We start from the raw sequence: 72,089 nt of genomic DNA, 5'->3' as shown, positions 1-72,089 counted from the left end.
ATGCTTGCTTCTATGAGTAATGAGTTACAAAAGCAGCATGAAAATATGCAAAGTGCAAGTGAGATCCTCCTTCACATACAAGAGTTGTATGGTCAGCATAGTAGGAATGCTAGATATGAGATATCTAGGCAGCTATTTCGAATGAGGATTTCTGAGGGACAGAATGTTGGGGATCATGTCCACAAGATGATTCGACTTATAGAGCAGCTAGAACATCTTGACTTTAACATGGATTTCTAACTGTAGATGAATTTGATCCTTCAGTCCCTACCTAAGTCATTTGGGAATTTTGTGACAAATTTCCATATGACTAAGTAGGAATACACCTTGGCTAGTTTACTTAACATGCTTTTTATTACTTAAAAGAATATGTCAGGCAATAAAGGAAAGGAGGTAGCTTTGATTGTATCTTCTTCTACTGGAAAGTCCAACAAGAAGAAGGACAGTAAGAAAAAGAAACCTCAAGTTCCAGGACCTTCCAAGAAGATAGCCAAACAGAAAGGGAAGACCAAAGCTGATGAAGGCAAAGGAAAGTGTTTCCACTGCCAGAAGGATGGGCACTGAAAAAGGAACTGCCTAGAGTATCTTGCTTCTCTGAAGGACAAGAAGGATACACCTTCAGAAGGTATGTCTATATCTTGTTATTTAGATACTGATAATGCTTATAGTTCATCTACAGATTGGGTTTTAGATACTGGTGCCAGTTCTCATATTTCTTATGATATCCAGGAACTAGCAAATAGTAGCAGCTTGCATGCTAGAAATGTTAGACTCCAGATTGGCGATGGCTCAACTGTTGAAGCTTTAGCCATAGGATCTAAATCTTTTTATATGTGTATACATGTTTTGTGTTTAAATAATATTTTGTATGTACCTGATGCTTTTAATAACATCATTTCAATATCTAGTTTAACTAGAAATGGTTATGAATTTTAATTCACAGATGATGTTTATAATATTTATTTTGGAAATAAATATGTTGGCTCAGGTTATATGCATAATGGTCTTTATTATTTGGATAATAATGATAAACACAAATTGAATGCAAGCAATCTAAATGAATGTAATGCCATGATGAAAATCAAAGTTCAAAACATCTTTGGCACTTAAGATTAGGTCATGTTGCAGCAGATATGATTGCAAAACTAGAGAAAATGAGGATTTTATCCTTATTGGGTTTTGAACCTACTCCAACTTGTGAATCCTACCTTCAAGAAAAAATGACTAGATCACCCTTTGTTGGATAAGGGCTAAGAGCTGTAAATATTTTGGAGCTAATTCATAGTGATGTATATGGTCCATTTAAGGAAATGGCTAGAGGCAATTTTCATTACTTTATTACATTTACTGATGATAAATCAAAGTTTGGGTATTTGTATTTGATGAAATACAAACATGAATCGTTTGAAAAGTTCAAATAATTTAAATCTGAAGAGAAAATCACACAGGAAAAAGTATTAAAACTCTTCGATCAGATCGTGGAGGTGAATACTTAAGTACTGAATTTGATGAATACTTGAAAGAGCATGGCATTGTTTTCTAGTTGATTGCTCCAAGAATGCCACAACTGAATGGTGTATCTGAAATGAAAAATCGTATCCTATTAGATATGGTACGCAGTATGATGAGCTATACTGATATGCCAATCTCCTTTTGGGGATTTGCATTAGAATTAGCTTTGCATATTCTGAATAGGATTCCATCAAAATCAGTTTCTTCCACACCTTATGAGATATGGAATGGAAGAAAATCGAGTCTTAAGCATGTTAAGATTTGTGGTTGTCCAGCTTATATCAAAAAGCTGAACACTGATAAATTAGAAACCAGATCAGAAAAAGAAAGTTTTGGATATTAATTTTATTTGCCTACATCACAAAAGGTTGTGGTAAGCAGAGATGTCATATTTCTTGAACAACAATTTATTCAAGAAGGAGGCAGAGGAAGGCAAATAGAGTTAGAATTAGAGAATTTTGACCAACCAACAGATCAAATGGATATAGATCTATCTAGTCAACCTACACCTATTAATGAAACATTTACAGTAATTCCTCGCAGATCGACCAGGATATCTCACCCATCAGTGAGATATGGTTTTCTTCATGAAGATGAACAAGAGTTATTTACTCATGAAGAAGTAGATCATGGAGATGAAGATGAACAAGAGTTGTTTACTCATGAAGAAGTAGATCATGGAGATGATCCTCTTACCTATGAAGAAGCTATATCAGATATAGACTCTTCAAAATGGATTGAAGCTATGAAATCTGAAATTGATTCAATGCATAAGAATCAAGTTTGGGACCTTGTTGACCCACCTGAAGGTATTGTACCAATAGGGAAGAAATGGGTTTTCAAGAAGAAAATTAGTTCTGATGGAAAGGTAGAGACCTATAAAGCAAGGCTAGTAGCGAAAGGGTTTCGCCAAAGGTAAGGAATCGACTATAAGGAGACTTTCTCGCCTATTGTCATGCTTAAATCAATTAGGATTTTATTAGCAATAGCTGCATACTATGATTATGACATTTGGTAGATGGATGTCAAAATAGTTTTTCTTAATGGATACATTGAAGAAAACATTTTCATGGAACAACTTTGGAGTTTTGAATCCCAAGATAGTTCCAAGGTGTGCAAGCTAAAGCGATCCATTTATGGGTTAAAACAAGCTTCGAGGAGTTGGAACATTTATTTTGATAAAGCCATTAAGTTATTTGGTTTTATAAAAAATGAGGATGAAACATGTGTATATAAGAAGGTTAGTGATAATGCTATTACTTTCCTTGTCTTATATGTGGATGACATTCTGTTGATAGGTAATGACATAGGTATGTTGACAATTGTCAAGGTATGGTTGTCAAATACATTCTCCATGAAAGACTTAGGAGAGGCAACCTATATTCTTGGAATTCGCATCTATAGAGATAGAGCGAAAAGAATAATTGATTTATCCCAAAGTCTATACTTGGAAAAGGTGTTAAAGAGGTTTAACATGCTTGATTCCAAGAGAGGATTGTTACCAGTGAGACATGATATCCACCTTTCTAAAGAGATGTCTCCAAAGATACCTGAAGAAAGAGATAAAATGGCCAGGATTCCATATGCTTCAGCTATTGGAAGTTTAATGTATGCAATGATGTGTACTAGGCCGGATATCGCACATGCTGTTAGTTTGACTAGCAGGTTTCAATCAAATCTAGGTTTGGAACACTAGATAGCTGTCAAGAATATCCTTAAGTACTTGAGAAGAACTAAGGATTTATTCTTGATTTATGAAGGTGGTGACTTGCAATTGGATGATTATACTGATTCTGATTTCCAATCAGATATCAATTAGAGAAAGTCTACCTCTGGATTTGTGTTCATTTGTAATGGAGGTACAGTTAGTTGGATGAATTCCAAACAGAGTATGACTTCTGATTCTACTATAGAGGCCAAGTATATTGCTACATCAGATGCTGCAAAAGAGGCTATTTGGATAAAGAAGTTTGTGACAGAACTCCGATCTCACTAGAAATCCAAACACATAGAAAGGCGCTACCACATTATCGGAGAGATAGTTGGGTGAGGCAATGTAGCCATATAGAAAATAGCATCAGCTGAAAATTCAGCTAACCCATTCATGAAGCCTATATCACAAGCTCAGTTAGACTGACATCTTGAGAAGATGAGTCTAAGATATTGTAATGAATGGCTCTAGTGCTAGTGGGAGATTGTTAGTACTATGCCCTAGAGCATATCATTTTGTATGTATCTTGTACATATTTTATTAATAAAAGGCAATTTCACTTTTTCGTTTACATAATATATTTATGTGTAATATAAAAGGTCCATTGATATTTTATTAAAAATTCTATTCTTAAGTTGTTAAGAATATGAGTGACAGTATTTCTAGCACAAAGTATCATAAATTGATTCACAAACGAGGATACTTCACACAGGACATGACTTATCCAGAAAGATTGTAATCATATTTGTTCCCAAGGTATTCATATGAGATATAAATAAGATAGAATAGTGAGTCTCATGCCATATAACAAACATGATAGGCACTTATACATGATAAGTAGGGCGAACCAGTAATGCATATGATAAGCACATGGAGTTTACTCTTGTCAATGCATTATCATATATCATATCAGTGCATATAATCTTTAGACCTGAGAGAACACAATTATCTTATATATAGGTAGTTTGAGTTTGATACTGCTTTCATACTTGTATTCTATATGGGTATATAAGCATGTGTTGGCTCCTACTAGTTATATATGGAGATAGGTGTTGATCAAGATGGAATCTATCACCGTAAGTAAATAGGAATAAAATCCTATGTTCATTTAATTGTTCTTGATGTTTCAAGTCCCTAGCCAGGATAGACAGATTTAGTCAGAAAAGAGTTTCTGACAAGAAAATCTAATTAATCAAGAACTGGAATTAAAAGAGAATATAATATTCATAGCAAATAGGGTTTGACATTAACCATGACTCCAGCTCGAATTGGAATTTTGTAATAGAGAGATTCTGGTGCATGGTAACATATGATTATAGGTTCATTTAAGGTATTCCTTGTTACTGATTGGGTGGCCATGGCACGCTATGCTAGGTGTCAACCATGGTCTATGAGATGCCTAAAATGATTTAGAGAAATCATTTATGGTAAGAAAGAATTCTGATGATATTAAGAGTTAATATTATATCTCATTGCCAATTAATGATGAGCCTAGTGAGTCACACACATACACAAGATAATCGCTAAGTAAAATATAATTTAATTGATTAATTAAAGAGTTTAATTGATTAATTAAATAGGTTTGGTTTGCAATGAGATTGCAAAGTCCCTAGCATAGCTTAAAACCAAATCTAGGTTATTGGATGTATAGTAAAAGTTAAATTTATATTTAAAGAGTTAAAATATGAATTTAATTGTGATAAATTAATTAATAGATATTAATTAATTTATATTTAATATAAATTGATTAGAAGAGGAGAAATAATGATTTTGGGTTGAGAACTCAAAATTACAATATAAGGGTAATTTGGTCATTTCACATTGTGACATGTGACACCATTAGTGAGCCTAGTGAGTCACACACATATACAAGATAATCGCTAACTAAAATGTGATTTAATTGATTAATTAAAGATTTTAATTAATTAATTAATTAGGCTTGGTTTGCAATGAGATTGCAAAGTCCCTAGCATGTCTTGAAACCAAATTTAGGTTGTTGGATGTATAGTATAAATTAAATTTATATTTAAAGAGTTAAAATATGAATTTAATTGTGAGAAATTAATTAATAGAGATTAATTAATTTATATTTGATATAAATTGATTAGACTTTTACGTAGCAGTCCATTTGCAGAAATTTGCGCATCTTGGTCAATCGTCGAATTTCCGCGAATTGAGGATACCTACACGAAGCCCACAACACGGGGGTTAGTACATAAATTTTTCAGAATTTTCTAAGCTCATTTAATGCTCGGAAAAACACTACGAAGTTCCGTGGGACCCACCGAAAAACGGTATCGGAAAAATTCGAAATTTATGTCGCCGCGAAGCTCTCGAAGAGTGAAGCGCTCTGGTACTCTCGGTTTTCTCGTGGGATTCGCGGTTTGCGAGAAATCTAGCCCGAAAGTCAAAATGGGCTAAAACTTCCCGGGCAAAAATTGGATAAACCGCTCGATGGATTTCGGTGTTCTTGGTGTTTATGGAAAGCTCTCGACGAGTAGATGATTTTAGACACAAGACCCGGTCCGATTGGTGGCCGGATCGACCGGATTTTGGCCGGAAAGTCGAAACATTGCGCGCGTGAGGGAGGGGAGTTCGCGCTCGTTTTTCGGCCGTTTGGGGAGGCAGCCGGTCGGGGGAAGGAGGTGGGACGGCGCACCGGTGAGCTGGGGTGGCGGGGGAGGTGCGGCGCAGCAAGGGGAGGAGGGAGGAGAGAGAAAAGAGAGAGAGAAGGGGAGGAGGTCGGACGCGCGCTGGAGGAAGAAAAAGGGGAGGGAGCTGGTCCGATTCGATTGGTCCGATCCAGTCCTGTTCGATTCAGCCGGTTCGATTCGAAATACAAAATTTTGAATTTTTACTCTGCCTCTGGACCGAAAACGAGGTCCAAAAATTCCGAAAAATTTCCAGAAAACTCAGAAAAATTCGTAGACTCCAAATATATTTTTAGTTTTGCCACGTGGTCTTTAAATTAATTTTTTTAAAAATCATCAAAGTTTATATTTTCGAAAAATTGAACCCGATTTTTAAAATCTGAAAAATCTCAAATAATTTCTTAAAATTTAAATAAAATTAAAATACCAAAAATACTCATAAAATAATAAAATCTAAAATTTTTGGGTGTTACATTCTTCCCCCCTTACAAAAAATTCGTCCTCGAATTTTTTACACAAGGCAGAATAAAGCACATGATTATACATTGAACAGATAAGGGTACTTGCTACGCATGTCCCGTTCTGACTCCCAGGTGCACTCTTCCACTGACTGGCTCCTCCACAAGACCTTAACCATAGGGATCTGTTTGGATCTTCGCTGTCTCACTTGGTAGTCCACTATGGCTACAGGTTGCTCCTCAAATGTCAAGTTCTCTTTTAGCTCTATTACATCTGGTTGTAGTACATGAGAAGGATCTGGAATGTATTTCCTGAGCATGGAGATGTGAAATACGGGATGAACGTGAGAAAGGTTGGGTGGTAGCTCCAACCGGTAGGCAACTGCTCCAACTCTATCCGTAACCTCAAAAGGTCCAATATATCGAGGTGCCAACTTGCCCTTCTTTCCAAATCTCATGACTCCCTTCATTGGAGAAACCTTTAGGAATACATAGTCGCCTACTGCAAACTCCACATCCCTCATGCAGGGTCCGCATAACTCTTACGCCTCTTGAAAGCTGTTTTCAATAGTTCCCTGATTAAGGGAACCATCTGTGAAGTGTACTGCACTAGGTCTACATCATGCACCTTCGCTTCTCCCATTTCCGTCCAACACAGAGGAGACCTGCACTTTCTTCCATATAGTGCCTCATAGGGTGCCATCCCTATGCTGGAATGGTAACTGTTGTTGTAGGCAAACTCCACCAAAGCTAGCTGATCATCCCATTGACCTCCAAAATCCAAAACACTCATGCGAAGCATGTCTTCCAGTGTTTGGATTGTCCTTTCGACCGTCCCGTCTCGAGGGTGGAAGGTCATCGAAGTTCAAGCGTGTGCCAAGTGCCTCCTGCAACTTTCTCCAAAACCGAGAAGTGAATCAGGCCCTCGCCGATATTATGGAAGCTGGAACTCCATGCAATCTGACTATTTCTCGAATGTAGAGTCGGGGGTACTGTGCCACAGAATATGTAGTCTTCACAGGCAAGAAGTGAGCTGATTTGGTTAGACGGTCCACAATTACCCATATCGAATCATATCCTCGCGTAGTACGAGGCAACCCAGTCACAAAATCCATAATGATCATTTCCCAACTTCCATTTTGGGATAGGGAGCTCTTGCAGCTTCCCTGACGATCTCAAGTGTTCAAACTTCACCTTCTGATAAGTCAAGCACTTGGACACAAAGTCTGCTATGTCTCTCTTCATGCCATTCCACCAGTAGCTATCTTTCACATCATGGTACATTTTGGTGGAACCTGGGTGGACATTGTACAGTGTATAGTGTGCCTCTTGCATGATTTCATTCCTGAGGTTGTCCACATCGGGCACACATATCCTAGAACCTTGCACTAGGGCGCCATCATTGGCAAATCCAAACTCACCACCTTCACCCTGCTGTACTCTTTCTATGATCTTCATCAATTGTTAGTCTTTGTGCTGGGAAACTCTAACTCTGTCTCTTAAGTCTGGCCTCACTAAAAAATGAGCCAGCAATACCCCCTCATCTGAAAGATCTAGGATTAAACCTTGATCCATCAACTCATGTATTTCCTGAATCAATGGTCTCTTCTCTGCTGAAATGTGTGCTAAACTGCCAGAAAATTTTTTGCTCAAAGCATCTGCTACTACATTGGCTTTCCCAGGGTGGTACTGGATGGTGCAATCATAGTCTTTCAGAAGCTCCATCCATCTCCTCTGTCTCAAGTTTAAGTCTCTCTGTTGTAAGATGTACTTCAAACTCTTATGGTCGGTGTATATCTCGCACACTTCACCATACAGGTAGTGTCTCCAGATTTTTAGTGCAAAGATTACAGCTGCCATTTCCAAATCATGGGTGGGGTAGTTCTGCTCATGCCTCTTCAACTGTCTTGAAGCATAAGCCACTACATTTCCATTCTGCATCAAAACACACCCTAAGCCAACTCTGGAGGCGTCACAATACACGGTGTATCCTTCACCACTCTTAGGTAGTGTCAACACAGGGGCAGTGGTTAGACACTCCTTAAGCTTTTGGAAACTCTCCTCACAGTCATCTGTCCAAATGAATGGAACATTCTTCCGGGTAAACTTAGTTAGGAGAGCTGCTATCCTGAAAAAATCCTGTACAAAACGCCTATAGTAGCCAGCTAGACCCAGAAAACTTCGCACCTCAGTGACTGTTGTAGGCCTAAGCCAATCAGTTACAGCTTTAATTTTCTTAGCATCCACTTGAATACCTTCTCTTGAAACCACGTGTCCCAAGAATGAGATGCTTTCTAGCCAAAATTCACATTTCAAAAATTTGGCATATAGCTGGTGCTCCCTCAAAGTCTGCAACACCATCCTCAAGTGCCACACGTGTTCTTCCTCGGTCTGAGAGTATACCAAAATGTCATCTATGAATACGATGACAAAACGGTCCAAAAATGGCTTGAACACCCGGTTCATCAAGTCCATGAAGGCTGCTGATGCATTAGTGAGTCCAAAAGACATCACCAAGAACTCATAATGACCATATCTTGTCCTGAATGCCGTTTTGGACACGTCCTCATTCCTGATTCTCAACTGATGGTAGCCTGATCGCAGGTCTATCTTGGAAAAGAATTTAGCCCCTTGGAGCTGATCAAACAGATCGTCGATCCGAGGAAGTGGATACTTGTTCTTCACAGTCACCTTATTCAGCTGTCTATAGTCAATGCACAACCTCAATGACCCATCCTTCTTTCTCACAAATAGAACAGGAGCACCCCAGGGTGAAGTGCTCAGACGTATGAAACCTTTGTCCAACAGCTCCTGTAGTTGCTCTTTTAACTCTTTCAATTCTGCTGGGGCCATCCTATAAGGTGGCATTGATATGGGGTTTGTACCCGGAACAATATCAATGCAGAACTCTATTCCCCTTTCTGGTGGCAACCCTGGAAGCTCTTCAGGGAAGACATCCATGAATTCTCTGACAACAGGAACATTTTCCATGTTGACACCTTCTACAGATGTATCTCTCACCAATGCCAAATACCCTTGGCATCCACGCCTCAACATTTTTCTAGCACTAATTGCTAACACCAAATTATATGGAGCCACGCTCCTGTCACCATCAAAGCTAAATTCTTCCACACCAGGTATGTGGAACTACACCTTTTTGTTCCTGCAGTCTAAGGTGGCATAATGAGTTGCCAACCAGTCCATTCCCAAAATTACATCAAAATCCATTACTGGTAGAGGAACCAAGTCTGCTGAGAGGATCTTTCCATCCACTACCACTGGGCTACCCAGAAAAACCATATCTACATCTATGTTGTCACTAAGTGGGGTAGCTACCGACAAAGGACATTCTAAGGTTGTAGGGTTTCTACCCAACCTCATGGCAAACACAGGGGAGACAAATGAGTGCGTAGCACCCGGATCTATCAAAACACGAGCCTCATAGGAACAGACCAGAAGAATACCTGCCACAACTGCATTTGAAGCTTGAGCATCCTGGTGGGTCAGGGTGAAAACCCGAGCTTGACCCCTACCCTGAGTGGCAGAACCCTGATACTGACTTCTACCTCCTGATCTGCCTCCAAATCCACGTCCCCCTTGTCCTCGGCCCTGTTGGCCACTAAACTGACTGCCTGCCATGCTGGAAGCACCCGGATACAACTGGCGAGGAACATTTGCAACAGAACCCTGTGACCCCATCTGTGGCTCACTGAACACGGGGCATTCCCTAGCAAAGTGACCTGGTTGGCCACACCTGAAGCATACTCCTGAACCCATCAAACAAGGTCCTGAATGTCCTCTTCCACACTGTGCACAAGGTGCCAAAGAGGATCCTGAACCAGACCCAGAACTACTGTACCCTGAACTGTGACCACTGCTGGATCCGTATCCAGGTCTGAACCCTCGAGGTTTGTGTCTAAAACCACTCTTCTTGTTCCTACTTTTTCCTCTGTAATTACTCTGGCCACCACTGTCTGGAGTACCCATTTGGGGAACACCGGTAGAACCCTCTGCTCTGTTTTTCTTTGCTCTTCCGCTGTCATCCACAGCATAGCTAATCTCGATCTGTCTAGCTCGATCAACCACCACATCAAAAGACTGATCAGACATCATGGCCAGGTTCGCATACCTCCTGTCAAGCCCTTTTAGGAATCTCTTCACCTTCATAGTTTCTGTAGCTCTTTGTAGGGGCATATCGCTCAATTCCAAAATTGCAGAGCATATTCATCTACAGACCTGCCATTCTGTCTTAAGGCCTCAAAGGCCCACTGTTTCTGATCTCTAAAGCTTTCTGGCACAAACCGATTGATGAACAGTTCCACAAACTGAGTCCACGACAAACCCTCCATCCGAGGTAACACTTAGTCATTCACCCTTGTCTAGGCATAGGCCCCATGACATGCTGTATACACTCTATTAGTCTTCTATCAGTCAACTGCAATTTTGTTCCTGCCTGTCTGCAGGAATCCAAAAATCAATATGCATCGTTTGACACATCATAAGTACCAGGCACCAATTTCTTGAAATTTATGATCTGTTTGTAAGGTTCTCCTCTTGGTGCGGTGGACTGCTGCTGCTGTGGAGGGTGGACCATATACTGCACCATCATATCGATGGTCCTCTGCAAACCAGTTAGAGTAGCTGCCATGGGGTCCATGGGACCCTGTGCCATGAAAGACTGATCCTGAACTGTTGGCAGCTGCTCTTCTACTTGAGCAGCTCTAGGCCTCCTACCCCGCCTCCTCGGGGCAGGCACCTCATCCTGTGCTGACACCTCGTCAGGCAAATCTTGTTCGGGTGCAGTGGCAGCTCTCCTGCTTCTACGCATTTTTCCTGAAATTCAGCAGCATTAGCCCACAAAATTCAAAATTACTCATTACAAAACTCTATAGACTCATATTTACACACAATATATGAAGCAGAAACTAGAAGCAAAGATGACAATACAAGACGAATGTGGACCCTATTTTCCGCATGTGACTCCTAGTAGACTCTTCCCAACACTTAGACAATTTTTCCCTATGAATCTGGAGCCTAAGCTCTGATACCACATTTGTCACGACCCAACCTATGGGCCGGACCGGCACTAGGACCTGGGCCAGCCTAAAGCCCTCGAGGCCCGTAGTAAGCCTAACTATTCATTAATCCAACTCTAAGGCCCATTTGGGCCCAATATCAAGAAATCAACCGGACGGAGTCCGGCCATAAAGTGGACCTTTCAACGGGGAGTTTTTGGCTCACCCGACCTGTAAACAAAATATATCATCAATTGGGGAGCTCAGCTCACCCTCCACATACTCATCAGCATAAAAATAAATGGGAGCTCGGCTCCCTCACCCAATCCATCAAACAGGCATATCATTATATGTTTACAGGTCCAACATGATAATAATATTACAGACCAAAATCAAATAAATACTTCTAACACATGCGAAAATTCTAGGAGTTAATAAAATTACACAAACATTGATAAACAACCTGCGAGGAAAGGAAGCAGGTTAACCTCAAAAATATCCTCCTGTGGCCTGGAAAAATATTGAACAGGAGTGAGCGTTCGACTCAGAGAGTAAAATATCAATTTTAACCATAATCTCTATAACTATCTAAAACTAATGCATCCTGCAGAGTGAAATGCAACATCAACAACATTTTCACATCATAACATCAAAAAGGTAATTTGGAGCACTCACACACCCTATAGTATTAATCATAATATATGGGAGCTGATCCCCTATACAGGTCTCTTAAATCCAACCTGGTGCCAGCGAAGAACTCAAGCCGGACTTTCGCTTAATAAACCAAATCGGGGGTCCCAGCGAAGAACTCAAGCCGTGACTACCTGTCCTATCCATAGTCCACACCACATCACACGCACGCCAACGCACGCACACTGCTCCAAATTACCACAACAACATCCATGGCACTTTAACAGTTATCAATGCAACATAAATCGTGCCTAGAGTTTAACTACATAAATATATGCATATAAGTGATGCATGGGCATGCTTGAACATATAATAATAGTAAAATTACAATTAAAATTAATATTTTACTCACAGACTTGACAACGGTCACTGTGGCGGCTGGGCGGAGGAAGAAGGCTGTCCCGGCTCACCTGACAATTACATTACAATTTTTAATATAAATGACTCAATACAATCAAGAAAAGACCAAATACGTCCTAAGTCGTGCCGAAAATCCGGCAGAGTCTCCCCTATACCTAGGACCTACCCAACCTGCAAAAGGGCTCAAAACACACTTCTATATTCACAATCCATATATCCACAACTCAATCACATCACACAGCCCCTCCTGGGCCCATCAAATCAATCATTCATCACAATATGTAAAATTTCAATTTAGTCCTTATAATTGATCATTTTTGCAAAAATTGCCCAAACAAGCTCTAAAAATTCTAAAACTTTGCCCCGCGGTCCTTAGCAATATTACTAGGCTATTGCAAAAAGAATCATAATTTTCTGAGCTACCACGAATATTTTATGGATTTTTAACCCTATTTAAGCACTAGAAAATTACGAAAAGCAAGGTTCGGGTTTACCTTTGCCGATTCCGACTTCGGGAACGCGCTCGGGATGTCTGACAATGGGGGGGTAGCCAAAACCTCGGTCCAATTCGGAGACTTTTCTGGTAACGGGTCTGTCTAGCCTGAAATTTGCAGACCTGGTCAACTATCGAATTTTCGCGAATTAAGGATACCTACACGAAGCCCACAACACGGGGGTTAGTACATAAATTTTTCAGAATTTTCTAAGCTCATTTAATGCTCGGAAAAATACTGCGAAGTTCCGTGGGACCCACCGAAAAACGGTGTCGGAAAAATTTGAAATTTATGTCGCCGCGAAGCTCTGGACGAGTGGAGCGCTCTGGTACTCTCGGTTTTCTTCGTGGGATTCACGGTTTACGAGAAATCTAGCCCGAAAGTCAAAATGGGCTAAAACTTCCCGAGCAAAAATTGGACAAACCGCTCAATGGATTTCGGCGTTCTTGGTGTCTATGGAAAGCTCTTGACGAGTAGATGATTTTAGACACAAGACCCAGTCCGATTGGTGGCCGGATCGGCCGGATTTTGGTCGGGAAGTCGAAACATCTCGCGCGCGAGGGAGGGGAGTTCGCGTGCTTTTTTCGGTCGTTTGGGGCGGCGGCCAGCAGAGGGAAGGAGGTGGGACGGCGCGCCGGTGAGCTGGGGTGGCGGGAGAGGTGGCGGCGCGACAAGGGGAGGAGGGAGGAGAGAGAAAAGAGAGAGAGAAGGGGAGGAGGTCGGACGCGCGCGGGAGGAAGAAAAAGGGGAGGAAGCCGGTCCGATTTGACCGGTCCGATCCGGTCCAGTTCAATTTGGCCGGTTCAATTCGAAATACAAAATTTTGAATTTTTACTCTGCCTCGGAACCGAAAACGAGGTCCAAAAATTCCGAAAAAATTCCAGAAAACTCAGAAAAATTTGTAGACTCCAAATATATTTTTAGTTTTGCCACGTGGTCTTTAAATTAATTTTTTTTTAAAATCATCAAAGTTTATATTTTCGGAAAATCGAACCCGATTTTTAAAATCCGAAAAATCTCAAATAATTTCTTAAAATTTAAATAAAATTAAAATACCAAAAATACTCATAAAATAATAAAATTTAAAATTTTGGGGTGTTACACTTTGACACTTGGCTTAATGTGATTAAGTCAATTAAAAATAAGATACAATGTGGTGCTGACATGTGGCAAAGGGTTTAAGTGACTTAATGATCTAATTATAAAAGGGAAAAGAAAGAAGAATAAAATATAACACTCTCTTGTCTAAAGGTGGCGGCACACCTCTCTCCCCTCTCCTCTTCATTTTTTCTCATCAATTCAAGGGGAATTGCTCAAATTCCTTTGAATTAAAATTGCTAGAAATTATTTCTAGTGTCCTATACACACATATAACCTCTCTAAAGGCAAAAACCCAAATTATAAATGCTTAGCAAGACTTGAGAAGCTGATTTGGGGGCTGCCCATTGGTGATCTTGGTGTGGACAAGCTAGAGGGATGACACTTGGGGTCCTAGGTGCTTCCTAAAGGTGCCAATTGCATCCATAGTGCATCAAAGAGGTTAGTGTTCAAACTCCTCTTTTAAACTAGGGTTTAATTGAATTAATTTGTTAATTCATAATCTTAAATGGCAAACATAGATACTAATACATATTAAAAGTGTTTTAATATGCAATTGAACATTGAAATTAATTAGGCACATAAGCAATATGGCATGATGCATGTAACCCTAGAAGAAAATTTTTAAACTCAATGCTCCAATGAAATAATAACTATGCTTCCGCTCCTTCTTCTGGTGAATTCAAAAGTTCCACGGATAAAGAAATAGGGGTAAAAGTGTATGTGTATATGTTTATATATGTGTGTATGTGTGTGTGTTTGAGATGTTCAAAATGCTTTTAAAAATGGAAATGTTTTAAAGGTTTCATCCCTAAAAGTTTTCAAGTGTTTCTTTTAAGCAGAAGGAACTTTGGCAGTTGAAGGATGGACTTTTGACATTCGAAGTCCTTTTTATAGTTCAAATGCCCATTTGGACAGAACGAACTTCTGCAACCGAAAGCATGGCTTTCGGCAGCCGAAAGTCCCTCGACTATCAAGGGTATAAAAGGGACCAAGGCTTGTGTTTCTTTCCAAAACACTTGGGTTTTCTCTTTTCCTCTCTCTCTTAACTGCTGGAGCATTCAAGGAGCTCTTGAAGAGATTTTCTTAGGCTTTTTAAGATCTAGAGGTGGATTCTTCTATTTAGAAGTTTAGTAGATTCAAGCTTTGGGGCCTTGATTTTCTCACATTTAAGCTCCAAGAAAAGAGGTAACATTCTTTTCTTCTTGATCAAATAGGTAGATTTAAGAAAGTTGATGAGAGATTAGGTTTTTATAATTTTAATTTCATGAAAAGTTATTTTCAAGAAGAATTTTGGGAAGTTTATGCATGTTAGGGTTAGAGTTTTGCAATTTAATGTTAAAATTGCATGTTTTGTTGTCAAGTTAGTTATGTTTAAGTGTTATGGGCCTTAAATAGCTAGTTCCCCTTGACGAATTTGAAGAAATCCATAAATATGCTACATTAGATTTGGGAAAAACCTAGGATTTGAGTTTTTAATTAATGTTTATGGGTATTAAGTGTGATTTCAAGTTGTTTTAGGCCTTAGAAACTTGTTTATATGGTTGGGTTGAGTTTTGGAACTTTGGAGTGAGTTTGGGTATTGATGGGAGAATGATTCTGCAGGTATTTGACTTGGGAATTCTGGAAATTTCTAGGTTCAGCTGCTGGAAACCAATGATTCAACAGTCAAAGTATGTAGTTTCTCGGAAAATCTGGAATATTTCTGGGTTTGGTAGTCGAAGTCCTAGACTTTGACAGCTATAGTAGCTACTACTCAAAATGGGCACCCGATGTTCTAAGGTTTTGCAGCCAAAGCCCAAGACTCCAACAACCAAAGCCTATGATTCTGCCTACTTTATTTCTCCTTCAATTTTAAGGTTCCAAAACCTAATTTTATGGTTCCTAAGGGCCTAGAATAAGATGTTTATTATGTATATAGAGTTTTAAAGCCTTGTATAACTCTCTAAGTTCCAATTTTTAGGATTAAGCTTGAGGGACTCAAGAAGTTAATGATTCGAGGAAAGCTACCGTTCGAGTTAGGTGGCTGATAGGCTACAAGAGGTGAGTAATTCTAACTTTAATAAATGTAAACTTTTTAAATTTGATTTATGATCATCCTTATGAATCATGTCATATTTATTTAGGATGTATGTATGTAGAGCACAAAGATATTACATAATTGCATAATTGTTGTTGGTGCATTGATGGATGATGGATGACTCACTGACTACCCCCATGTTTATGACTATTTTATGTTATGTATGTTATGCATCCATAAGAAAATACCATAGAGAGATCTTGATGATGCCCTTTTAGGGGAGATCTCGTTGATGCCCCAGGTGCATGACACATGCCATGTTTTAAGTGAAAGTCCTGAGAAGCCTTTGTATGAGATAAGCACATTGGATTTGGTGAGTTACTAGTAACAAGTTCATCCTATGTGAATTATTTATAATATGAAAACCCATTTGGATAATGCATTGCATATGTATGAAATGAATGATAAAATAAATACTGGTTATTTTACTCACTGAGCTTGTTTAAGCTTATCCTTTTCTCCTGACTCTCAGATGTAGGGTTGTAGGATTAGAAGAGTTCTTTGAAGAGAGGTCATCAGAGATAGTTTTAGCACTTTCTTTATGTATGATGTATCAGCAGATAGATATGTAAAATGTGAATGGATAATACTATACTGGTAATTGTAAAAAATTAGAGTTATATAGTATTTTCAGTATGATGATGTAATATTTATGAACCACTTTTATGTTAAAGATGTTGATGTATGAATGAAAAGACTAAAGTATAATGGTTTGTTATATGTTTAAGTATTGATAGTACAAATGTTAAAGATATGTTTATAGGTTTTAAGCTTGCTACGGGTTCCCGTGGCCTTAAGCTGACCCAATCTCTAAGGCCAGAAAAAACCCCTAGTTTGGGTCATTATAGTATACCTCAGAACAATTTAATTTGTTTTGTGAAGAAGCTAGAGTTAAACATCTGCTTATTGCTCCTTACACTCCATAGCAAAATGGAGTTAGTGAGAGGAGAAATAGGTCCATCATAGCGATGATTAGGTGTATGGTGTATGAGAAGGATCTACCTAAGAGGTTTTGGGCTAAGGCAGCAAATACTGCTCTATATTTGCAGAATAGGCTTCCAACTAAAGTAATAAAGGAAATGACTCCTTTTGAAAGCTTAGTATGGTTTTAAACCCTCTTTACTGCATTTCAGGATTTTTGGATGCTTGTGTTTTACCTTTGTGCCACAGGTTAAGCATGATAAGCTAAATAAAAAGGCAAATCTAGGAATTTTTATTAGATATAGCTGTGCATCCAAAGCTTATAGGGTATTTAATCCTCAAACAGAAAAAAATTATCATTAACAAGGATGTTCACTTCATGGAATATGAAAAAAGGAGTTGGAAAGGTACAAATAAGCCTCAGAGTGCCAACCAACAACTAGATCTTAGAGATTAGGTGAATGATCAACTTATTAAAGGAACCAGATTGCTTTCTAATATTTAGTAGAGATGCAACATTGCTGTTCATGAACCTGCTAGATTTGAAAAAGTAGAAAAGGATCTAAAATGGATAATTGCAATGCAGGAGAAGATTGCAATGATTGAAAAGAACAAAGCCTAGAAGCTTGTTAATAAACCACCCACAGAAAGGTCATTGGAGTTAAGTGGGTGCACAAAACTAAGCTCAATGTAGATGGCTTAATCAATAAGCATAAAGATAGACTTGTGGTGAAGGGATATGCTTAAATCTTCGGTGTGGATTACTTAGATACATTTGCACCAGTTGCCAGGCTTGACACTACTTGCCATTTTAGCACAAAAAAGGAGGAAAGTTTATCAACTTATGTAAAATTTGCATTTTTTAATATTTTTCTATAGGAGGAGATTTATGTACTGAGGTTTTGTTGTTAAAGGGCCAGAAAGCAAAGTTTGTCAATTTGAAAAGGCTCTATAAGGCTTAAAACAAGCCCCAAGAGCCTGGTACAGCAAAATTGATGCTCATCTGTTGAAATTAGGCTTTTAGAATAGTCTATCTGAATCAACACTTTATGTCAAGTATTCTAGTGTTGATATACTTATCATTTCCTTATATGTTGATGATCTTTTGGTGATAGGGAGTAATGCTGCAATGATTGAATAATTCAAACAGGAAATGATGAAGTTCTTTGAAATGACTGATCTTGGTTTGATGTCTTATTTCCTTGGCTTGGAGATCAAGCGGAAGGAGAATGAAGCATTCATCTCTCAAAACAAATATGTTAAGGAAATTCTCAAGAAGTTTGAAATGGAAAATTGTAAAGTTGTAAACACACCTATGAATTGAAAGGAGAAGCTATGCAAAGAAGATGGAAGTGGAAAGGTGGATGAAGCATTTTATAGAAGTCTGATTGGCTGTTTAATGTATCTTACTGCTACAAGGCCTGATATTTTATATGCAATAAGTGTTCTCTCTCGATTCATACATTGTGTAAGTGAATTGCATTTGAGAGCAGCATGTCAAAGGAATTGTCAGCTATGGAGTTTTGTGCAAAAGAATTCAAGATTTCAAATTATTTAGATTCTTTAACAATGATTGGGAAGGATCTTTAGATGACATAAAGAGTACCTTAGGGTATTGTTTTAGTTTTGGTTCAGGAGTCTTCTCATGGTGGTCAAAGAAGTAGGAGACAATAGCTCAGTCAACTGCTGAAGCTGAGTTTATTGATACAACAGTAGCTGTGAACTAGGCCATTTGGTTTAGAAGATCTTGTGTGATCTATGTAGAGCAAGTAGAAGGCACAAGAATTTTAGTGGACAATCAAGCAGTAATTTCCATCTCCAACAATCTTGTCTTTCACGGAAAGATCAAGCATTTCAATGTCAAATTGTTTTGCTTAAGGGAAGTGCAAAAGAATGGTGATGTGAGTTTGCTTTATTACAAGACTGAAGATCAAGCTACTGACATATTTACTAAACCACTTCCTACCAGCAAATTCGAGTTTTGAGGGGAAAACTTGGTATCTGCAGTCCTTGATGCAAGGAGGAGGTTGTTAGTAGTATGCATCAGGTACAACAGAATTGGTTGCTGATTAAGTTTGCTGATGTGGCCTTAATTGTAGGATTGAGGTGCAACTCTTGTTCATTTGTTAAGTTGTTAAATGTGGTGCATTTTAAGGATTAGAAGTGCCATATGAAGGCTACAAGTACTACTGAAGAAATGTTCTAGTTTCCTATTTTTCAAGAAGTCTGTTACTAGCCATTAGAAGTGAATTTCTGTTTATGTTATTCATGGTCATGTTTATCTTATTTTCAGGAGATTTCTATGTATTTCAGTTATGCTTGAGTTGTATTTAAACACTTTCAATAATAAAAAAAAAATACAAATTTTTGCGGTCTATCTTCCTTTGTTTTTCAAGCTATTTTAATTCTTATAAATTGTCAAAGCAGCTTTCATCACTACAGAAAAAAGGATGCACAATGAAGCATGTATATTTATATATTTCAAGCATTTTAAATTTATTGCTAATATGTTGAGGTAATTTTAGATTACTACTACCTTTTTATTAGCCAAAAATTTATGTTACAGCTTTCTAATGTAATCACTGTTGTCCTGTAATAATTGAAAATTTAGTTGATTTAAGGATGGACAAAAGATCCAACAGAACAAACCCAAATGCATAGACGTCTGTTTTTCTTGTTATCAACCCAATTTGTGTATACCTAAGTGCTAAATACCTACAAAAGCATGATTAAAGGAAAAAGAAAATTACAAACACATACACAAAATCTATTGCATAATAAACAATAGAATAGGATATATGATATAATATTTGGAATGCAGTATGAGAATTTTAGTACCCAAAAGCCCCAATAACTTGTGTTCCTCAATTGATTGGTCATCCACTTGTCATTTTGCAAGACCAACTCCCACCTAATAATCAAACGAGAAATTCTTATTTAGACTTGGTCCATCATGGACCCAAGATATAAAAAGGTGGATCCCACCTAGCATCTTGTGTATTGGGTTTATGATAAATTGAGTCTAGAAAAGAAAAATCCCAACCAAGCATACTTTGATTTTGGAAAATCTTCAAAGGCACAAATTTGCAACTTAATAGAAACTTCAAAGGCATATATATACATGGGATGATACAAGAGAAACTTAACAGAAACTTCAAACAATATGTATCAAAGTTGCAAAAACTCAATAAAGATGCACATTATCACACAATATACTTCTCAAAGATACAAAAGATAAAAAAAAAAATGGAATTTGACGCAAGTTAATAGATTCAGATGGAGAGCAACTCTTTTTTTTTTTTTTATAAGTAGGAAAGTTTTATTAAAAGAAGCTATAGCTAGAAACCTAGTAGACCACAAGCCAAAATCCAGAGCCAAACAACATAACATACTAAACAACACTTATTTTCTAAACCCTTTTGTTAAATTACACCTCACGGCTGGTAACTAATCATCTTGGATAAATTTTTGCTTTTAATTTTAAGTTTATCTACTATTCTGTTTTATTCTCTCACTTCTTGTAGTGATACTCATCCATATAATTTACTTTGCTTTTTTTACTCACAATAAGTTAAATGTTCAGAGAACTCAAGTTTGCACATGGTAGCACTAGTAATAGATGAAATTGATGTTTCATCTTAGTTTAGTATTGGTAGCATTTTTTTATATACCTTCCAGCTTTGCTTTGTGCCAATTATTATTTGCCATAATCTACATTTTCGTTTTGGCTTAAAAAGGAATTAGGGATAAATTGTTTTAATGTTCATTGAACTATGCTCTAATTTTCAAATGTAATCATATAACTTTAATTTGGTAACTGAAACTCTATTTTTTTTTTGCAATTAGTGCACTCTTATGTGATGTGAGCGAGAATCTAGCAAGAATTTCACTAGAAATCTAATGCATATAACTTATTATTATTATTATTATTATTCTTTTTAAGTAGGAAAATTGGGAGAGTGGAGACTTGAGGAAGTGACCAGACCAAACCAGGCTAGACATATAAGTCAATGTGATATAACACTAAAAATAAGGTGGAGAGTAAATACCAAATTGAGGAAATCTTAATTTCTCTTTTTCCTCTAAAAATCAACCCATTAAGCTACATTAAAATTTCTGATGGTTTATCATTGGCATTAGCTAAAAGTATCATAATTGCAATAAAATAAAAGTTGAGTCAGCAGTGATCAAATTGCAACAAATTAAAGTTTTGTAGACAAAGCGTAAATCTGTGCAAAATTTAATGACCATTAGAATAATTTGCCCAAGGATCTGAAAAGCATTCTACTTTTTTTTTTTTTTTTTTGGTAGAATCTCTTTATAGCAAGTTTTAAGTATGGGGCTTAAAAATATATTATTTCTAAATTTAGAATAAATAATATATATTTATTAATAAAAATAATTAAAGATAATAAAATATTTAATTTAAAAATTAAAGAAATTCAATTTTATATCTTTTCTTGGATCACTTTGAAAAACAAGAAAGGAGTAAATAAGGGCGGTTTCATTTGACATCGAGTGGTTCCCACTCAATTCCTTAAAAAAATATTTCTCATATATATTACATATAAAATTATTTATATGAGATATTAAAATAATATTTTATCTATTAAAGTATTATTATATTTAATAAATCTAGATTTATTCGAAACTTCACCTTAAATACTTATTATTTTAATTTTTAAGATAAATAATAAAATCTAAAAAGAAAGGTAAATTGTATGTAACACCCCAAAATTTTATTATTTATGAGTATTTTTGGTATTTTAATTTTATTTGAATTTTTGGAATTTTTCTGAGATTTTTCGGATTTTAAAAATCGGGTTCGATTTTCCGAAAATATAAACTTTGATGATTTTTAAAAATTAATTTAAAGACCACGTGGCAAAACAAAAATATATTTGGAGTCTACGTATTTTTCTGAGTTTTATGGAATTTTTTTCGGAAATTTTGGACCTCGTTTTCGGTCCCGAGGCAGAGTAAAAATTCAAAATTTTGTATTTCAAATCCAACCTGCCGAATCGAACCGGACCGGATCGGACCGGTCGAATCGGACCGGCCCTTTTCCTTCTTCCTTTTTCTTCTCCCGCGCGCGATGACTCTCTCCCTTTTCTCTCTCGTTTCTCTCTCCAGCCGCCACCGCCACGGCCACCAACACGCCGCCACGCCCGAACGGCGGAACGCGCCGCGAAAACGCGGCAGCGCCGCTGACTTCTCCGCCAACCGGCCGATTCGCCACCGATTGGACGGGTCTTGTGTCCAAAATCACCTACTCGGCGAGCTTTCCATAGACACCAAGAACGCCGAAATCCATCGAGTGGATTGTCCGATTTTTGCTCGGAAGATTTTAGCCCATTTCGACTTTTGGGCTAGATTTCTAAAACCGTGAATCCCACAAGGAAACCGAGGCCACCAAGACGCTCCATTCGTCGAGAGCTTCGCAACGACATAAATTTCGAATTTTTCCGACACCGCTTTCGGTGGGTCCCACTAACTTCGCAGTGTATTTTCGACCATTAAATAAGCTTAGAAAATTCTGAAAAATTTATGTACTAACCCCGTGTTATGGGCTTCGTAGGTATCCTCGATTCGTGGAAATTCGACGATTGACCGGTTCGCAAATTTCGCCGCATGCACTGCACGAAAAGTCTCCGAATTGACCGAGGCTTTGGCTAGCCCCATTGTCGACGTCCCAGCGCTGCTTCAAGTCGGAATCGGCAAAGGTAAACCCGAACCTTGCTTTTTCGTAATTTTCTAGTGCTTAAATAGGATTAAAAATCCATAAAATATTCGTGGTAGCTTAGAAAATTACGATTCTTTTGCAATAGCTTAGTAATATTGCTAAGGACCATGGGCAAAGTTTTATAATTTTTAGAGCTTGTTTGAGCAATTTTTGCAAAAATGATCTATAATAAGGACAAAATTGAAATTTTTGCGTATTGTGATGAATGATCGATTTGATGGGCCCGGAGGGGCTGTGTGATATGATTGAAGTTGATGTATAGATTGTGAGTATAGAAGTGCGTTTTTGGCCCTTTTGCGGGTTGGGTAGGTCCTAGGTATATGGGAGACTCACGGATTTTCGCACGACTTAGGGACGTGCTTGATCTTTTCTTTGTTTGTATTGAGTCAAATTTATTAAATAGATGTAATGTAATTGTCGTGAGCCGATGACCTTCTTCCTCCGCCCAGCCGCCACAGTAATTTGTCGTCAAGTTTGTGAGTAAAATATTAATTTTAATTGTAATTTCGATATTATTATATGTTCAGCATGCCCATGCATCACTTATATGCATATATTTATGTAGTTAAACTCTAGGCACGAATTATGTTGCATTCATAACTGTTAATGTGCCATGAGTGTTGTTGTGGTAATTTGGAGCACGTGCGTTGGCGTGCGTGTGATGTGGTGTGGACTATGGATAGGACGGGTAGTCACGGCTTGAGTTCTTCAGGGACCCGTTTCTTGAGGGGTAGTCACGACTTGAGTTCTTCATTGGGACCCTCGATTTGGTTTATTAAGCGAAAGTCCCGCTTGAGTTCTTCACGCACTGTGTTGGATTTAAGAGTCAGATATGTGATCAGCTCCCAATATATTATGATTGATGCTACAGGGTGTGTGAGTGCTCCAAATTACCTTTTTGATGCTATGATGTGAATATGATGTTGATGTTGCATTTCACTCTACAGGGTGCATTAGTTACAGATAGTTATAGAGATTATGGTTAAAATTGATATTTTACTCTCTGAGTCGAACGCTCACTCCTGTTCAAAAATTTTTACAGGCCGCAGGAGGATATTTTATTCTGGGTTAACCTGCTTTTATACTTCGCAGGTTGTTTATCGATATTTGTGTAATTTTATTTACTCCTAGAATTTCCGCATGTGTTAGCAGTAATTATTTGAATTTGGTCTGTAATATTATTATCATGTTGGACCTGTAAACTTAATATTTTAAGTCTGTTTTGATGGATTGGATGAGGGAGCTGAGCTCCCATTTATTATTATGTTGATGAGTATGTGGAGGGTGAGCTGAGCTCCCCAATGGATTATTTATTGTGTTTACAGGTCGGGTGAGTCAAAAACTCCCCGTTGGTAAGTCCATTTTATGGTCGGACTCATCGCTTGTTTTCTTGAAATTGGGCCCAAATGGGCCTCAGCATTGGGTAAATGAACAGTTAGGCTTACTACGGGCCTCGGGGGCTTTAGGCTGGCCCAGGTCCTAGTGCCGGTCCGGCCCATAGGTTGGGTTGTGACATTGTATCTATTGAAAACTCTAACAACTTGTTTGGAGGAAATTTTTTGAAATAAAAAATGAGTTTTTTAAATATTATACTTATTTGAGAGGAATATTTTTAAAGAATGTAAAGTTTTCGGAGATTTCAAAACTTTCAAACTCTCACTTTTTCAATTTAGATTTTACCTTACCTTTTTTATAAAACCTTCCCTTATTTCATCCAAATTTTTTCCTTTCCCATCTTTTTATTTTCATTTTTTTATTCATTATTAATTGATTTTATCTTTGATCTTTTTATTTTTATGTTAAAAAAAGTATAATAAATAAATTTAATCTCATAAGGTAAATTTTATTTTTTATTTTAGAATAAATTACCAAAAAAATCTTATACTTTCAAAATTTTTTCAATTCTATCGCATATTTTAAAAATTACTAATTAAACAATATACTTTTAAATGTTACACAATTATATCTCACCGTTGCTATGTCCGTTAAGTGATTAGCAGATACATCACGTCATCTCTCACATTAAATATCATGTCATACTCATAATAAGGTAAAATTATACAACATTAGAAAGTATAGAGTTTAATTAGTGATTTTTAAAATATACGGTAAAATTGAAAAAATTTTAAAAGTATAAGTTTTTTTTTTGTATCTCTAATTTATTAATTATAAATATATATTTTTTAAGATTATTAAGTAAAGTATGTAAATTTAATGTGTCTGGATATTTAAGATACTAATTGATAATTTCTCCTAAAATTACTTATAATATATTTTAATTTATACAAAATTAAGATGAATGGTAAAAAAGGATTACAATATTGGAATATTAATACAAAATTAGTTTTAAAGATAAATGAATGATAAAAAAAAAAAACCCATATAGGTAATTTTAACTAGTCAGAGAGGTTTAATTGTTATTGTTATTGTATATAGTATTATTAATTATATATATTTTTTATAGTAAATATTTAAGAAAAATTATTTTTTAATATTAAATTATATTAGAGATAACAACATATAAAGGACATATTAAAATAATTATATCCAAATCCAATTAGTTTCTTAAATATTTAAATTTGTTTCAAATTTAATTATATTATTTTAATAATATTAGAATTAATTTAAATTTATATAACTTAATAATCTATATAATATATATTTATAATTTATATTTTAAAATTTAATGATTTTAACTAATAAATTTGAAGAAATATAAAAAAATATTGTACTTTTAAATTTTTTTAATTTTATCATATATTTTAAAAATTACCTATTAAACCTTATATTTTCAAATATTGTATCATTCTAACAATAAGCCACATGACATTAGACATGATGTGACATGATAGTTGACGACGTGTCTCCGTTAGTTACTTAATGAATATAGTAACAGTAAGATAGAATTGCACAATATTTAAAAGTATAAAGTTTAATTGATATTTTTAAAATATAAATTAAAAAATTTTAAAAATATAATATTTTATTTATAATTTCTCCTTTATTTTATAATTCATATCCTATTAAAATGATATTTTTTACGGTGACAATTGTAAATACTTATTAAAAAAAATTAAATAGGAAATCTACTATAAAATGATTATATATATATATATATATTTAAAAATATGTTTTGAATAGTATTAATAATAAAGTGGTTGTGCAGCACTTTTAAAAAATAAAAACTTTATTTTTTATATTCTATATTTATATATTAAAATTTTTGTATGTATTATTATATTGTTTTTCTTTTTAATTAATAATTTATTACTATATATGATAAATAAAATAACTTTTTTTTACCCTGCTCAATTTTCTAGCTCCGAGTGAGCAAATGCACCATTGCCTTAGCATGAATAAATGGGATTCAGTCCTAAGAAAAAAAAGTATTTTATAATTACTTGATTTTAAATAAAATAAAATTATTTTATTATAAAAAATAAAATAAAATTATTTTATTATAAAAAATAAAATAATTTAATAAATTTTTATAATTTATAGCATTAAATTTTTATAAAATAATATTTTTAATAAAATAATTAATTACGAAACATTTATGAACTTAACATAAAAAAAAAAAATCATAACAAAGTAATTTCATCCGTAGAATATACTGAATGTTTTGCACTGGTTAAGCAAAAACGCAACGCTTCAGCTTCAAGTCTGGAGTCTCTATCCATCCATGCTCTTCGACGCCATTTCTCTTCCTCTCTGGCCAAACACAACGTTTTATTTACATTTTTGAGCCTCTACGGTTTTCCCTGTTGCCCCTCACAGCTTTTTGCAAGGGAAAAAGGGGGAAAAAAAAGGGGGGCAGCGTGTGCCGCAAATTCTTAATGTGAAAGAAGAAGACCAATTTCTTCAATCCGCGAAAAACCTGCTTCTCCCATCTTCATATTATCTGCATCTTCTTCTCTCATTTCCAAATTACGACAACCTTCTGCTCAAAGTGGAAAATATGATCTGGGCTTGTTAATTTTGCAATTAAGTTTTGGTTTTCTTGGGGAGAAAATGGCTATCGGCGATGTCTTTGACGGCAATGTTGACACTTCCAGTTCTACAGTATCAGAGTTGATATTGTCTTTGAAATCGGCGTTTCAAAGTGCCCATTTTTCGGAAGTTGAATCAATTTTGAGTTACAGAGAGCTGAAACTGAAACGCGAAATTGAAGAGAAGGCGGAAGAAAATAAGCAGCTCGAGAAATGGAACGGCTTGTTGGAACTGGAAATATTAGATAAAGAAAGAGTAGAGAATGAACTAAAAAGTTGCTTGAGAGAGTGTATTGAGCTAAGGCAGTTGAATTCTCGACTTACCCAAGAGCTAAATGATTTAAATGAGAGATTACAAGCTGATGCAGTGAATCAGCAAACAATAATTGAGCTTAAGAGAAAGAATTGTGAATTAGAATGTGCTAAGTTGAAAGCTGAGACGGAGGCAGAGATTTATAAGAGGAGATTTGATGAACTGGAGCCACGAGTTTCATTCTTGGAAAAAGATACGGTGTTCTTGAAGAGCCTTGAGCCATCGAGGGACACAAGTGCTAGGGTTTCTAGGGATTTTTTGGGAGAGAAGGCAGAGAAGGCTGTTATTGAAAATGAGAAGAGTGGTGAAAATCTTAAAACTGTGAAGATTGAATTGGAGGAGAATGAAAATGCGCATATGAAGGCAGATGGCAGCCTTAGTTGTCTTATACCAGAGGATGCAGATGGCAGCTCTAGTTGTCCTTTATTAGAGGATGGAGATCGAGATTTGAAAATAACAGGTGTTTAAGAATTCTTGTTTTTTATTTGCATTTTTATTTGTTAAAGTAAAAGATTTGTTTGAATTTAAAGATAATGTTGCTTGTGCTTTGGAATGATTAGTGAATTGACATGTAGATAAATCAATTTAATTATGTCTATGTGATGATGAAGACTGTTTTATTGTTCTTGGCCTTGATTGCTGGCAACATCTTTTTAATTTTTGAAGAAAAAATATATAGATGTAAATTAAGTATTTGTATTGACAAAAATTTAACAATGCCCTTTTCAGTTTTCTGAATTAATGATAGTGAAAACCTTTAGTTTCTAAATGTTCTAAAAGTCTATTCTAAGAGGTTGGTGAATAGACATGTACACACTGAATTGAGCATTATTGTTTCCCTTTCTTTGGTTATTAGACACACATTGAAGTTGATAATATGTTCTACTCTCATTTCAGGCAGTGGAAGACCTGTAATAGGTGACATTGTTGAGATTGTGGATAGTGATGATGACTCTTCTCCGTGTGAATTTTTGGGTACAAAAGAGATGGCTATCACAGCACATGGGGACCAGGCACAATCAGGGCAAGCAGTTGCTGAACGTGAGACTGAAGTGCTCAAAAGAAAAAGGGCTTCAAGTGTCATTGAAGAAGGGAATTGTAATAATCAAGATGTTGATGACAATTGTACAATTGAGAAACCTAAGATGACAAAAATTCAAAAGATTATCCACAAGCATAATAGTTCTCCTGCCATGAATTGTTCAGCAGCAACCTTGTCCTTTGGAACTAATAATCGTGCGAGGGAATTTACTCCATCAAAGCTAGCTCTTTTGCTAGCATGTGAAGAGAAAATGGGGGCAGATAATAAATATCAAAATGGGTCTGACAGTTCAAGTTCCTCCAGCTCAGAAGATGAATGGGACTTTTCAGTGGATTTTTCTACAATTAATAAGAATTGGCAACGAAGGCAAGTCAATGGAGCTCATAAAAGCTGGGAGATTGACGCAGACATGATTACCGCATTTGAGAAAGATGGAGAACTTTGTATGGAGGCTATCTGTGCTCTATACAGGCAACAAACCTCTGCCAGAAAATCAATTTATGGCACTTCAACTTCTCAAAATCGAGGTTTTAACAAGTTAGTTGTAACCAGGTACTCTCGTCTTGTTTACTTTTTTTTTTTTCCTTTATTTGATATTGCCATTACTTGTAATCCCTGCCGTGAGAATTATTCGTTCATGTGAGCACTTTTTTTTTTTTTTTCCAAAAAAACATTTCTCTAGACAAATTGTTCATCAATTCTTGTGGAAATGACAATGCAAGGATGCAGTTTGATTTTCTATGTGACAACTGATAATACACCAAAAAATGAAAATGAGCTGGATTGGAATAGGTTTGCTCATGTTCTTTCCCCCCTCATTTTTGGTTTTGGATCAGGGTTTCTGTTATGATCTCTCGCCCAAGATCTAGTCACAGGCCTATTAATAGTGAAATCTGATTCAAAAGCCAAAGTTTTTGCTTTACCTCAATTCTTTCCTTGACCTATTGTTGCTGGAAATGTAAGCTCGTTAAAAGGGAGCTCTAACCTTAGACTCGTTGGAGAAGAGAGTCTAGATCTCCATTTTAAGTTCTGCTTAATTTTATTAATTCTAGTGACCCCTTTTATAAGAGAGGTTTACACAAGATTTATTAGAATTCTACTAGAATTAAAAGTCTAAATAATAATAGCAATCCTTATATAAGAGGGATTACAATTCTGAAAAGAAAATAACTCTTAATTAAAGCAAGAATTAATATCTAATAATAACTCAACTCAACTCAACTCAACTAAGCCTTTATCCAAAAAATTTGGGGTCGGCTATATGGATTCGCTTTTTCCACTCTGAACGATTTTGGGTTAAATCCTCAGAAATGTGTAATACTTCTAAGTCATGTTGTACTACTCTCCTCCAAGTCAATTTAGGTCTACCCATTTTTTTCTTTCTATCCTCTAACCTAATGTGCTCTACTTGTCTACATGACCAAACCACCTTAATCTCCCTTCTCTCAACTTATCTTCAATTGGCACCACTCCTACCTTTTCTCTAATACTTTCATTACGGATTTTAACTAGTCTAGTATGGCCACTCATCCACCTTAACATTCTCATCTCTGCAACTCTTAACTTAGATGCATACGACTCTTTCAGTGCCCAACACTCACTACCATATAACATAAAATTTTCCTTTTAATTTATTGGGAATCTTACGATCACATAAAACTCGTCCACTTCAACCATCTTAATCCTATGACTAACATCCTCCTCATATCCCCATCTATTTGAAGGAGCCTAGATATTTAAAGTGATTACTTTGGACTCCATTCAAACTAACTCATTCCCTATCACAACTTGCAATGCATGTACTACTTAACTTAAAACCCTTTGACTCTAGAGTACTTCTCCAAAGTTCTAGCTTTCTATTGACTCCTTCTCGTGTCTCATCTATCAGAACAATATCATCCGCAAACATCATGCACCAAGGAATACTCTCTTGTATATGTTTTCATCTAAAACTAATGTAAAAGGTAAGGGCTTATGGTCGATCCTTGGTGTAATCCAATTGAGATCGGAAAATCTCTTGTGTCCCCTCCCATTGTGCACAATAGTAGTTGCTCCTTCATACATATCTTTCAATACTTGTATGTACCTAATAGATACCCTCTTTTGTTCTAACACATTCCATAAGACCTCTCTTGGAATACTATCATAAGCCTTCTCCAAATTAATAAAAACCATGTGTAGATCTTTCTTTACATCTCTATATTTCTCCATCAAGCTTCTAATGAGAAAGATCGCTTCCATAGTTGAACGACCAGGCATGAAACCAAATTGATTGAGAGAGATAGAAGTATCATGACGTAGTCGATGCTCCACAACTCTCTCCTACAACTTCATAGTATGGCTCATGAGTTTAATTCCCCTATAGTTTGAGCAACTCTGTATGTCTCCCTTATTTTTAAAAATAGGTACTAAAATATTCTTCCTCTATTCATCAGGCATTTTCTTTGAGTTTAGAATCTTATTAAATAATTTAGTTAACTATGCCACTCCCATATCTCCCAAACACTTCCACACTTCAATTGGTATTTCATCGGGTCCACAGGCTTTACCTACTTTCATACTCTTAAGTGCTTCTTTTACTTCTGAAGATCTAATCTTTCTAGTATAATTCACATTCTTTTCTATTGTTCTATAATCTATATTCACGCTGTTTCCATTTTGACTATTATTAAAGAGATCATTAAAATAATTTCTCTATTTTTCTTTAATGTCCTCATCTTTCACCAACACTTTTCCTTCTTTATCCTTAATGCACCTAACTTGATTGAGATCTTGACATTTCCTTTCTCTACTCCTTGCTAATCTATAAATATCTTTCTCCCCTTTTTTAGTTCCAAGTTTCTCATATAACTTTTCAAAGGCTTGTGCTCTTGCTTGACTAATTTTGCCTCTTTCTTTGCTATCTTGTTCATATGCCTCATTATTATCACATTTAGGTAATTTCTTATACCATTCCCTTTTTCTCTTCACTGACTTTTGTACTTCCTCATTCCACCACCATCTCTCTTTTGAGGGTGGTCCATGTCCTTTAGACTCTCCAAGTACTTTTCTAGCTACTTCTCTAATCTTTGATGCCATCTGTATTCACATATCATTGGCCTCCATATCTAGCTTCCATACTTCGGACTCGAGAAGCTCATTTTTGAACTTCACTTGTTTTACTCCTTTGAACTCCCACCACTTTGTTCGAGCTACACTATTTCTTCTGATCTTACTTGAATGGTTCCTAAACTTGACATCCAAGACCACCAACCTATGTTGACTTATTAAAGCCTCTCCTGGAATGATCTTGCGATTCTTGCATAGAGCTCTATTTGTCTTCCTGGTTAAGAGGAAGTTGATTTGGCTTCTATGTTGCCCACTTTTGAAAGTCACTAAATGTGACTCTCTTTTTATAAAGTAGGTATTTGCTAGTATTAGGTCGTATGCCATAGCAAAATCCAGGATGCTTTTTCCCTCCTCATTTCGACTGCCAAAACCAAAAACTCCATGAACATTCTCATAACCTTGCCTGTCACTTCCTACATGTCCATTCAAATCTCTACCAATGAAAACATTCTCTTCATTCGGTATGCTTTGCATTAAATCATCTATATCTTCCCAAAACCTTTGTTTACTCTCACTGTCTAGTCCTATTTGTGGGGCATAAGCACTAATTATATTTATTGTTTCTCTTTCTAGTACTAGTTTTACTAGTATAATTCTATCTCCTACTCTTTTTTCAATGTTCATGATTATACCCACTCGTTCTTGTTTCTCTCTTTTTATTACCCACTTCTTTACTTTTCTCTCTTACCCATTTAGTCTCCTAAATGCAAGCAATATTCACCCTTCTCCTTTCCAAGGTATCCACAAGCTCCATTAATTTTCCTGTAAGTGATCCAACATTCCAAGTACCAACCCTAATCCTCCTCCTATCCTGCTCCTTCCTAATTGATCTCCTTCTATGATATCTTCTATTGTTTTCTATGTCTATCTTGTGTTCTGTTCCACTATTTGTTCTACTATCTGTCCTATGGACTAACTTCTTTACCCACACCCATCCATGATGTGGGAACCCTTTCTCACTTAACACCATACCCCTACACCCTTGCATATTTATCACTACAGTTAGTAGAGGTATATCTTTTAAATCCATATCATAGGGTGTGACGAAATTTTTACGCTGGTTGTTACCTACCGTAACCCTCCTCCTTTATCCGGGCTTGGGACCGGCTAAGTGCAAACTACTTAGGCGGAGTTTAATATCTAATAATAATAAGAAGTAAATCCAGAAAATTCAACTAGCTTTGCCGAGGGGCCCCACAATGTCCATAACAGTTTCACAAATAGAGAATTTATTGTTCAATCAAAGAGGAAAAGATTTATGATTTCCAAGTTGTGTCGGAGATGTTCCTATCGAGTTTCATTTACAAAAGTTGCTCTTTGATTCATTGCAAGCAATGATCTAGCTTTGCAAAAACTCTTGATTCTTGGTAGGATTGTGCAATCGGTTTGTTTGGTTTCGAACTAAACAAACTGAAAACCAAGTAATTGAAGTAGAAAATTTGAGAACCAAACCGAAATAGATTTAGACAAAAAACCGAATTGACCATTTTGATTTGGTTTGGTTTTTCGGTTTGGGAGGACTCTAGTCCTTAAGTTTTCAATTGGCAAATGCGATCCAAATATCCACAATTCATACAACCAAATAGCAATATCATGCAAATAGCTAAACAACAAACCTAACCAAATGTTAGAAAGCAAGAGCAACAAGCCAATAACATGCAATTAAACTTCAAGAAAAAACCCAAATGCAATATATCAATCTTAAAGAAAAATCAAACAAAATCAAAATTTTGAAAAACTCAAATCAATTGAACTCCAAGAAAAATCAAATCCAAAGACAAATTAAAAAAATCCTCAACCCAACTAAAATTAAACTGAGTTGAAGAATTGTAATTAAACACATTTTAACTCTCCAAAACACATAGCGGAAGAGGCGAGGAGGTGAGGCTATAAGAGGAGGTGAGCACGAAGGCTGATTACGAGAACATGAGCAACATGCGAGCGAGGGGTACATGGTTTCAAATCGCTGTTGCATTTGCAGCCTACACAAATTTTTTTGAAAAATTTGGAAAGTTCATAAAATGACTAAATATTGGTAGATACAAGTAAAATTAAGATACATAACTATATAACTATGTAGCACAGAAATGGAAACGTGGACACGGGGAAATACGGAAACGAACACTAGGAAATGACAATTTCAAAAATATAGAAAACGGAAATGTGGGGGAAACGCATAAATATAAAAAATATAGGGTTATATATATAAAATCAATAATCTATTAAAAATTGTAAAAATTATTATTTATTTTAAACTCCCACTTCCTGTATAATTATTAAAAAAAGTAGTATATTAAAGATATTAAAATTTGAGTTTACATCTCAATTAAAATCAATTCAAAAAATAAAGTAAAGAGTAAAAATAATAAGATAAAAATTACAATAAAAATTTTCAATTTAAAAGCCAGCCTCTCATTTCTCTCTCTCTCTCTCTCTCTCTCTCTCTCTCCTTAAAAGCTAGCATTTCTAGCATTTGTTTTCTGGCCATGTTCGACACAACGTTAAAAGCCAGCCTCCCGTTCTTCTCATTCTCACTCTCTCTCTCTCTCTCTCTAATATTCTTCTTCTCCACCGATTATCAGCTTTTTATCATCTTTTTTGGTTCCATTCTATCAAACCCTAATCTCCCTCTCTCTTTCTCCTTAATTGCCTTTCAACTTTTTCAGATCTCACAACCTCCATTTCTAATTTGTCTTTTCAATCTAATCTTTTCTCTTCCAAGTGAGTCATTGTTTGAACTTTTGCCTAGTTAATCTAGGGTTTTCTTTCTTCTAATTCATCTTTCAATTCCTGTGCTTTTGCTTTGCCTTGATCTTTTTGATTACATTTTGTATTATTGTGTAATTAAAAGAAAGAAAAAAGATTTGGTTTGTTGATTTGGTAAATTTTGTTGGCCTGGTTGCTTGCTGATGGGAAATGAAACAATAAAAGAGAGTTGGGTCTTCTTCTCCTCCTGCTGCAATTTCCTTTTTTTTTTTTTTTTGGAGAAACGCGTTTCCATTTTTTAGATTTTCCGGACATGGCCCCGAAATGTTTCAAGGCTGTGTCCCACCATTTCCGGGACGAAAACGTTTCCGACACTTGGAAACGCCAGTGATAGGCGTTTCCATGCTTCATAGCTATATAATAAGCATAAATATATCAAATAAAGACATTAAATTTATCATGTGTAGACATCATTAGCATTAAACAATTTATAGCTAGAATAGAGACATTTAATGATGATCTTAGCTTTAACAAACAATAAGGGAGAAAATTTATAGAAGAAAGGAAAATTTTGAGTGAAATTTTGAGAGAATACGAGAGATATGGCAGCTGTGGAAAAGAGAATACGCAAACAAAGAAAAAAGAGCAAAATAACACTGTCTCCATGTGATTGCAGCAGACCGTTGCCGTTGCATAACAGTAAATAACGGCTATTTTCGTTACATAATGGTTGTAACGGCCGTTACTACTGCAATTCCAAATTGCTTGTAAATAATGGTGTATTACGTAACGGGTCCTTTCAAAACTTATAAATAACGGCCATTACGTAGGCAGTGTTGTTAAGGGCGCCAAAGGCGAGGCTACCCTCTAGTGCCTTGCCTGGCTTTGAAGAGGCGGCCGCCCCAGCAATGAAGGTGAGTGTCGTTGAGGCATTGAGGCGGTGCTTTTTAAAAGGAGCGGTAATTTTTTTTTCTTTTTTTTTTTAACCTAACTAAAATTAAAACCCTAGTTACCCTACCTCAATCTCTGTCACGCAAAACAGCCGCAACTCTCCTCTCTTCCACAGCAGCTCCTCTCTCTTACAATAGCTCTCTCAATCGGGTATGTCTTCCTCTCTCTCTCTCTCTCTCTTTCTCTCTTCTTCTTCTTTCCTCTCTTTCTTTTCCTCTTCTTCTAATTTGTTCTTCCTTCACAGCAGTATCATCGTTTTGCCCTCCTTTTTTTTTTTTTTTCTTTTTTACTTATTTACTTCTTTTTCTCTCTTCCTTCCTCTCTTTTCTTCAATTCTTCTGGTATGTTGTACGGGTATTCTTTTTATTCTGTTTAGTTTTTTTTTTAATTTTTTTAATTTTAATTATTTTGTAAGACATGTTTCTTGTTAATTTGTTGTTTAATTTACATGGGTCTTTTCCTCTTCTTCTATTTTGTTCTTCCTTCACACAGTAGTATCATTGTTTTGCCCTTATTTTTTTTTTCTTTTTTTCTTATTTTCTTCTTTTTCTCTCCTTCTTTCTCTCTCTTCTTCAATTCTTCAGATCTGCTGTTCGGGTATTCTTCTATTCTGTTCAATTTATTTATTTTTTTTAATTAATTTATTAGATATGTTTCTTGTTAATTTGTTGTTTAATTTACATGGGTATTGTGATATGCATTTTGTTAGATGTGGAGTGTGAATTTGTGATATCATTTTTTTTAGCTAATATAATAACAATTTTATTTTAATTCTTCCCTAATTGTTTAGGCTACTTTTTGAAGATAAGCTAATTTTGATAAGAGTAATCTGTTGCAACAAACTTACTATAACAAATAGCTAAGTTTAGTTTGCTGTGTGTTTATCCTTATCATGATGTAACTATAAATATCATTATTTGCACAACAATACAGATCAGTTAAAGGTGTATAGGTCACTTTTTTCAGTTTTGTGATATGCAATTTGTTTGATTTATGAAGATGATTGAGTTGATGATTTGATGTGGTCTTCCTTGCAATTACTTTATATGTTCTTATTAGTGTACTAGTCTCTCAATATAGACATGGTGCAATATATATATATATATATATATATAGTTAATTTAGGCTATGGCGCCTTGCTTCAAAAAGGGCTCGCCTCACCTCTCGCCTCTCGCCTCTCGCCTAAGGCCATAGGGTAACTTGTTGCTTTAGTGTCGTCTTTCGCCTTGATAACAATGTACGTAGGGGTGTAATAAATGCTGATGGCAAGTTCCTTAAGTAGAGGCGACAATGAGACTGAAAAACAAATTGGGTTTGTGAAGAGACGTGGAGAGACTGAGAAAGAGGGAAACCAAAAATAATAAAAGGAAGATCCATTACTTAAGCTCTTGTTGTGGGCGATGATCAAGATCTCTAATGGAGATTTTTGTAACTTGAGAGTAAATATAGATGGTTATAGTGCAATAGTGAGAGACAAGAATGTGAATGTGACTGTGTGAGAGAAAGAAATGTCTTCAGTTGACGGCTTTATATCCAAGCAAAATGATGTAGCATTATATAGGTTTGGTTAATTTGGTTTTTTTTGTCTAAACTAATCAGTATGAAAACTGATATTTTCTTAAACTGATAACTAAAATCGAACTGATTAGACCATAAACCGAATTGAATCGATTTGGTTTAGTTTTTCGGTTATAACTGTATTGTGCTTAACCCTAGTTCTTAGAGATGTGTTTTGATGGCTTTATGAGGAGAAAAAGCTAAAAGTTATGCAAGTGTGGTATAACAAAGTGGCTCGGTTTGGAAAATCTTGTTCTCATTGTTGTAGTTTGTAACCCTAATAGTTGTCACTTAGGTTTCCAAATTGGATCCTCTTGTTTAGCCAACAATAGATTTCCATCATTCAAAGATCTTTTACCATCTAATATCTTTCAATACCATCCTGAACATGTGATGTATGTAGTTCTATTTCCTTTTCATAATTGTAATCTCTCTTATACAGGGATTGCTATTATTACTAGGACTTCCAATTCTAGTAGAATTTCAATAAATCTTGTGTAAACCTCTATTATAAAGGGGGTCACTTGATTTAATAAAATTAAGCAGAATTATTTTCAACTAAATTTAGATTTAGACTCTCTCTTCTCTAACGAGTCTAAGGTTAAGAGCTCCCTTTTAATGAGCTCACGTTTTAAACAACAATAGGTCGAGGAAAGAATCGAGGTAAAGCAAAAACTTCAGATTTTGAATCAGATTTCACTATTAACAGGCTCGTGACTAGATCCTGGATGACACTTTCTTTTCCTTATGGATGACGATTTACTTTCCTCCGTTGAAGGTAACTTCGTTGACCTCAAACCTTGATTTCTCCTCTTCCTTTACTTCTAATAACACTGACGTTGCCACCATCTCTTTCCCGACGATAACGACAATGATAGTGACAAACTTGAGTTAGTTCCTTGTAGGTGGTTCATTTAATTTTACCCTCACTTAGATATTTGGTGATTGCCAAGAGGGGGAAATTGGACATATGAGTTTGTGATTAATAATAAGGGGGAAATTAAAATTTTTCTTAGTTGGATTTTATTTGTCAAGTTGCATGTATGGTTAGTTTTATCGAGGTTGAGATGATTTCAGGTTTACATAGTATTTGATTCAAATCAAATAAAAACTTATAATTCATTTTAAATGAACTTCACTTTTTGGTATGACATAATTTAAAATGCAAAATTAAATTGAATTTCATATCCTTCATATTTGGTATAATTTCATAATTGAAATTCATTTATCCTCACTTTTGAAACTATCCTCAATAATAAAATAAAAAAAATTATAATTTCTTCCTTTATAAAAAAATTATATCTAATAAATTTATAACAATTAATTAACATATAAATCAGTTAATAATATAAATTGGAGGTCTATTTAACAACATAAATAGTGTCTTCATCTAAGTACATAATGATAGAGAAAGGTAGGGGGGAGAGAGGAGGAGAGAAGGGTAAAAGAGAGAGTGAGAGAGAGTGGATGTGTGTTTGTGAGAAATACATGGGCATTTTAGTCCAAAAAATTTTATTATTTTAAGTTGGTAGAATTCATTCCAAATTCCATCAAATTTGATGGAAATTGGTTTTAGTTATAATCATTTTGATGAAACTCAATTCCTAGAATTTAATTCTAAAATTTTTTACAAACCAAACACAAGATATATAGATATCAATTGAATATCACAAAATTTTGTGGAATTCACTTGAACCAAAACAACCCCTTACTGAATTTGAAATTTTAATAAATGTTGTTGGAATTAATGCGTTTGATTGAAAATTGTGAGGCTTGGGCAGTGATTGAGCAAGAAACATTTACATTGTAGCTACTGTTGTTGGTTTCATGGATGGAAAATATAATAGTTATGCAACTTTATTGCATTTTTGCCAATTTTTAGTTGATGGAGGAAGACACAAATTGGTGCTAATGAAATGGTAGTATTGTATGATGTTTTAGTGAGTGATGATGATGATGATATAGTGATTGTACTGGACTTGAGGAAGGTAGAGGGCTCCAGGAAGAGAGTGGTAATGCAATTGAATGGTTTTCAGGTTGGGAGTATGCTTGCTTCTGACCACAATACAAGAATGGATTGTTGTTTACTGATTTGTTTTTAGGCCAAATGACCAATAAACTCTTTGATGGTGTGAACTTTTTCTCCAGGGGTACTACTTTGGCGGAGTTTCTCATTGATGGTGATCCGCAAGGGAAGTTGAAGAAATCAAAATTAGAGTTGGTGGCTTATGACCCTAAAGGCCTTGATGACTGCAGAAGAATTGCAATTGACCACTCTAAACAGTTGTTTGAGATATACCAGAAGCAAGAAGATCCTCTATTCTTGAATTGACCAGTAATTTTCTTGCTAGAAGTCTCTCCTAATCCTAATTGCAGATCCAAGCACCAATAGGATTTGCTTTTTGCCGTAGATATTCATGTCTCAAGCACCGGATTGCTGAAGATAGCCACATTGCATCATTGACATTTTTATGTTTTTGCTGTCAAAATTGGGTGCTCTTCCAAAGGATTATAAACGGTGGTGGAGGAGCCCATTCCCAGTAACGGTGGAGGATTTTATTTATTATAATTAAGTATAAATAATTTATAATAAAGGCCAAAGGCTTATTTTGATTATTAAAAAAAAAATTAAATAAGTCTTTTAAATTTTAAAAATAAATTAAATAAATCCTTTTAATATTATTGGAATAAATAAATTCTTTTAACTTTTAAAATTAGATAAACAGATTAAGCTGTAATTTGCATATAATATGAATTCAGTTAAAGTAGTGCTAGTGCATGAAAATCGTCTAGTCTATCGATGTTCATCAACAATTTTACGTATTTGATTTGCAACAATTGAGTAAGTATATGTCATATTATAAAGCAGATTAATAAGTTGTTTTTTGTCGAATGGTTAAGTTTCTTAAGTCATTAAGTGAATAATAATTTATCAATTTACTCTAAAATGCAACTGATTGCAAATCACCACATGCACTAAACGATCTTTGTACGTCTTTGATTTGATTTATATTAAAAGTAAATTAAAGTTTAACAATTTTTTTTATCTCTATTTAAAAGTTAAAGATTTATTTGATTTATTTTTAAAAATTAAAAAAATTATTTAATTTTTTAAAAGTCGAAAGACTTAATTAAATTAAAATACTTTAACAATTTATATAACTATTTAATGTAACTCAAAATGCCTAAATAGGCCCGTCTGCTTATAATTAAAATTTTATTTTACTATAACAAGTGAATAGGAAATTAGCAATCAAAGGTTGGATAAATTTAAATAGTCGTCCCTAAACTTATATAGTTGTAATATTATAATCTTTTAATTTTAAAATATAATATAAAATTTTCTAAACTTTCAAATTTTACATATTAAAATTTCTCTAATTTTCAATATTTATTATATACAATTTAAAAATTAAAAAAAATTTATATTATATTTTTAAATTAAAAAATTATAATATTATAACCATACAATATCAATAACAGAAGTTAAATCTTACACATCAAAGGTTTGCTTAAAGTGAAGCTGTGGTCCCATAAAAGGCGACGTCAAGCCTTTTCTCTTTGTCCTTGGCCAGCACCTACGTGCCCTCCCAGTTTCCACTTATAATACATACATCTGGTTGCTCCATACATCCGCAATGGTAGGTTCCATTTTGATTCCAATAGAATCGAATTAGGTTTTTTAAAAGTTCAAATTGAATTTAATTATAATTTAATCAATTTTATTATAAATCCTACCCAATTAAATTAAAAAAATTTAAATATTTTTAATTCAGCTCTGTTATTTTCTATTTAGAAAATATTTTCTTCATATCTATATAAAAATATAGAACATTCTGCATCAACTTGTACTTTCCACATAAGCTACCCAATTAACTATGTAAGATCTTATTTCTCCATAAATAATTTATAATATTTGCAATTATGTAAATGGGCACTATCCATTAATGCATATAAATCAAACTCTTAATTTAAAAAACAAAAAAAAATTAAATCTCAATAAAATTTTATCACAATGATACTCAAATTAAGTTATCTTAATAAAAATGATTCTAAAATTTAAATCCTAATTTTAAATATTGTCTGTTTAAAAATATAATAAAAATTAATAATAAATTATTTAATGATTTATCTTATTGAATATTATCATCTCGAGTTTAATAATATATTATTTTTTATAAAATTAAATTAAATTGAGAATACCTCTTGACTTTAAATTTAAAAGAATTATTACATCATAAATTTTCATTAAAAAAAAGGGTAAAGCGTTATATTTTTTAATATTAGAGTTACAGAACCAGGGAGAGCGAGGCAGCGACAGACCAAAGCATCTCATTTTATTTTTTTTAATATAATTAAATAGATTAATTAAAAGCATGGCCTAAATATAATAAATATAATATATAGTTTTTAAATGTACAGTTTATCTAGAAGTTTAGATTTGGAGACGGCTCACAGAAACAGAGTTAGAGAAGCAAGCAATTTATATATATTTTTCCATTTCAGGCAAGTCCCATTCTCTCCTCCTCTCCAGCTTTCCTATTTCAGGGTTTTCTAGGGTTTACAGGATCCTCGAAATTCCTGTTATACCCTTCGCATTTTGTGTTGCATAGATTATTATTCTCTCGCTTCCGTATACTGGATTGCTGGTTACTTCTTATTCTTCGGTGTCACTTCCTACTCCTGTAACTTGATTACTGTTTGGTTTCTGAGAAAATTGAGGGAAAGAAATAGAAAAGTTATATGAAAATTTTGAGGTATTGTTGGGGTTTTTTTTTAAAGGTTAAATTGCTTTGTATGATGTTGTTTAGGTGAGAAATAATTGCCTAATTTTGATTCATTTCTTGCATTAGCTGATTCTTACCTGCCAGGCAGACCTTTACCATTTTTTTTGTTTTTGTTTTTTTAATAATTTTCTGGGTTTTCAATTCGTTGAAGTTGTGAGTTGTTTTTACTAATGGTTGTTCTCAGAATTGATAATCTCCATTTTTTTTTTATGGTTTTATTTTGAGATTTTGGTTATTGATTTTCCTCTCTCTGCAAGGAGGTGAAGTTTGTTGTTTAATCTTCTGCGGTTGTCATTACTCTAAGATTTGCGCTCAAAGCTCTGAACTTTTAGTGTAGTGAATTAGTTGTCTTTTGATCTTGATCTGGCCATTTTGAATTATGATCAAGATTATTACTTTCATTTTCTCAATTAATAAAACTATTGATGATACACAATGTTCCTTAAATTTTTACTGAAACAAGTCCTATGTTTATATGTTTATAGATGGATGCTTGTTAAGGAATAGTCTATTTGGATGGTATGGATGAAGGATTGGTTGATGAAGTGGCTCCAGTTGATGTGGCAGAGGGGGCACACCCTCACAGCAAAGAGAATGAATATTCCCTGAAACCATCTGAAAGCCCCACCATGTTAGAATCTCATGAGATGGTTATACCTCGCGAGGGTAATTATCCTGAGAGCTCATTTCATGTACTTGCAGATATTTTGGATGCCAAGAACATAAATAGGGGTGGAAACCATGTGGATGCATGTGAACAGCCATGTGCTAGCCCTTGCTATACGGATGATGTTGGAAACATGGTTGAAGAATTAACAGTGAAAAATTATGATAATACAAACTTTGCTATAGTTGGAACGTCAAACAGCAGGGAAAGAATGCAAACTAGGCAGAGTCAGTGGCAGCATTTTTATCAACTTGGGGGTGCATCAGGGATTGGGAGCTCACATACCAACACTTTATATAGGGACAATGGTCAAGGAATGTCAAGTGGCTGGGAAGATGTGAGGTATGCATCTTCCCCTGTGTTGTTGGGACAAAAATCACCAAGCGGTGAGTGCAATGAAGTCATGGAACAACCAAATGTTGAACATAGAGAACTTTCACACAACACCGTTTCTCATGGTGGTATTCGGACCAAGATTCTGTCAAAATCAGGATTTTCTGAATTTTTTGTGAAAAATACGTTGAAGGGTAAGGGGATCATTTTTAGAGGTCCACACCATGAAAGTCCAAGATTTGTGCCGAAAGATGAGAAAGATGAGAACAATGGAAAGGCTGCTGCTGGCACTGTGGCAGCTTCTAACTCTTTGCAGACTTTAGGAGCAAAAACAGCAATGCCTTCTTCCTTTAGTATTGCTGGGCCAAGGCCTGCTGGCTCTAATCATGATGGAGTTGGTCTGCGACATTGGTTGAACGCACAGCAGCATAAAGCGAATAAAGTTGAGTGCTTGCATATATTTAGACAGATTGTTGATCTAGTAGATTATTCTCACTCTCAAGGAGTTGCCTTGCATGACTTATGGCCTTCAAGCTTCAAGTTGCTGCAATCAAATCAGGTAAAATATGTTGGTTTAACTTTTCAAAAAGATATGCTAGAGAGTGCTATGGATCAAGATATACCTTGTTCAGAGAATCAAGTGGTTAGGAGAAGGCCAGCAGAGCAGGAAATGTTGCCCTTTGTTGGCGTATTTGCAAAGAAGCCAAAGTTCAGTGAGAACACAAACCATATTAGGCAGTGGCCTCAATTTACTGCAAAATATGGCATTAAAACTGAAATAGCTAATGATGGTAACATCAAGGTGGCCAGTACTCAATATTCTCTTAATGAACTTACTGAACATAATCCAAACGTAGAATATGGAATTCAGGGCAAGAGCAGCCGTCATCTGTCTAATGCAGCACAACAGCAGTTGACATCCATTGGTAACTGGTCAGAAGAGAAGTGGTATGCAAGCCCTGAGGAGCTGAGTAAGGGAATCTGCACTATATCATCAAATATATATAGTCTGGGTGTTCTACTATTTGAGGTACAAACGGCTTCTATGATTTTGGTTCTGCTAAGTTATTGTAGCATGATGTTACTATGAGATGTTTTATGTGTTGCCACCAAAAGGAAAATCATTAGCCATTTATACCATGTTGAAAATTATTACGCCTTAATTTCTGCTGTGCAGTTTTATTCTCATGTATCAATGTGTTTAAGAAGCATAATATTCTAGAAATATAACTAATGATTATTGGAAGTTTGTGCTGAACTTTACTACTTGGAGGCAAGAGGTGAGATCTTATCTGCTTAACTTGTGGGATCTTTACTTAGGTAATTAATTATGTTATATCTTGTGTACAATATGGTTTTAGTTCACAAATAAGTAGGGCTGAGCAAAGAACCGAGTCAATTCGGTTCAATCGTTCGTTTTTTTTATTTTTTTAATTTTTTTTCGTTTAATTTATTAAAAAAATTTTTTATTTCCGTTTTTTTTTTTTGAAAAAAAAAAAAAAAAATTTAAACAAAAGAACGAATAAATAGATATATATATAGTCAAATCGATTTTTTTTTTTTTTTATTTTTATGAAAAATTTATGAATTATGTTTAATTTTACATATATTAATTGTTTAATTTCATTGATTAATGGTTATTAGGTTCAAACCAAAGTTAAAATTAGACCAAATAACTTGAAAATCAAGTCTAAATTAAAAAATAAAAAAAAAAAAATCCGTTTTTAAAACGAAACGAAACGAAATAAAGCGGTTTCGGTCGATTTTTTTTCCATTTTTTCGGGTTCGGTTCGGTTTAAAAAATTTGATTTTTATAATTTCACAAATAAGCAATAAAGACATATTCTGGAAGTTTCCAGGCTGTCTTCAGTGTAATGGTTTCTGAATATTTCAGGCATATGTTGAGAATCTGGAGAAATGTTATTGGATGCTTTGAGCTACCCAATTGTGGAATGTGAAATCTCTTAACAAAGTGTTTATTTTAGACTATCTCATCTTAGCTGCATGTATACTTTCCCTCTATTCAAGTCCATTTGAAGCCATATTCTCTTTAAGATTTTCAAAATGTCTTCAATATAAATCATGTCATTTCTGGTATATAGCATTAGCATAAAATTGTTTGTTTGAATTTACATCCAAAGATTTTCACCCTAGTAAATGCTACAATGACATTAACTCTTTCTTGGTGTTATCTTCAATTTTTTGAAATGTATTTGTTTGATTGTGTTTTTCTTGTTTGCAACACTTCTTAAGAAATGCCAAGTTTAGCGGCGATTGTTTTGTTAACATACTTCTTTGTGGTGCAATGTTCTATGCCATATAGGGTAGCCTTACAGGAAATTTGTTAAATAGTCCCTTTAACTTCACTAACATTGCATTTGGAAGGGGGATTTGAAATTGGGAGATTTGAATTTTGATAAAACATAGGTTTTCTTTGATTGATTAGATACATTAATCTTTATAAGGTTCATGGATGTGAATAAAAGCCTTATCTGAGTGTTGATTGAAACAGTAATTTATTTTTGGCATTAGCATCATTCCATGGCTTATCTCTAAATGCTTGGCATTTCAATAAATGGGGCACTCTATACCCTTTTTTGCTTATTATTTCATGATTTGAGATTATGCTAAACCTTCAAGAGAATTTTCAGCAGATTTTTTTTTCCACTTAGATGAAGAAATTATGAAAATTTCTAATTCTACTGTGTTTCCCCTCTGAAAGTGTTATAACCATATGATTCAGTTCAAGCTCTTTCACATTTAATCAACATAAGATGACCTACATTAATCCTTTTTCCTTATTTGCTCATCATAAGAGTCATCTTCACCCACAAGCACTTATTTTCTGAACCCTTTTGCTAATCTGCACCTCACAGCTGGTGACCAACCATTTTGGATAAAATTTCATTTACTTATAAGTTTATCTATAATTTTTTTTTGTTCTCTCACTTCTTGTAATGCTACTCATCCATGTAATTTGCTTGGCTTTTGTGACTCATAAGAAGTTAAATGTTCAGAGAACTTGAGTTTGCACACAGTAGAACTAGTAATTGATGAAATTGATGTTTCATCTGATTTTAGTATTTATAGCATCCTTCTTATATACCTATTAGCTTTGCTTTATGCTAATTGTCGTTTGCCACAATCTACATTTTTGTTTTGGGTTAAAAAGGAATTGAGGGTATATTGTTCTAATGTTCATTGAACTCTACTCAAATTTTCAATTGTGATCATACAACTTTAATTTGGTAACTGAACTCTAATTTTGTTGCAATTAGTGCACTCTTATCTAATGTTAGTGAGATTTCGACAAGAATTTCACTGGAAATCTTACATGACATACAATTCAATGTATTATGACGCTAAAAATGAGGTGAAGACCAAATACCAAGTTAAGGAAACCTTAATATCTCCTTTGGAAGAATGCATATTTAAACCATTGAACTTTAATTCATATTAACATGAAGCCCCTGTATTTTGCGTACATTTTAAGCCCTTGAAATTTTAAATTTGTTGATATTATACTCTTTTGTAACTAAGAGTAAACGGAAATCCATTTCAACAAACGAACAAACCTTTACACTTTTCTCTCCCAAATATGTTCTGATCTCTGATGCAGAATTTTCAATGTAGAAGACCAATTTACAAGTAAAACAGCCACATTATTATTAACATATTAAAACATCCCAATTGAACCATCAATGCATTTAAAACCCTTACAAACCCACAACCAAATCCCAAACAAAATAGAACAAATAACCAAATCCAATATCAAAATCACCCAGCTTCTTCCAAATCTACTTGACCTTTTGCTTGTTATCACCCAAATGATACCGACAATTCTTGCTGGACATCAAAACTGAAAACTCTGAAAGGATTGTGTATACTTTTGCAATGCAAGCATAGAAGATGAGATTTGGATTTGAAATCATTTGATGGGTTCTTTTTTCCTTTTCTTTTCCTCTATATATAAATCAAGGAAAAGCTAAATTTCTGAGAGAAAATGGGTACTGAAATGAGGAAAAAGAAGTTTGCATTGCAAATATGATAAATTTTCTCTCTTTTTTTATTGATTCGATCGGTTTTTCTCTCAAATTTGAAATGAATTTCAAGTCTTATTGGTCTCCCTCTTTCTCTCTTTCTCTCTTTGAAGATCTGCAATTTTGTGTGTCTCTCTCAAGGGTTTGAAAATGGAAGAGAGAGGCACGAAATAAGGATTCTGTGGGAGGTAGAAGAAAACACAATAATGGCAGCAAATTAACCCTTGCTTCTCCTTTTAATTACAGATGTGCCCTTTTATCTTTTTTTTTTTTTAAAAAAAAACTACAAGTTTTTTTTTTCTTCTTCTCTGTCCTAATCAGACTACTTTTTCCCTTCAACTCGCTACACGCTGCAAATGAACTACATGCACAAATGGACAATTAAAAAAGGGTATAATGTTAACAAATTTAAAAGTTCAAGGCCTTAAAAGGTATAACACAAAGTATAGGAGCTTAATGTTAATATGAACTAAAATTCAGTGGCTTAAATATGCCTTTTGGCTTCTCCTTTTCCTCTAAAAATCAGCCCATTAAATGCCACTTCAAATTTCTGATTTTTTATCACTGGCATTAGGTAAAATTATCATAACTGCAACAAAATGAAAGTTCAGTTATCAGTGACCAAATTGTAACAAATTAAAGTTTTGTGTACACAATGGAAATTCTGCAAAATTCAATGACCGTTAAGAGTAATTTGATCAAGGAATTGATTAGAAGCATTCTATTGTATTTGACTGATTTGTGTTGATTCTTTCAGTTGCTTGGTCATTTTGATTCGGAAAGAGGACATGCAACAGCAATGTCAGACCTGCGTCAAAGAATTCTTCCTCCTCATTTTTTATCAGAAAATCCAAAGGAAGCTGGATTCTGCTTCTGGTTACTTCATCCTGAACCTTCATCACGACCAACAACAAGGTAGTACTTACCCTTTTTTAAATTTATAAAGTATTGAATATGTCTTGAATACCCAGACTTCATAATCATTTTAAGTTGGCAATAATGTTCAATTATTAGAGAGATTACGATGTATAAATTTAGATTAAGTTTAGAGTAACAAGGTTGATTTAAAAAAAAAAAAAAAAAAGTAGTTTGCAGTAACAGCGGAATCCTACAATCTGAAGAGGTTAAGTTTTGTGTGACAGGGAAATCCTACAATCTGAAGTGCTTAATGGATTGCAGGAGATATCTGGAAAAGAATTGTCATCTTCCATTGACCAAGATGATGCTGAATCAGAACTGTTATTGCATTTCCTTATTTCATTAAAAGAACATAAGCAGAAGCATGCCTCTAAGTTAGCGGATGACATTAGGTGTGTAGAAGCAGATATTGAAGAGGTTGAGAGGAGGAACTTTTCAAAGAATACCTTGGGGACTCGATTATCAACTATTTCTTGTACAAATGAAGTGAGGTTGACAAGCAACATTAGTCAACTTGAAAGTGCCTACTTTTCCATTAGAACCAAACTCCAGCTCCTGGAAACTGATGCTACGACACACCAGGATAAGGATTTATTAAGGAGTCGTGAAAACTATTACTTAGCAAAGGGTGAAGAAAAACAGAATCCAACTGATCGTCTTGGAGCCTTTTTTGATGGTTTATGCAGATATGCTCGTTATAGTAAGTTTGAAGTACGGGGGCTACTAAGAACTGGAGATTTTAACAATTCTGCAAATGTAATTTGCTCTTTGAGCTTTGACAGGGATGTTGACTACTTTGCCACTGCTGGAGTATCGAAGAAAATAAAGATATTTGAGTTTAATGCACTCTTAAATGATTCTGTTGATATTCACTATCCAGTCATTGAAATGCCGAACAAATCAAGGCTTAGTTGTATTTGCTGGAACAACTACATCAAGAATTATCTGGCATCAACTGACTATGATGGCATTGTGAAGGTGTGTGTAGCTTGCATGTTAGAGTCTTTACTGTGTCCAACCTTGTCATATGGATATGGAGTTTCATGCATTAGATTACAAATACATAGTGGATCTCATGTCATAATTTATATCTTTTCTTGCTGCAAATTTTTCATCAATCATCAGTTCATGTAAAATGCTATATGTCAGTTGCTAAGTCTATATTTTGGTAGGACTTGATCGTAGCCATAGTGGAATTGCGATTACATTGCATGTTTTGTTGCTTTGTTTGGTTATAAATAAAATTTGATGTAATGTAATAGCCGTCATGTGAGCAATTACATTTTGACTAATGTAATGTTCATTAGATATGAAACTGCTTGTAATCATATTGTTTTGTTATTTTTATTTCTTTCACTGCCACAATTTTTCACCATAATCGCCATCCAGAAACAGTAGTCACCATCAGCTGGCAACCACCACAATTTACCAGCCAGTGCCGCTGCCACCACCACCATGGAATATGTTATTACTGCCAAAAATGCACCAAATATTGAAGCAAAAATTATCACATTACATATGGTTTCCAATAATGGCCATTACTTATGGGTTTTGGGGGGGCCAATTATGCGATACACCATTATTTACTGGCAAATCTCGAGTTGCAGGTGTAAAGGCCATTATTTACTGTTATGCAACGGTAACAGCCTGCTGCAATCCCATGTAAACAGTATCATTTTGCTTTTCTTTTCTTTTTTTGCATGTTCTCTCTTCCTCAGCTAGTATATCTCTCATATTCTCTTAAATTTTTATCCAAATTTCTCCTATCTTTTACAAATTCTCTCCATTATTGCTTGCAAAGCTAAGATCATCATTAAATATCTCTCAACTCAACTCAACTCAACTCAACTCAACTAAGCCTTTATCCAAAAAATTTGGGGTCGGCTATATGGATTCGCTTTCTCCACTCTGAACGATTTTGGGTTAAATCCTCAGAAATGTGTAATGCTTCTAGGTCATGTTGTACTACTCTCCTCCAAGTCAATTTAGGTCTACCCATTTTTTTCTTTCTACTCTCTAACCTAATGTGCTCTACTTGTCTAACTGGAGCCTCCGTATGTCTACGCTTCACATGATCAAGCCACCTCAATCTCCCTTCTCTCAACTTATCTTCAATTGGCACCACTCCTACCTTTTCTCTAATACTCTCATTACGGACTTTATCTAGTCTAGTATGGCCACTCATCCACCTTAACATTCTCATCTCTGCAACTTTTATCTTAGATGCATACGACTCTTTCAGTGCCCAACACTCACTACCATATAACATAGAAATTTTCTTTTCAATTTATTGGGAATCTTACGATCACATAAAACTCCCGTGGCACGTCTCCACTTCAACCATCCGGCTTTAATCCTATGACTAATATCCTCCTCACATCCCCCATCTACTTGAAGGACAGAGCCTAGATATTTAAAGTGATTACTTTGGGGTAGTATCACTCCATTCATACTAATTCCTTCCCTATCACCAGTTTGGCCTTCACTGAACTATCATTAAATATCTCTGCTAACTATAAATTGTTTAATGCTAATGATGTCTAAATATGATACATTTATTGTCTTTATTTGATGTATTTGTACTTATTATATAGTTGTATATCTTAGTTTTACTTGTATCTACCAATATATAGTCATTTTATGAACTTTGTAAATTTTTTAAAAAAATTTGTGTAGCACTAGGCCGTTACTGTTATAATACTATTAAATTATGGCCGTTATAGGTCTATTTCTGTTATCCGTGACCGCGATTTGAAACCATACGTTAAATTACATGCATTTTTATTTTTGCAACCAAATATGGGTATAAAAAGACAATTACATTAAATTATATTACATTGCATTCTTCATTGCATCTTTACCAAATGTGGCCTAGAATAGGTTGAGTTTCCTAATCAAGTTGATGGTCTCACTTGAAATTTTTCTCTTGAATTAGCAATGTTCATACTCGCTTAATCCACATGTAATAACTTTTTGGCTCCCATAATTGTCTTACATACATATTTGCTTTTTCCAAAATTGAGTTAAGACTTGATAGTTTCAAACAGCATCTTAAAAAACCAATTGGATTAACTCCAAGAATATGCTAGGGGGTTTATTTCACATCTGGTACTTGAGGTTTGTCAACTTATTGAAGTGTGTACTGCTGGTTCATGTTGTCTCATATAGTCACCTCTGCCTGTTAATCACTCACTCTCTTTAAATGTCCACACATGTATGTGTTACAGGCTGCTTGTTTCTGTTTTCGCCTGTATATTTCTGATGTTCTATGGAGGGGATATGTTCTTCTTATTTGTCAACTTGCTTCATTGCTCATGAAATGATTTACTTGGATGGATTCCAGTTATGGGATGCAAGTACTGGTCAAGGGATTTTTCAATATAATGAGCATGAAAGGAGGGCTTGGTCTGTTGACTTTTCTCAAGCATATCCAACAAAATTAGCCAGTGGAAGTGATGATTTTACTGTGAAGCTTTGGAGCTTTAATGAGGCATGTTCTTTTCTTTCTTTGCATTTTAAAAGGAATAGTTTAGTGTTCATAACAAAGGACTTAAGAATATTTCCGTTTAATATTTCCTGCAGTATTTCCATCATCTTCGTCATCTGTATTCCAGCACATCATGTCCACATGCAGGAATTGACAGCCACAATTTATCACTACTGTGCCAAATGATCTTTTCTCATATTCCCATGTTTTGGCTCTTATTGCTTTAAATACTGGATGAAGCTTCTACTATTCTTCTGTAATTTGTTTAGAAGCTTAGCTTATGTATTGCATGCTTTTCTGCAGAAAAATAGTTTAGGCACAATCAGGAACATTGCAAATGTCTGCTGTGTTCAGTTCTCTTCTCATTCTACTCATTTGTTGGCATTTGGGTCAGCGGATTACAGAACCTATTGCTATGATCTTCGGAATTTAAGAACACCCTGGTGTGTATTGGCTGGCCATGACAAAGCAGTAAGCTTCGTGAAATTCTTGGACCCTGAAACTCTGGTTACTGCATCAACTGACAACTCCTTAAAGCTTTGGGATCTCACTAAAGCCAGTTCTAGTGGCATGTCCAACAATGCTTGCAGTTTGACACTTAGTGGACATACTAATGAGAAGGTTGGTGTTTGCATTGCTAGATTTTAACCCTCATATTAGCTATATATTTAAGGAAGTAAACAGAACGTTGCTAATTGTTATTGTTGTTGGTTCTTTTTGTCATTTCTTTAATTTTCTTTTCATTATCCTGTTTTCTCTTTCATGGTTTGTTTTCAACATTGTATTTCATTTTTCTTCAGAATTTTGTGGGTTTATCTGTTGCTGATGGTTACATTGCATGTGGTTCAGAAACAAATGAGGTATGATTTTAGTTCCCAATGTTGGTGAGTTTGTCGGATAATGAACGGTTAGGGATTATTTTTTGTTTGAAAATTATAAGGAAATTTGCTGCACATAAAGGGGGAAAAGAATGGGATGAAAAGGAATAAAAGGGAAATTTTCTATTTCAGACATGTAATCTCTAGATATTTGCAATTTGCAGAAGTGCAAACTAACATTGCTGACTTGTTGACATGATTTTGTCTCCTTTCAGGTTTATGCTTACTACAGATCTCTACCCATGCCAATCACATCCCACAAGTTTGGTTCAATTGATCCTATTTCCGGGAAAGAGACAGATGATGACAATGGGCAGTTTGTTTCTAGTGTCTGCTGGAGAGGGAAATCAGACATGGTTGTTGCTGCCAATTCAACTGGGTGTATCAAAGTGTTGCAAATGGTTTGAAGGAAAGGGAGCCTTCCTAAATCAATTAGGAAATCAGATTTCTCTTGCTTCGTTTCCAGCTGGGGAAATGCAGAACCTGTAGGCCAATTATATACTGAAAACTGTGAAGTTTGCAAGGTGAAACTCTGAGAACCAATGCATCATCTATTATACTTGTCCGTATGAGATAGTAGGGATCCAAAGAGCTGAATTACAACCTTTCAGCTAGTCACAAATTCTGATTCCAGATCTTCAGTTAGAGGTGCAGGAAATGACTGATGAGATTTGCAGGCAAGGACTCCAGAATATTAGTGATGCTGCTGGTGAATATAAAACAAAGAAGAACAAGATCAATATTAGCATTGGCGTTGGGATGAAGGCAATCCTGGATAAAAATAAATCTTGAAAGAGCAGCTCCAAATCATCTGACTGCTAATAAGGCAACCGTGCATTTGCTCCTCCTACCATTTGTAGAATTGGTGTGCAGTCCTTTCAAGTTTTCAGCGAAGGATTGGCAATTCTAGACAGGCAATTTGTTCAGAAGATAGCTTTGAAGCAATTCCACATTTATATGCTCAGAAAAGCGGGGAAAATATTTAGTGCTGTATCCCAAGTATTGGATATTGTAAGTAGGAAAGCCAGATATTGTAAATTTTTTGAGGAAAAAAAATGTATATGATATTTTCGTTTAGGAAAATCATGCACAATTGTGATCAAGCTGTTACTTTGACAAAATCTGCCCTTCATCTGCTGTTTAAACGTGGAAACTTTAAGGCAAAATATTGAAACCTGTATTATGTGAAGCATCAATATTTCATAGACAACTGGACGACGGTCCTAAACAAATTTTAACCATTAAGAAATGGAGAAAACTGTATTCTTCTAACACAAGCAACTACAATGATTCCACAGAAAACAAAAGGTGATATAGGCATATCAACTCTTGAGCAAGGTGAGGTGACTTATGGCTAAAAGCTAGGATTTCTCAAGAGCTAGGGCTTGTCCATTTGATCTGTGCTTGCTTGGACTAAAAGAGCTCGTAGACAATGGTTTGTCTCGGCTAAACTTAGCAGTATGGCCTGGCGGACTCCATGGAGATGTTTTTGTTGGTGCTGGTTCCTTTGGCTTACCTGTGTCACAAATTATAAAGCATCTTTACCAATTAAATCTACAAAAGTTAAACGATCAAGAAAATGAATTCCAAGCAAATGCATGAGTTTATAAGTAAATCTACCTGGAGTTTTTCTGACCTTGACGTTGGTAATTTTCTTTCGCAGCACAATTTTCTTCTCAACAGGCTCAGAACGAATGGACATCAAATCAGATGGTATTTTCCTGTCTGGATCCTGCTCGGTGCAGATAGATCTCATATCAAAACAAACTGTTTTCGTATCAGAGCCAACTGATCTTGCATCAATTGCTGGTGCAATTGGATCCTCCGCTACAGAAGTATTCTCATCCTCGCCATTTGAGGTACCTTCACTTGTTTCTGAATGCTTAAATCTAATACCCAAAGAAGTCTTTTCTTTCTCCATAAGCCTGTAAACAAACATTTGGAATGGAATTTGTGAAACAGAGGCTAGACCACAGTTCACCTCCTCTGAATGCTTCTTTAAAAACCATGTCTCCAATTCAGAGTAATCTACAGGTGGTGACTGCATAACAGGCTGACCATCGCTGGGCTTCATCGCAAGGAACTTCTTGATGTATCTCAGAACCCTACAAATAGATGAGAAACTTGGTCTATAATTTGGGTCATTATGCCAGCATTTTTTGGTCAAGTTCACAAGAAATTTTGGTGACAGGGATGGGAATAATGGCCTCTCCCCAGCTCTTATGTTTTTGGTCATTTGGTCTCCTTGAAGATGCCCATCCTCAAAGGGAAGTTTACCTGTCAAAAGCTGGAAAAAAAGCATCCCAAAGCTGTAAACATCAGCTTTCTCTGAGTACTTGCGAATGGGGCTAGTTCCTGTCTGTTCATTTTCTGCCAGCACCTCTGGTGCATGCCAAATACCAGGGTCGAATGCACTTTGATTCGATGATGCGTGTCGAGAAGGATTATTTTCTATGGAAGTTAAACCAAATCCTGAGACTTTCACATGAAAATAACCTTCAGTGGATTTTCTTGGTTTGAGGAAGATATTAGTAGGATTCAAATCTCCAACATAAATCTTTCTTGAGTGAAGAAATTCCATGCCTCTTGCAACCTGAAGCATGACATCAACAACAATAGGAAGAGAGAACAAAACCTGCCTCCTTGAACTGCTGTTCTCCTTCATGTATGCATAGAGATCTTTGCTCATTAACTCCATTACAAGAAAACATTCTTTCTTTTCCTCATCATAGAACCCGCAGAGGTACTGCACTATATTAGGATGGGAAAGTGATAGCAAATTAGAGATCTCAGAACTCAATGGCTCAATATCCTCAAAGAAATGTCTCAAAGCATAGCTCTCTCCTAGCCACTGAATTTCCTTGTACTGGCTACCTCCACCTAATCGCCGCCTCACTTGGTAATCTTCTGATCCTAACAAAATTGAACTTGGAGGAAGTTTTCTATTAACTGGCAGTTGTCCATTTAACTTCTTGAGCAATACATCCCCAAGTCGCTGCTCACTCTTTGTGAGTGATCCTGCCTTTATCTTTTGCTTGATTGCTTCAACAAGAAGCCATCCATCTTCTCTCATTGCACTCTCAAATTGACTACAAATCTCTCGGGACACCAAATACTGCTTCCCAAATCTCCATTGGAAAAGTTTGGGATCATTCCAACTTCGATCATACTTTTTCACAAGCATAACCCTCTTCTTCTGCATCTCCTCTTGGTCAAGTCCTGAGATTTCTCCAGCAGTCTCAATAGCTTCTATAACAGCTGGAAAGTTGCTAAGCAAATTGTAGATGTGAAACTCAATGGAATCCTTGTTTTGATGGAGGCTAACAACTTTGGCCCACCAATCTTTGTTATCCAAGCAACGCCTAACGTAGAATTCCCCATCCTTGAAGACCCTATGGAGCTCTCTTAGAGGCTCTTCGAGGGGTTTCCACTTGGTGTTCTTTTCTTCCAATTTCAGGTTCTGCTTGATCTCCTCTGCAATTGTGTTAAAAGCTACAGTGAAGATATTAAGCAGCAAACAACACTGTCTCTGATTGATCTGAATATCATCCTGCAATACCATCAAAGCCTTCAAACTTCCCAATACTTCCCCTATCTGCCGGAATTGCTCCATTGAAGGCTTCAAATGAAGAAAGGAACAAAAGAAAAATTCCTAATACCGCTACCCTCAGAAGGGAAGCAAATCGCTGTCAAGCTCCAAAATCCAACAGCAACTTAAAAAAATCCAGGACCTGGAAGACTGCAAAGGAGAAACAATCAAGACAGCAAAAACATATATAGCATCAAGAAACATATTTTTCATCATGTCAGGTTTTTCAATCAACACGTAAAATCGAAATTGAAGATAATAAAAAATGACTTTGATGATCTATACCTGAACACGAACAAATTCTTTTTTGACTGGGTCCAGACCACCTTCCAAGGAACTGCTGACTCCAGTAGAATTCTCCCAGACCCAAGAAGAATTAAAGGGAGCCCCCTACAATCTGATCATGGATGAAGAAGCCAGCTTCATAGGACATCAAAAAAGATAAAGACACACACACAAAAAAAAAAAAAGAATAGAAGTAAAGGAAAATACAAAGCGTACTGACCAATTAAGGAATCATAAATCGTGTCAAGAAACACCTTATGAATTCAAAAACTGTCATAAACCCACAAAATAAATGACAAAAACAGAGAGAAACGGAAACTCCAAGCCAATGAATTTTATCTTTTCTGTCACATTCCCCGGCGTCTTACAATAAAATATCAGAAACCCACATAAGTAAACTCTTCTATTTCAAAATTTTTTTTCCCCTCCGTCAACTTTCTTCCTTTCCTTTTCCTTTCAGATAGAAAGAAAACAAAAAAGAAAAACTGAAAAAATGGTAGAGACGCCTGCCCGTTGAACGAGTCACACAGTTTCTCTCATATAAATAGATTCCCGCGAGTTTCGTTTCCATTTTCTTGCTCGGGAGCGAGAAAAGAAAAATAATTTCAAACATACCGTTACTTTTCCTTAACGGACTCTCTTTCAACTGTTTCAGAGCCGGCTAAAGCCTAAACGACGACGTTTACGCAGTATTAGTTGGTGTTGAACGTTGACGTTTTATTTGACTTTTCAACGCTTAATTCCTGAACTAATGCCATGCAGCCACTTGGCGGAATTGAATTGAATGGGTTGCGTCCCACGTCTTTCAACTTTTTGACGCAATCGGTGGTTAAGTCGTGACGTGACGGCGTGGCACCCACTATGGTTAATTAGTGCCGAAATGGGGTTTATTTCATACAAAATAAACCAAAATTTTATTAATTTCATAAAAAATAATTTTTTTAATAAAAAAATATATATTATTTTTTAAAATTTAATAAATAAATTATCTGTCAAATTTTATTAAAAATTTATAGAAATAGATAATGCATTCGACATATGATTATTTCAAAAAAAATTTTAATTATATTAGCATACGTAATATTAATATAATATAATTTTATTATTTTTTACGAAAAATGTGTAACCTGTATTTATAATTTTTAATAAAATTAATTGTCACATATATAATTTCTTTATTAAATTTTAAAAAATATTATATTTTTTTTTACGTAGAGAAATTTTACTTTTTTAATTAAGTTAATAAAATTTCATACTTAATTATTTTATGAAAAATAATTAATTTATAAAAATTTAAGAGATGTATTGTAAATTTTATTGTAAAATTTTGTTAAATTACTTTATTTTTTATAATAAATAATTTTATTTTATAATAGGATCAATTTATTATAGAATATATATTTATTTTAATTTATTATAATTGTTAATGAAATTAGGTTGTTTTTTTTTTTTAACTACAAAGTTGGTTGTTTTGTTAGTGGGGCAGAATGTATTATGTTGTTAATGATAGGCATTGATGGAGGAATTCAGATTTCCTCTAATTTAGGAATTGTGACTTATATGGATGTCATGATTCTCCTCCATATTTAGCAGTTTGATTGAGAAATTAAATAAATTTTAACAATCACCTCTTAATTTATATAGCTATGGCATTATTGTAACACCCCTTACCAGGTCTATAGTGTAGCCAAGCAAAGTGTGTTACATTCGATGTTGGAGCATTCTATTCTGTCTTGTCATGTATAATATTAATTCAATTATATTATATTATGTGTAGAATTTTTTTTTCCCCTTTTGTCACATCATTTCTCATGTTAATTATTCATGTACCATATCATAACATTACTCATAAAATCTTCAAATAAAATAAACTTGCATTTTATTCATATAACATTACTCACAATAATATACAATTTCATATACAATCCAAAATTTAGTTACATCACTTAATTATATACAATACTAAAATGCAAAGTCTAATATGTACATGAGCCCTACCAAAACAACTGATGAGGTGACGACCACTCTTTAGCAGATCTGATCAAGGTCCTGTCTAAGCTCTATTGCTGCTGCTGCTGTGGCTCTTCTGTACCTACGCGTGGTAAGAACCAACGCGCTAAGCATAATGCTTAGTGGTGCATATATTGAAATAAAAATAAACAAATAACTAAAATAATTATTCTACGTGTATTCTTATAAGAAAATATAAAAGTTTATGAATTTCTAGGTCTTTTACCTGTTTATAGAACTTTGGACAAAATAAATTAAAAGGAATCTTTTTATCATGTATCTTATGTCTAATTCAATGAACTTCACCTTAGCAATCTTCTCATGTATTTATTTTAATTAAAAATTTCTACTCATTTCTGTGCCCAAGTAACCTATGACAGACTATAAAGACTGGATACACGGGAGTATACAAGTTAGACGGCCGTATGTCTATCAAGTATACAACGGTCATATCAGGCATAAGGCCAGCGGGCAGGCATAAGCCAGTAATAATAAAAATTGGCACTATGGCCATCGGGCAGGCATAAAGCCAGTAGAATAATCATCTTAGACATATGTTGTCTGTCAATGATTATCTCTGTGGGCAATACTGCAATATGTAGTCCCTAATTGGTATACCAATCGATCCAAGCTATATAAATGAGTCTAGGTGTACTTTGGGCAGAATAATATTATTAAGTAATTATAATTTCATTAATTCATGTTATTTTTATGCTTAACAATTTATTCTAATTCATTTCATGTCATATGCCTAATTGTTTTATGGACTTTTCTTTATGTCCAGATTTGGTGCACTGTTTTTACATAGCAGATTGACTAGGATGTGGCCACTGTTTGGCCACACTCCCTTCATAGAATTTGTTTCTCTATGTCTTATAGTCACTCAGAAATTTTTATTACAATTTTTCAAGTTCTGTATAATTAATTATGGCCAAATCACTGGCCTGGACTCATGTACCCTGTTCTACCAAGACTCATGTTTAGATCAGAAACTTTGACTCCCATTTCGGGGTTCTTATGTTCATAATTTGAGGACCAAGTCTAAAACAAAGTTGGAGCCCTATTTCTTAGGGTTCCAGATCTGTATGGCCCAATCTAATTGGAGTTTTCTTGTAGGAGATATAGCTAAATGTGTGTTCTGAGGTCAAATGGTTCTTTTGAAAATTTCCAGAATTTATATGTTAACTTAACCTAGTCAATTGACCTAGTTCCCTAGGTTTCTGGGTTTTGGTTAAAAGATCAATATTGTATATCTATGTCTTATAAAACTTTTGCCGTTGGTTTCATTGCATTTGGATTTTTATAGACCAAGTTATGGCCATTTTGCCAAAACTGGTCGGGTGAGCTTTAGTCCAGAAAATTCTGGGCAGAATGGTGCAGGTCAGTTTGGTGTCCTAACTTGAGTCAACAATTTCATTTGGTTAGAGGCATTTCTGGGCTTGGTGTTCTCAATGAAAGTTGTAGTCCTAGGTCTAATCTTTCTACTGGTTAAAATTCAGATCATTTAGACTTGTCTAGAAGAAGTTATGGCCATGTTCATTTGGTCAATTTTTTGGGTTCAAGGTCTGGACATCCGAATTGGGACAGTAAATTGGTCAACTTATGGACAGAATTTGGGCATGGTTTCTTCATGAAAAATGGGGCATTTTGTCCTAGGTTTCATCTCCAATTGGCCTCACACCAATTGGAGCAACACAACTCCAGTTATAACTCAAACAATGCACTGGACTCAAAGGTCCGATTTTCCTGCATAAAAATCAACACTCCCAAACTCAATTCTCCCAACTCCACAAACTTCATTTAACATATATAGCACTTCTAATGGTCATTAAATTATCTCAACATCATCCATTTCAAGACACACATCAATTTCCTCAAAGTTAGGTCAAAAACCCTAACTCACAATTCTTCAATTCATGTAAACACATGACAATCAATTTGTTAATCACAATTACTCATCAATATCACTAATAAACACAAATAATTTCCTCAAAACCATCAAACCACAACTCATATAATGGCTGCTGAAATTTAGAAATTTTCTATCCCTACAAATTTCTTTTAATTTTATATCAATCTAACTCAATTTAGCAAGCTTGTCATACTTAGAAAAGAAATAGAAATAAATTAGTGCACTAACCCCTTTGGTGACTTAATAAACTTCACTTCTACCTCTTCTTATGACTATCAATAACTTCCTTATGATGTGGTGAGAAATTTTTGTGAAGACAAATTAAGGTTTAGAGGTGAAAAAGCTAAGAAAAAAAGAGCTTGAAAAAAAATGAAAATGGTGGAGCTTGGGATGGGGTTTCTCGGCCATGGGAATGGAAGGAAGAAGATAATGGCCAATTTAATTTTTTTTTGTCCTCTTTTAAGCCTTCTTATCCCTTCTTGTAAATTTGTTAATTTTCTATTGGTTCAAAATTTTTAAATGATGTCATATGACATCATAAATAAGATAATTACTTTATTTCTTTTCTTTTCTTTTCATTTCTTATTTTATTATTATTATTATTATTTATTTTTTTATAAATTCATAATTTAAATTTATTTTTGGTATTTTTAATCTATTTTATTTTAATTGACATTTAGGTCAAAATTCAACTCTGGGGTTGAAATGACCAAAATGCCCTTCGTTATGCTTGTCGGGTTATTTTTGTCTGTACCGATAAATAAATTTTCCTGGATTTTCTTTGATATTTTTAATGTCATTTATACCTCATTAACCCTTAAATTTAGTCTCGAAAATTATCTCTTGAGATTCCTCACGTGTCTGGGGTCAGTAATTGTCTTTACCGATACTTCCCCGTACGGTCACCCATCGCTGTGACCCTGGCTCGTTTAACCGAGTTGCACTTCGTTTCTTTTAGTTTTCTTTAATTTTTCTTAGTCTATATTCAGTAAATTTATGTTTCCTCACTCTAGTTTGAGTGTAGTTCCAGACATTTAAACTGTCCGAACAGAAAATTAGTCGTCGGAACAGTAGAATGCACGGACTACCCAAAGTGAGGGGGTTACAATTCTCCTCCTCTAATAAAAAATTTTGTCCTCGAAATTTACTCGGTGTAAATAGTCAAGGAACTACTTCTCCTTAGTCTGTTTTACTAGTTCTGGCCTTACGATCTTATTCTCAACTAGTTTTGTAACTATCTACTTTTATTTCGTACATAGGGTCTATTATTACATATACTAAAATTTTATATTGAGAAATATACCTCTAGCAACGTCTGCCAGCTCTGGCTCCTCCTGTGCCCTCATAGCATACACACGAGGTACTACTCGAGCCTCGGGTCACTCAATCATTTCAGAAGCTGGTCTCTGTGAGGTACCCGTCACCTCTGGTCTCGCAGGTCGTCTACCCCTCTAAACTACAGGGACAGGTCTCTCAGTCGGTGGTGGGGCAGTGGAAACACTCCTATGGGGACAATCTCATAGAAAATGGTCTGTAGCTCCGCATCGGAAACATCCCCCAGTCAACAATCGGCACTCTCCTCGGTGCCTCCTCTCACAGTAGGTGCATAATGGTATGGAGGCAGATCCCCCTACCACTGTGCCAGGAGAACTCCCCACTGACGCTTTGGACTGTCCTCCTCTCTGAGTAAACTGAGACCCCTGTCTCTGGCCCTGGCCCCGGGAAACCTTGGGCCTCTTACCCTCGAGCGGGTGTCTTTGGGTGACCTTGTCCAGAACTCCTCTTTCGCTGTCTATCTCTCCTAGACTGCTCCTCATTTCGTACTCTCTCTACATTAAGTGATGCAGCCACTAGCCGGGAGAAATCCGTATACCCATGTGCCGTCACTATAATTCTGATATTATCGTTCAGGCCATCCTCAAACCTACGGCACCTCTCTGCCTCTGTAGGCATTACCTCTCGTGCATATCTACCCAGCCTCACAAACTCTCTTTCATACTCAGAGACCGTTAACTATCTCTGCTTTAAGGTCAGAAACTCTCTCCTTCGAGCCTCTAAGTATATATGACTAATATACTTCTTTCTGAACTCAGTCAGAAAGAAATCCCAAGTAAGCTCCATTGGCTGTACAATTCTAGACACAGTATCCCACCACTGGTAGGCTTCCCCCTGTAGTAACGACAGAGCGCACTCTAATTGTTGCTCTGGCGTGCAATGTAACTGCCTCAGCACTCTCTCAGTTCGCTCTAGCCAATGCTCAGCAGCGGATGGGCCATCTTCCTTCTTACCCATAAAGTCAACGGCCCCATACTTTGTTAACTTCTCTAGTGGGGACCGTTGTGTAGGCTGTGGGGTGGCTCTAGTAAACTGGCGGAGCATCTGAGTCATTTGCTCCAAAAACGCCTGCTGCGTTCTACCTACTGTACCCTGGGATGACTCCTCTCTCCTGTCTCGCCTCTGACTAGGGACAGGTGCATGACTACTAATCTCCTCCTCCTCTACTGGTCTGTAAGACCCTTCCTCTGAAGGATCGGACTCCATCAATCCTATAAAACAAACAAGAAACATATCTGCATTAGTGTCACCTCGACTCCTAAATAAGGGCTCATGCATGTTATGCACACTATATCTTTCTGTCTACCTATGCCTAGGAACGCCTAAACCTTGCTCTGAAACCAATAAATGTAACACCCCTTACCAGGTCTATAGTTTAGCCGAGCAAAGTATGCTATATTCAGTGCCGGAGTATCCTATTCTGTCTTGTCATGTATAATATTAATTCAATTATATTATATTATGTGTAGAATTTTTTTTTTCTCCTTTTGTCACATCATTTCTCATGTTAATTGTTCATGTACCATATCATAACATTACTCATAAAATCTTCAAATAAAATAAACTTGCATTTTATTCATATAACATTACTCACAATAATATACAATTTCATATACAATCCAAAATTTAGTTACATCACTTAATTACATACAATACCAAAATGCAAAGTCTAATATGTACATGAGCCCTACCAAAACAACTGATGAGGTGACGACCACTCTTTAGCATATCTGATCAAGGTCCTGTCTAAGCTTTATTGCTGCTGCTGCTGTGGCTCTCCTGTACCTACGCGTGGTAAGAACCAACGCGCTAAACATAATGCTTAGTGGTGCGTATATTGAAATAAAAATAAACAAATAACTAAAATAATTATTCTACGTGTATTCTTATAAGAAAATATAAAAGTTTATGAATTTCTAGGTCTTTTACCTGTTTATAGAACTTTGGACAAAATAAATTAATCGGAATCTTTTTATCATGTATCTTATGTCTAATTCAATGAACTTCACCTTAGCAATCTTCTCATGTATTTATTTTAATTAAAAATTTCTACTCATTTCTGTGCCCAAGTAACCTATGATAGACTATAAAGACTGGATACACGGGAGTATATAAGTTAGACAGCCGTATGTCTATCAAGTATACAACGGTCATATCAGGCACAAGGCCAGCGGGCAGACATAAGCCAGTAATAATAAAAATTGGCACTATGGCCATCGGGCAGGCATAAAGCCAGTAGAATAATCATCTTAGACATATGTTATCTGTCAATGATTATCTCTGTGGGCAGTACTGCAATATGTAGTCCCTAATTAGTGTACCAATCGATTCAAGCTATATAAATGAGTCTAGGTGTACTTTGGGCAGAATAATATTATTAAGTAATTATAATTTCATTAATTCTTGTTATTTTTATGCTTAACAATTTATTCTAATTCATTTCATGTCATATGCCTAATTGTTTTATGGACTTTTCTTTACGTCCAGATTTGGTGCATTGTCTTTACATAGCAGATTGACTAGGATGTGGCCACTGTTTGGCCACACTCCCTTCATAGAATTTGTTTCTCTATGTCTTATAGTCACTCAGAAATTTTTATTACAATTTTTCAAGTTCTGTATAATTAATTATGGCCAAATCACTGGCCTGGACTCATGTACCCTGTTCTACCAGGACTCATGTACCCTGTTCTACTAGGACTCATGTTTAGATCAGAAACTTTGACTCCCATTTCGGGGTTCTTATGTTCATAATTTGAGGACCAAGTCTAAAACAAAGTTGGAGCCCTATTTCTTAGGGTTCCAGATTTGTATGGCCCAATCTAATTGGAGTTTTCTTGTAGGAGATATAGCTAAATGTGTGTTCTGAGGTCAAATGGTTCTTTTGAAAATTTCCAGAATTTATATGTTAACTTAACCTAGTCAATTGACCTAGTTCCCTAGGTTTCTGGGTTTTGGTTAAAAGATCAATATTGTATATCTATTCTTATAAAACTTTTGCCGTTGGTTTCATTGCATTTGGATTTTTATAGACCAAGTTATGGCCATTTTGCCAAAACTGGTCGGGTGAGCTTTAGTCCAGAAAATTCTGGGCAGAATAGTGCAGGTCAGTTTGGTGTCCCGAATTGAGTCAACAATGTCATTTGGTTAGAGGCATTTCTGGGCTTGGTGTTCTCAATGAAAGTTGTAGTCCTAGGTCTAATCTTTCTACTGGTTAAAATTCAGATCATTTAGACTTGTCTAGAAGAAGTTATGGCCAAATGAACATGTACTGTTCATTTGGTCAATTTTCTGGGTTCAAGGTCTGGACATCCGAATTGGGACAGTAAATTGGTCAACTTATGGACAGAATTTGGGCATGGTTTCTTCATGAAAAATGGGGCATTTTGTCCTAGGTTTCATCTCCAATTGGCCTCACACCAATTGGAGCAACACAACTCCAGTTATAACTTAAACAATGCACTGGACTCAAAGGTCTGATTTTCCTGCATAAAAATCAACACTCCCAAACTCAATTCTCCCAACTCCACAAACTTCATTTAACATATATAGCACTTCTAATGGTCATTAAATCATCTCAACATCATCCATTTCAAGACACACATCAATTTCCTCAAAGTTAGGTCAAAAACCCTAACTCACAATTCTTCAATTCATGTAAACACATGCCAATCAATTTGCTAATCACAATTACTCATCAATATCACTAATAAACACAAATAATTTCCTCAAAACCATCAAACCACAACTCATATAATGGCTGCTGAAATTTAGAAATTTTCTATCCCTACAAATTTCTTTTAATTTTATATCAATCTAACTCAATTTAGCAAGCTTGTCATACTTAGAAAAGAAATAGAAATAAATTAGTGCACTAACCTCTTTGGTGACTTAATAAACTTCACTTCTACCTCTTCTTATGACTATCAATAACTTCCTTATGATGTGGTGAGAAATTTTTGTGAAGACAAATTAAGGTTTAGAGGTGAAAAAGCTAAGAAAAAAAGAGCTTGAAAAAAAATGAAAATGGTGGAGCTTGGGATGGGGTTTCTCGGCCATGGGAATGGAAGGAAAAAGATAATGGCCAATTTAATTTTTTTTTGTCCTCTTTTAAGCCTTCTTATCCCTTCTTGTAAATTTGTTAATTTTCTATTGGTTCAAAATTTTTAAATGATGTCATATGACATCATAAATAAGATAATTACTTTATTTCTTTTCTTTTCTTTTCATTTCTTATTTTATTATTATTATTATTTATTTTTTTATAAATTCATAATTTAAATTTATTTTTGGTATTTTTAATCTATTTTATTTTAATTGACATTTAGGTCAAAATTCAACTCTGGGGTTGAAATGACCAAAATGCCCTTCGTTATGCTTGTCGGGTTATTTTTGTCTGTACCGATAAATAAATTTTCCTGGATTTTCTTTGATATTTTTAATGTCATTTATACCTCATTAACCCTTAAATTTAGTCTCGAAAATTATCTCTTGAGATTCCTCCGTGTCTGGGGTCAGTAATTGTCTTTATCGATACTTCCCCGTACGGTCACTCATCGCTGTGACCCTGGCTCGTTTAACCGAGTTGCACTTCGTTTCTTTTACTTTTCTTTAATTTTTCTTAGTCTATATTCAGTAAATTTATGTTTCCTCACTCTAGTTTGAGTGTAGTTCCAGACATTTAAACTGTCCGAACAGAAAATTAGTCGTCGGAACAGTAGAATGTACGGACAACCCAAAGAGAGGGCGTTACAATTATAATCTTTTAACTTAAAAATATAATATAAAATTCACCTGTATAGTAAAATTTTTCTAATATCTAATCATCAATTTTTCATTCAGTCGTTGATTTAAAAAGTTCTAGCATAATGCTTAGTCATCATTTTTTTTTTCTCAAGTCATGTGTAAATTGAATCATTTTTCTCTTTCCAGAGAAAATAATTTTTTATGTGTAGTTATATAAGAGAGAAAAGAAAAATACTGACTAAACATCACGCTGGATCTGTTTACGTCAGCATCTAATTGGAAAATTAATGATTGAATGTCAGAAAAATTTTTTGTGTAAAATTTAAAAATTAAAAAGGTTTATATTATATTTCAAAATTGAAAGACTTATAATATTATAATCATATAAATTCAGAGACAATTTTTAAAATTTATCATTAGGAAATTTTACAATAATCTCTGTGCATATTTTCTTATTTATAAAAAAAATTATAAAATAAAAAAAATAAATTTTGCATAATTATTAATAAAAATATTTATGCATTGAACATACTAAATAATTTCTCGATTAATTGAGTTTTTTAATTTTAACTTTTTCATGTTGTTTATAAGAGGTAAAAAAAAAAAAATAACTATGCAAAGCAAATAGAAAAAGAGAATGATATATACCTTATACCACTATGGGAAAAAAAGCTATGGGATTGAGATCATTAAAAATGACTTTATGTTTTATATTATATAAAAAATAATTAAAACAATTTTCAATTTTCGTTGATACAAATAAGTTTCGTGGAATCAATATTATTAAATTTTCTTTTTTTTAATTAATTAATTAATTAATTTTTTTTAACACAAATAACAAAATTACATTAACAATAGGGAAACATCAGCTTGGAGCAGAGAAGCAATAGCACTAGATGCTTTCTCAATCCATGCAAAATCAAAAAATCACACCCCTGTAATAATGAGCTAACTGGCGAGCAACAGAACTACAATTTTTAGGAATAAAAGACCACAAGTAACTGGTAAAAGAGAACCCAAAATTGAAGCAGTCAGCCAAAGTAACACCTAAATCATTTCGTTGCTGAGCGCCCGAAATAAGCTTATCAAAGATTGATTTGCAATCACATGAGAAAAACTTAGCTTAACAGGTAGCCTAAGCCCAAAAGCAATGGCCATAGCTACGGCAGCATCAACAAGTCAGACACCCGTTACACAATTACCTGCGCATGCCAATACCTCCCCTTCATCATTATGAAAGATAACACCCAAGCCAACCTTCTCCTCGAGCTTTAAACTTGCATTATAATTTATCTTAACCAAGCCCAAAGTTGGCGGGGTCCAACGCTCCATGAGCAAAGGAGAAGGATTCGAAACAGAAAAAATAGTAGAATAAAGAGAGCAAAAGTTTAGAAATTCATGAACTATGAATTTCATGACAGCAGCAATCTCCTGAATCTGCCACTCTTTCCTTCCGAACAAGAATTAATTCCTAGCATTCCACAATTTATAAAAATAGTAAAAAAAAAAAACGACATCTCTTCCGAAGATAGTTCACTTGCAACAGCCATAAATCATTGCTTAAACGAAAACCCTGCCACCCTGTAGACCTACGGCAACTGAGCTGCATCCCATATAGGCTTGGCAACATGGCAATCCCTACACAAATGCAAAATAGACTATGGGGTATTACAAAATAGACATTCGAGATCAAGATCATCCGCTGTTGGAGGACTGACCGACAAGGCGAAATTCCTAATGTAGTTCACTACAAAATTAACCACTTTTGGAGGAGATCTCAACTTCCAAATAACTTTCCGAATCCTATTAGGGTGAGAAGAAGATGATTTTGTTGGTAATATGCTCTAGAACATATCATAAAATTGTACATTGTAAACTTTTATTCTTTTTTAATGGCATATATTTTTTTCTTTTAAATTTAAATGGTTTAAATTTAATTAAAAATGTAATTTAACAACTTGTTAAATGTTCCATTTTTAAGGTGTTAAGAATATGAGTAACAGAACATTCTAGTACAATACAAGTGTTATAAGTTTTAGTTCACAATCTAGGATACCTCATTGAACATGATTTATCCGAATAGATTGTCACTTTGTTTGCTTCCATGAATTAGTATGAGATACTAATGAGATAGAGTGGTGTATCTTATGTCATATCACAAATATGGTGGGCACTTATGAAATAAGTAGGCTAACCAGTGACACAAATATGACATGTACATGGAGTTTACTCTTGTTAATACATTGTCATATAGATCATAATAGTGCATATAATCCATTGACCGGAGATAACACAATTATCTTGTATATAGGTGGTTTGAGTTTAATACTGCTTTCATGCTTGTACTATGTATAAGTATATGGACATGTGTTGGCTTCAACTAGTTATATATGGAGATAAGTGTTAGTCAAGATGGGATTTGTTACCTTAAGTAAATAGGGATAAAATCCTATATCCATTTAAATTGTTCTTGATAAGTCAAGTGCCTGGCCAAGACAGATAGATTTAGTCAAAAAAAAGTTTCTGACTAAAAAGTCTCATTAATCAAGAATTAGAATTAAAATGAGGGTATATGATTCTAAGCAATAAGAGTTTGATATGAATTATGACTCTAGCTAAAATCAGGATTTTGTAACGAAAAGATTTTAGTGCATGATATGTATGATTAAAGTTCATAAATTAAGGAATAATTAATAACTAATTGGGTAGTCATGGCACATTATGCTAGATGTCTACCATGATTTGTGAGAACTTAGATGAAAAAGGAAATTTCATTTTAAGCATGAAATAGTTCTAATAATATTAGAGAGTTAATATTATTCTCATTGCTAATTAGTGATGAACCTAGTAAGTCACGCGCAAAAGAGCATTATGATCAAAGTAAAATTAATTTGATTAATTAATTAATTAAATTAATATATTTAGTTTGCAATTAGATTGCAAAGTCTCTAGCATGACTTAAAACTAAATTTATTTATGGAAGTATTCAAGTTAATATTTAAAGTATTTAAATATAAACTTGATTAATTAAGCATAAGGTAAGAAATTTGACTTGATCAATTTGACTAATTTGACTTAGTCAAAAAGGAAGCGAGAAAAGTAAATTAACTAGCATATAAGATATACTAATTAATTAAAATTTTAATTTCCTTAATTATCCTAGTTTGACAAGTGGCCAAATTAAAATTAGAAAACTCATTTTATGATTAAATCAAATTTGGACACTTGTAAGCTTAATTATAATTAAGGGAAATTAAAATAAATAAAAGGAGAAAAAGAAAAAGTTATCGTCTTACTCTCCTAAGGTTGGCCGAACCATATCTTCCTCACCATAACCAAGTTTCATTTTCCTTTCATGCCTGATTCAAGAGAAATTAGAAGTTGTTACTCTTGAATAAAAGCTTGAGAAAATGTTTCTCCATACTTCCATAAGATCAAACCTAAAGAAACCCTAAAGTTCTTATTTCTCCAAGTCTTGGCCAAACCAAGAAAGAAAATCCAAGGGGTCTTGAGGTGAAAAGGGAGCTTTGATCACTTTGCTTGTGTGGACAAGCTAGATGACCAACTGTCACACCTTATCCCTTGTAAGGCACGACATGCTCCTGTAGCATATTTAATGAATTACCGAACTCCACCTACCGATAACACATTAGTTATGCTACAAAGGATTTTAAAACTGTAACACCCCTATTTGTATAGCCTGGTATATTTCACTGTTCCGGTGACCAATGTCGGTCCGGACAATTAAGGGGATTAGAACCATACTTAAGACAACTAGAGAAGTCATAAACACAAATAATTAGTAATGTTCAATTAGTTAAGTATAAATAAGAAAAATAGAACATAAGAAGTTAAACGAGCCGAGAGTCACAGCGATGGGTGACCTCCTCAGGAACGACTGCGAAGTCGTTTTAAACTCGAATTTCGAACCGTAAAAAATGACGCCGCGGTCCTTAGGACCCTTATGAACACAGTGGAAAAGAGAAAATCACGAAAAGGAACTGTTAAGCCAGTTAAATAATTAGGTCAGAGAGCCGGAAGAAATATGGAATTATTTGCAAACCGGGATGAACCGACGAGGGGCAATTTGGTCAATTGACCCCGAGAGCTGACTCCTGACCTAACTGTCAAATAAAATCGGGGAAAAGAAAATTTCAGAATCGAGAATTAAATTAAAGAACTAATAGAAAAATAGAAAAAAAAAGAGAGGAAAATGAAAAAATAAAAAGGTGATGACATCATGCATGACATCATGCATGATGCCATAAGTGTTAATTAATAAATTAATTAATTTAATTTTTTTTGTGGTCTTCCATAAGCCTAAATAAATAAAGAAAAGAAAAAAAAAAAACAAAAATCCTTTCTTCTTCCTTCCCAATTGCCGCCCCACTTCCTTCCCAAAAACCCTCTATGAAAGCTTTTTCTTTAAGCTTACTTTTAAGCTTAATTTGCTTCACCCAATCAACATAACTCCCTTAAATACCTCACTAGAACTTGTAATCTCAACTTAGGAAGAAGAGTATAAGAAGAAAGAAGGGCTAAAGCTAGAGATTGAAGCTTTAAGTTAAGGTTACTATGTTAACTCCTTATTTTTCCATTTAAATGCATAATTAGTGTTTAAAATGAGCTTGGAACTTGATTAAATGAAACAAATATGGGGGAAGGACCATTGCTGAAATTTTGGTCTGGTTGAAGGGAGTATGAATTGCATGAATTTAATGAGTTTGAATGAGTGTAGAAACCTTAATTAGTTGAATGATTAGCATTAAAACCATTAATGTAGTTAAATACAATGAATTAGTGAGATTAGGGTTTGAATGTTAGGGTTTGTGAACCAAATTTTGGAGAAATGCATAAATGATATCTTTGACCAATTGTGGACTGAAAAATGGTCACTAATGACCAAAGGAAATGTGTGGAAATTGTGAGAATGAAAGTTAAATTCATAGGTCAAATGTAGCATGACCAAACCAACTTTGAAGGACCAAAATGGAAATTTTACAAGTCCAATTGATATGCCACCAATTGGAGATGAAAATAGACATAAAATAGCACAATTTTCATTAAGGAACCATGGCCAAAAACTGAACTAAACTTGGTGAACCAATTGACCAAAGTGAAATGAGAGCAGGCTGCCACTGCACCAAACTGACCAAATAAACAGTAACTGTTCATTTGGTCATAATTCGAGCTAGACAGGTCAAATTGACCTGAAAGTTTACCAGCAATTAGATAAGATATAGATCTAAAAATTTCATGAAGAACACCACCCCAAATTATGCCATTAACCTAGTCAAATTATTGAGCAAAGTTGAGTTATTAAACCTGCAACTCTGCAGAATTACCATTGAGCAGTAAAGTTCCAATGGCTATAACTCTCTCTAGAAAACTCCGATTTAGGTGAATCTTGAACCGATGGAAACCTAAGACATAGTAGAACATTTTTTATGAAGGAAATTAGATCAAATTATGGACTTAACTTGATCAAATTACTGAACGAAGTTGGATAAAAAATCTGCCAGAACCAAAATGGCAGTATGAACAGTGCACATGAACAGTAACTGTATTTTGGCTATAACTTGAGCTACAAAACACCAATTGGGGTGATCCAAAAATGAGAAATACACTTAAGACAATAAGGAACATTTTCTATGAAGGAAAGTTTGCCAAATTCTAACAGTAGATTGACCAATGGAATAGTGCAACTAAGAGCACCAAAACTAAAATTTGACAATTTGGCCAAAATGACTTAAGCTTTGAGAAAATGACCAAAACCAATAAGTTTGGTGACCAAAATGTGGTATGTGGGTGAAGTTGGAGTTCCCATACCTATTAAGCCTTAAAAAGTCAACAATTTGACTTGAATAGTGTAATGAATAGTAACCCGAAACACAAAAACTTCGAGAACGTCGAAATTAGTACATTAAAGCTAGGTAAAAATGAAGTGAAATTTATTTTTGGATTTATGCTAAGTTATGGTACTGAAACACTGTGAAACTGTGTGTTTCAGCTGAAAAAGACTTGAAAACTCAAAGAGACTAAGTCAAGGCTTCAAGGCGACTCCAGTCAGGTTTGTGCACAATAATAATTGTTTAAATATTTTAATATCAAAAATTTGACTTCTTTGATTAATTATGTACTGTGTTGCCATTTTATAATCGTAAATGTGACTTTGAAAATTGATCAAATTTCTCATAAATTGTTTGTATAAATTGTTTTGAATTGATTTTATGCTCACACTTAGCATGACATTACCACATTATTCCTCTTCCATTTATGGGGTTGATATCGTTTGTTTTCCTCCCTCTTTGGCTTGCCAGTTAAGGTTGTAGATCGGATGAGTACTCATTAGCTAGCTAGCCACCTCCCTCATTGATTTCGATTAATGGGGTTGAGATTGCTTTGTCGTGGTGTACAACACGGCATTGATCGGAAATTTTGTGTCATGGCTTAAGTTGTGTATGACTTTGGCAACACTGTGTTTATGAAATTGTTTGACTAAACTGTGTTTAATAGATTATTTGAAAAAATAGTGTTATTATGAACTTGGTATTTGTGAAATATGATTGACAAATATTTAAATTGTGTTTGGCAATGAATGATTTATTTATTGTATTTTAAATTTTTATTATGCACCACTGAATATTTTTATACTCAGTGATAGCTTATTTTGCTGTCGCAGATAAGAGCAAGGAGAAAGCAG

The 72,089-nt window shown here is 34.9% G+C and overlaps 3 protein-coding genes across 9 annotated transcripts; 2 read left to right on the top strand and 1 right to left on the bottom strand.

The window, feature by feature from the left end:
• Positions 1–26,356: 26,356 nt before the first annotated feature.
• LOC110656700 (uncharacterized) lies at positions 26,357–38,993 on the top strand. The gene is made up of 3 exons (XM_021813609.2): positions 26,357–27,495; positions 27,933–28,629; positions 38,548–38,993. The coding sequence occupies exons 1-3, from the start codon at positions 26,745–26,747 to the stop codon at positions 38,729–38,731; spliced, it is 1,632 nt and encodes a 543-aa protein (XP_021669301.2). The 5' UTR covers positions 26,357–26,744; the 3' UTR covers positions 38,732–38,993.
• A 1,809-nt stretch (positions 38,994–40,802) lies between these two features.
• On the top strand, positions 40,803–52,592 carry LOC110656701 (protein SPA1-RELATED 2). Of its 6 annotated transcripts, XR_009151382.1 has the most exons (9): positions 40,913–41,156; positions 41,672–43,216; positions 46,984–47,141; positions 47,369–48,122; positions 50,488–50,634; positions 50,935–51,252; positions 51,432–51,491; positions 51,725–52,033; positions 52,152–52,592. XR_009151382.1 is itself a non-coding variant. In XM_021813611.2 (8 exons), the coding sequence occupies exons 2-8, from the start codon at positions 41,708–41,710 to the stop codon at positions 51,914–51,916; spliced, it is 3,138 nt and encodes a 1,045-aa protein (XP_021669303.2). In that variant the 5' UTR covers positions 40,803–40,905; positions 41,672–41,707; the 3' UTR covers positions 51,917–52,592. The 6 variants fall into 6 exon arrangements, 5 of the variants coding, with proteins under 5 accessions (XP_021669303.2, XP_021669304.2, XP_021669305.2 ...); XM_021813611.2 differs by lacking the exon at positions 40,913–41,156 and adding an exon at positions 40,803–40,905 and having other exon boundaries at positions 51,725–52,592; XM_021813610.2 differs by having other exon boundaries at positions 51,725–52,592.
• Positions 52,593–52,663: 71 nt separating this feature from the next.
• Positions 52,664–55,981, bottom strand: LOC110656702 (uncharacterized). 2 transcript variants are annotated; one of them, XM_058153714.1, is made up of 4 exons: positions 55,604–55,981; positions 55,384–55,518; positions 53,130–55,248; positions 52,664–53,025 (listed from the first exon to the last, which is right to left on the bottom strand). In XM_058153714.1, the coding sequence occupies exons 3-4, from the start codon at positions 55,120–55,122 to the stop codon at positions 52,871–52,873; spliced, it is 2,148 nt and encodes a 715-aa protein (XP_058009697.1). In that variant the 5' UTR covers positions 55,123–55,248; positions 55,384–55,518; positions 55,604–55,981; the 3' UTR covers positions 52,664–52,870. The 2 variants fall into 2 exon arrangements, with proteins under 2 accessions (XP_058009697.1, XP_058009696.1); XM_058153713.1 differs by having other exon boundaries at positions 55,384–55,495.
• Between the last annotated feature and the right edge of the window lie 16,108 nt (positions 55,982–72,089).

This window comes from Hevea brasiliensis, chromosome 9, assembly GCF_030052815.1.
Source record: "Hevea brasiliensis isolate MT/VB/25A 57/8 chromosome 9, ASM3005281v1, whole genome shotgun sequence".
Taxonomy (NCBI): Eukaryota; Viridiplantae; Streptophyta; class Magnoliopsida; order Malpighiales; family Euphorbiaceae; genus Hevea; species Hevea brasiliensis.
The sequence above is the reverse complement of the archived record's forward strand: the minus strand, read 5'-3'. Positions and strand labels throughout refer to the sequence as shown.

Excerpts from the sequence above, each read along its gene's own strand:
- LOC110656700 (XM_021813609.2), top strand. The coding sequence starts at position 26,745 with ATGGCTATCGGCGATGTCTTTGACGGCAATGTTGACACTTCCAGTTCT. Across the intron at positions 27,496-27,932 it reads TCGAGATTTGAAAATAACAG|GCAGTGGAAGACCTGTAATA; the intron begins GTGTTTAAGAAT and ends CTCTCATTTCAG. Across the intron at positions 28,630-38,547 it reads AACAAGTTAGTTGTAACCAG|GGGTACTACTTTGGCGGAGT; the intron begins GTACTCTCGTCT and ends CTTTTTCTCCAG.
- LOC110656701 (XM_021813611.2), top strand. The coding sequence starts at position 41,708 with ATGGATGAAGGATTGGTTGATGAAGTGGCTCCAGTTGATGTGGCAGAG. Across the intron at positions 50,635-50,934 it reads AGCTTTGGAGCTTTAATGAG|AAAAATAGTTTAGGCACAAT; the intron begins GCATGTTCTTTT and ends GCTTTTCTGCAG. Across the intron at positions 51,253-51,431 it reads GTGGACATACTAATGAGAAG|AATTTTGTGGGTTTATCTGT; the intron begins GTTGGTGTTTGC and ends ATTTTTCTTCAG.
- LOC110656702 (XM_058153714.1), bottom strand. The coding sequence starts at position 55,122 with ATGGAGCAATTCCGGCAGATAGGGGAAGTATTGGGAAGTTTGAAGGCT. Across the intron at positions 53,026-53,129 it reads CAAGGTCAGAAAAACTCCAG|GTAAGCCAAAGGAACCAGCA; the intron begins GTAGATTTACTT and ends TTTGTGACACAG.